General features: G+C 46.2%; 1 long non-coding RNA gene across 1 annotated transcript; it reads right to left on the bottom strand.

Annotated features, from left to right (window-relative positions):
- Positions 1–29,173: 29,173 nt before the first annotated feature.
- LOC123105543 (uncharacterized) lies at positions 29,174–33,118 on the bottom strand. Its single transcript, XR_006450923.1, has 3 exons — positions 31,770–33,118; positions 31,015–31,123; positions 29,174–30,941 (listed from the first exon to the last, which is right to left on the bottom strand). It is a non-coding gene; the product is annotated as an uncharacterized lncRNA (long non-coding RNA).
- Positions 33,119–72,089: the final 38,971 nt, after the last annotated feature.

The raw sequence follows: 72,089 nt of genomic DNA, 5'->3' as shown, positions 1-72,089 counted from the left end.
CGACGCACCTATCACGTCGCTCTCCCTGCTCCCGCTTTCTTTGACTTTTAGGCAAAAGGGAGATATGTTATAACCAGGGAGGAGGCGACCGAGTACGAGAGGAGGGCGGAGGCATCTCGCCTCCAAGCTGCAGCTCATCAGGCAATTGCCGCTGCATCTTAGTACGACCCCAGCTACAACTGTCATCCATGGGCATAGACCAACTTAGGCCAAAAGCCTAAGCTTGGGGGACTACGTATTTCTCACCGACATTACATCCATGTTCACACACTCATGCTAGTTGTCGGTACTCATACTTTTTCATTGTATCATCCATGCGAGTTTATTTTCTTTTTAAGCTTTCTTCTTGTGTGTTTGAAAAACCTTAAGAAAAAGCAAAAAAATTAGTTGTAGCTTTTAGTTAGTTTACTTTCCATGCCTGTAGTAGTAGTAATTAAAAGAAAACCCAAAAAGATTTCTCGTTCTTCTTTTGCTTGTTGGGAGCTTTCCCGTGTAAATAGTTTTATTTCTTTTCTTTCCTTTGGGCGTCGAGAGGAGAAGACCATGATTAAAATGTTGAGTGGCTCTCATATGCATTATTGTTGATCTAACAAAGAGCCCATATTACCTTATCTTCTCTCTTGAATTGAATGCCTGCAAATTCCAGCATAGTCCAATGCACGTGCACTATTATTATTATCCACACCGTTCGGTCGTGCAAGTGAAAGGCAATAATGATGATTATATGATGAACTCATTGAGATGAGAAAAGCTGGTATGAACTCGACCTCTCTTGTTTTTGTAAATATGATTAGTTCATCGTTCCTGATTCAGCCTATTATGAAAGAAACATGTTTGCAATGACAATTAGAGATTGTAGTTTCTTATGCCATGCTTAATTAGCTAGGAGTTTATAATGGTTTACCTTGCATGCCAACATGCTATTAAAATGGTTTTGATGTGGTATGATGGGGCGGTATCCTCCTTTGAACGATTCGAGTGGCTTGACTTGGCACATGTTCGCGCATCTAGTTGAAAAAAATCAACATAGCCTCTACGATATTTATGTTCATGGTGCATTATGTCCTACTCATGCTTGCATTCGGTGTTTATTAATTTTAATGCATGTTCATGACTGTTGTCGCTCTCTAGCTAGTCGCTTCCTAGTCTTTTTCTAGCCTTCACTTGTACTAAGCGGGAATACTTCTTGTGCATCCAATTCCATAAACCCCAAAGTTATTCCATATGAGTCCACCATACCTACCTATATACGGTATCTACCTGCCGTTCCAAGTAAATTTGTATGTGCCAAACTCTAAACCTTCAAATAAACATTCTGTTTTGTATGCTCGAATAGCTCATGTATCAACTAGGGTTGTCTGTATCTTCCATGCTAGGCGGGTTATTCTCAAGAGGAGTGGACTCCGCTCCTCACTCATGAGAAAATGGCTGGTCACCGGGATGCCCAGTCCCATGCTCAAATCAAATCAAAATAATTGCAATAAAAACTCCCCAAGGATTTTTGTTAGTTGGAGGACCGTTGTTTCAGGCAAGCCATTGATTGATGCTTGTTGGTGGTGGGGGAGTATAAACTTTACCATTCTGCTTGGGAACCGCCTATAATGTGTGTAGCATGGAAGATATCGAGATCTCTCGGTTGTTATGTTGACAATGAAAGTATACCGCTCAAAATATTATTCATATCTATTTCAAAATTGAGCTCAGGCACCTCTACAAATCCCTGCTCCCCTCTGTGAAGGGCCTATCCATTTACTTTTATGTTGAGTCATCATCCTCTTATTAAAAAGCACCAGTTGGAGAGCACCGCTGTCATTTGCATCCATTACTGTTAGTTTACATTGAGTATGACCTGACTGGATCCCTTTTTACCATCAATTACAATGTCTAGTCAGTCCTTGATCTTTAAAGGTGCTCTGCATTTATGTTTTGCGGTCTCAGAAAGGGCTAGTGAGATACCATCTTGTTATATCATATTATGATTGTTTTGAGAAATTGTTGTCATCCGAGATTTATTATTATTGCTCGCTAGTTGATTATGCCATGCTGGCTTTACATATTTGCAACAACAAGAGAAAACAGAGTTTGTAAAAGTTTTTCTTTATCACTTTCAGTTTATCAACAGAATTGCTTGAGGACAAGCAAAGGTTTAAGCTTGGGGGAGTTGATACGTGTCTGTCGTATCTACTTTTCCACACACTTTTGCCCTTGTTTTGGACTATAACTTGCATGGTTTGAATGTAACTAACCCGGACTAACGATGTTTTCAACAGAATTGCCATGGTGTTATTTTTGTGCAGAAATAAAAGTTCTTGGAATGACCGAAAAACTAGCGGAGATTATTTTTGGAATATATAAAAAATACTGGAAGAAGAATCCATGTCAGGGGGCCCACACCCTATCCACGAGGGTGGGGGGCGCGCCCCCTGCCTCGTGGGCCCCCTGACGCTCCACCGACCTCAACTCCAACTCCATATATTCGTGTTCGGGGAGAAAAAAATCTGAGAGAAGGATTCATCGCGTTTTACGATACGGAGCCGCCGCCAAGCCCTAAACTCTCTCGGGAGGGCTGATCTAGAGTTCGTTCGGGGCTCCGGAGAGGGGAATCCGTCGCCATCGTTGATACGTCCATTTTGCATCATGCTTTTATATCGATATTTATTGCATTATGGGCTGTTATTACACATTATGTCATAATACTTATGCCTATTCTCTCTTGTTTTACAAGGTTTACATAAAGAGGGAGAATGCCGGCAGTTGGGATTCTGGGCTGGAAAAGGAGCAAATATTAGAGACCTATTCTACATAGCTCCAAAAGTGCTGAAACTTCACGGAAGTCAATTTTAGAATATATAATAAATATTGAGTGCAAGAAGTTCACCAGGGGGGCCACACCCTGCCCACAAGGGTGGGGGGCGCGCCCTACCCCCCTGGGCGCGCCCCCTACCTCGTGGGCCCCCTGGTGGCCCTCCGATGACCATCTTCTGCTATATGAAGTCTTTCGATGGAAAAAAATCATAAGCCATCTTCTCGGACGAAACTCCACCGCCACGAGGCGAAACCTTGGCGGAACCAATCTAGGGCTCTGGCGGAGCTATTCTGCCGGGAAACTTCCCTCTGGGAGGGAGAAATCATCGCCATCGTCATCTCCAACGCTCCTCCCGTCGGGAGAGGGCAATCTCCATCAACATCTTCACCAGCACCATCTCCTCTCAAAATCCTAGTTCATCTCTTGTATCCAATTCTTGTCTCCAAGTCCGGGTTTGGTACCTGTGGGTTGCTAGTAGTGTTAATTACTCCTTGTAGTTGATGCTAGTTGGTTTGATTGGTGGAAGATCATATGTTCAGATCCTATATGCATATTAATACCCCTCTGATTATGAACATGAATATGCTTTGTGAGTAGTTACGTTTGTTCCTGAGGACATGGGAGAAGTCTCGCTATTAGTAGTCATGTGAATTCGGTATTCGTTCGATATTTTGATGAGATGTATGTTGTCTCTCCTCTAGTGGTGTTATGTGAACGTCGACTACATAACACTTCACCATTATTTGGGCCTAGAGGAAGGCATTGGGAAGTGATAAGTAGATGATGGGTTGCTAGAGTGACAGAAGCTTAAACCCTAGTTTATGCGTTGCTTCGTAAGGGGCTGATTTGGATCCATATGTTTCATGCTATGGTTAGGTTTACCTTAATACTTTTGTTGTAGTTGTGAATGCTTGCAATAGAGGTTAATCATAAGTGGGATGCTTTTCCAAGTAAGGACAGTACCCAAGCACCGGTCCACCCACATATCAGATGATCAAAGTACTGAACGCAAATCATACGAGCGTGATGAAAACTAGCTTGACGATATTCCCATGTGTCCTCGGGAGCGCTTTTCCCTATATAAGAGTTTGTCCAGGCTTGTCCTTTGCTACAAAAAGGATTGGACCACCTTGCTGCACTTTATTTACTTTTGTTACTTGTTGCTCGTTACAAATTATCCTAACACAAAACTATCTGTTACCACTTATTTCAGTACTTGCAGAGAATACCTTGCTAGAAACCGCTTATCATTTCCTTCTGCTCCTCGTTGGGTTCGACACACTTACTTATGGAAAGGACTACGATAGATCCCCTATACTTATGGTTCATCAAGACTCTTTTTCATAAGCACGTATGACTATATTCGAAATACATGCTTACATTACATTGATGAACTGGAGCTAGTTCTATGTCACCCTATCTTATAATTGTTGCATGATCGATCGCATCCGACATAATTCTCCATCACCGATCCAATGCCTACGAGCTTTTCATATATTGTTCTTCGCTTATTTACTTTTCTGTTGCTACTGTTACAATCACTATAAAACCAAAAATATTACTTTTGCTACTGTTATCACTACTATCATATTACTTTGCTGTAGATATTAAGTCTCCAGGTGTGGTTGAATTGACAACTTAGCTGCTAATACTTGAGAATATTCTTTGGCTTCCCTTGTGTCGAATCAATAAATTTGGGTTGATTACTCTACCCTCGAAAACTGTTGCGATCCCCTATACTTGTTGGTTATCAAGAAGCCACTAGTGAAATCTGTGGCCCCGGGGTCTATTCTCCATTATATTATTTTCCCGTCAACTAGCAATTTTTGTTGCCGTTTTTTTGCAATCTTTAATTTTCAATCTATACAACAAAAATACCAAAAATGTTTATCTTATTATCTTTATCAGATCTCACTTTTGCAAGTGGCCATGAAGGGATTGACGACCCCTTTATCGCGTTGGTTGCAAGGTTCTTGATTGTTTGTGCAGGTACGAGGGACTTGCGTGTAGTCTCCTCCTGGATTGATACCTTGGTTCTCAAAAACCGAGGAAAATACTTATGCTACTTTGTTGCATCACCCTTTCCTCTTCAAGGGAACACCAACGCATGCTCAAGAGGTAGAAATAATGCACCACAAGTAGGATGTAATTTCATTGCACAACTATTGACTTTTGTGCTTGCATAGGGAATCACAAACCTTAACACCAATATTCTTACTAAAGCATAATTACTCATCAACATGACTCACATACCACATCATCATGTCTCAAAAATATTACAAGAATCAAGTTTATTTTATCCAATGATCTTCATGAAAGTTTTTACTATATCCTTATTGGATATCTATCTCTTTGGGACTAATTTTAATGTGTTGCTTTCCTAAGCTCAAACAAATATAAGTGAAGATCATGAGCATAATATTTCTTTATCTCAAATTAATTTAAGTGACGAAAGAGAGAATTTATTAAAAAAATACTAACTCTCAAATAAATCTAAGTGAAGCAATAGATCATTTCTTCAAAAATACTAAAGCACACCGTGCTCAAAAAGATATAAGTGAAGCACTAGAGCAATTACATAGCTCAAACAGATTTAAGTGAAGCATAGAGAGCAATTCTAACAAGTCATGGCGTAATTTTGGATCTCTCAAATAGGTGTGTCAAGCAAGGATTCAAGACTTAAAACACACAAAAAAGCAAAGACTCATATCATACAAGACTCTCCAAGAAAAACTCATTGTATGAGATGAATAAAAATATAACTTTGAGTAAAATACTGATGGTCATTAGAAGAAAGAGGGGATGCCACTCGGGGCATCCCCAAGCTTAGTTGCTTGCTTCTCTTTGGATAATAGCTTGGGATGCCATGGGCATCCCCAATCTTAGGCTCTTCTAACTCCTTATTCCTTCATCGATCGTAAGATAACCCAAAACTTGAAAACTTCAATCACATAGAACTCAACAAAACCTTCGTGAGATCCGTTAGTATAAGAAAACAAATCACTACTATAAGTACTGTTGAAAACCAATTCATATTTTATTCTTGCATTATATCTACTGTATTCCAACTTTTCTATGGAAAAAACTCTTCAAAGCAAACCACAGAATCATCAAAACAAGCACACAGCGCAAAGAAAACAGAACCTATCAAAATCAGAATAGTCTGTAGCAATATGGGTATTTCGAATATTTATGTAACTCCAAAAAATTTGAAAAATTAGGAAGGCCTGTGAAATTTGTATATTAATCTTATGCAAAAATAATTGGTATTTTATCACGCTCTCGTTAAAAGCTAAAATTATTTTTCTGAGCACAAAGTTTCTATTTTTCAGCAAGATCAAACAACTATCACCCAAGAAGATCCTAAAGGCTTTACTTGGCACAAACACTAACTAAAACACAAAAAACACAATCATAACAGTAGAAAAATTGTGCAAACACTCAGGAATAGAAAGCAAATGACAAAAAAATTATTCATTGGGTTGCCTCCCAACAAGCGCTATTGTTTCACACCCCTCGCTAGGCATAAAGCAAGGGATCTAAGTTTTGTCATATGTAGTTTTGGCAACTTTTGTAAGGATTTTCTCAAACCCGGGAGGCTCTTTATGCTTCCCTAAATTCTAAGGAAAATAAACCATCTTTAAATCCAAAATATCCAATTGCTTGTTGTAGAGAGTAATCAAGGTGTTCATGCGATTGATACTACCATTGAGATGTTTGACGGGTTCATTATCTTTTTGTAATTCAACCATATGTTTATGCAAATCACCAAGTTTGTCCAACATTTGAACTCCTTCTGGAGGTGAAAGAAAACCCCTTATTTTGAGGTGGAACCCCCAGAATTCCTTCTAAAATTTCATAGGCAGCATTAGCATCAAGCTCAATAAAATTCCATTTAGCGGCAAAATCTAGGAGTTGTCTACGATGCAAAGCCAATCCTATGTAAAATTTACGAAGCATGATCTTAGTGTCCCCCTTTAAACTGCAAATACGATAGGATTCCATAAGCCTATACCAAGCATCTTTCAAATTTTGTCCTTGTCTTTGCTTGAAGTATAGAACTTCAAAATCTATGGACAAAGGAAGAGTAGACATGCTAGCCATCGGGACTCGTAAGCAAGAAAAAGGCGAACGAAAAAGTGGGTGAATAAAATGACAAATTTTTTTGAAGTGGGGGAGAGGAAAACGAGAGGCAAATAATGTAAATTGCGAGGAGAAGAGATTTGTGGTTAGGAACCTGGTAGATGTTGATGATGTCTCCCCGGCAACGGTGCCAGCAATTCCTTTTGATGTCTACTAGAACTACGTCGGTATTTCCCGAAAGAGGAAGGGATGATGCAGCACAACGGCGGTAGGTATTTCCCTCTGTGATGATATCAAGGTTATCGAACCAGTAGGATAACCAAGCAACACTATGTAAATGGCACCTACACACAAATAACAAATACTCGCAAACCGACGTGTAAAAGGGGTTGTCAATCCCTTTCGGGTAATGGCGCCAGAAATTGGCAAACGGACGTGATAAGAATATGATAGGTGGGATAAATAGATCTCGTATAAAATAAATTGCAGCAACATATTTTTGTATTTTTAGTTTAATAGATCTGAAAATAAAAGCAAAGTAAAATAGATCGCAATGGCAAATATATTAAGGAAGAGACCCGGGAGCCGTAGTTTTCACTAGTGGCTTCTCTCGAGAAAAATAGCAAACAGTGGGTAAACGAATTACTGTTGGGCAATTGATAGGACTAAAAATAATCATGATGATATCCAGGCAATGATCATTATATAGGCATCACGTCCAAGATTAGTAGACTGACTCCTGCCTGCTTCTACTACTATTACTCCACACATCGACCAGTATCCAGCATGCATCTAGTGTATTAAGTTCATAGAGAAATGGAGTAATGCAATAAGAACGATGAAATGATGTATACAAGATCTATTTATGTAGAAATAGACCCCATCTTGTTATCCTTAATGGCAACGATACATACGTGTCGGTTCCCCTTCTGTCACTGGGATCAAGCACCGTAAGATCGAACCCATCACAAAGCACATCTTCCCATTGCAAGATAAATAGATCAAGTTAGCCAAACAAAACCCAAATATTGAAGAAGAAATACGAGGCTATAAGAAATCATGCATATAAGAGATCAAAGACGTCTCAAATAACTTTCATGGATAAAAACATAGATCTGATCATAAACTCGAAGTTCATCGGATCCCAACAAACACACCGCAAAAAGAATTACATCATATGGATCACCAAGAGACCATTGTATTGAGAATCAAACGAGAGAGAGGAAAACATATAGATACTAACTACGGACCCGAAGGTCTACAAAAGACTACTCACGCATCATCGGAGAGGCCCCAATGGGCATGATGAACCCCTCTGTGATGATGTCTAGATTGGATCTGGTGGTTCTGGACTCTGCAGCAGCTGGAATTGATTTTCGTCGACTCCCCTAGGGTTTCTGGAATATTGGGGTATTTATAGAGCAGAGAGTCGGTTCGGGAGGCACCCGAGGTGGGCAGAACCCAACAGGGCGCGCCTGGGCCTCCAGACACACCCTGGTGGGTTGTGCTCCCCTCGGAGCACCCCCCAGGTGCTTCTCCGGCCCATTGGATGTCTTATGGTCCAAAACAAATCCACAAAAAGTTTCGCTATGTTCGGACTACGTTTGGTATTGATTTCCTGTGATGTAAAAAACATGCAAAAAACAACAACTGCACTTGGCACTATGTCAATAGGTTAGTACCAAAATAATATAAAATTATTATAAAACGTCCAAGAATGATAATATAACAACATGGAATAATAAAAAATTATAGATATGTTGGAGATGTATCAGTCATCCCAAAAGTAATGTCTCAAATCATAGAAAAACCTTTTCTTTTGCTGGTATGTGAAACTAGGTGGTATAAATTTAGCAACAATGTAATTAGCATAATCAGCATACCATGGAGTATTACGAGAAGCATTTATGACAGCTAATTGTTCATCGAGAAAGCTATCATCAATAGGCAGTGGGTCATCAAGAACATTCTCTAACACAGACAAGTTGTTTGCAACGGGGTTCTCAGCTCCCTTTCTATCAATAATATTCAAATCAAATTCTTGTAACAAGAGAACCCATCTAATAAGTCTAGACTTAGCATCTTTCTTTTCCATAAGATATTTAATAGAAGCATGATCAGTGTGAACAGTTACTTTGGAATCAACAATATAAGATCTGAACTTATCACAAGCAAATACAACTGCTAAAAATTCTTTTTCAGTAGTAGCATAATTTCTCTGGGCACTGTCTCGAGTTTTACTAGCATAATGAATAACATTCAGTTTCTTATCAATTCTTTGTCCTAGAACATCACCAACAGCACAATCACTAGCATCACACATAATTTCAAAGGGTAAATTCCAATCAGGTGGTTAAACAATAGGTGCAGAAATCAAGGCTTTCTTAAGTATTTCAAATGCTTCTACACAATCATCATCAAAAACAAAAGGAATGTCTTTTTGCAACAGATTAGTGAGAGGCCTAGAAATTTTAGAGAAGTCTTTAAAAAACCTCCTAAAGAACCAGCATGACCAAGGAAACTTCTTATACCTTTGACATCTTTAGGACACGACATCTTTTCAACAACATCTACTTTGGCTTTATCAACTTCAATACCTCTTTCAGAAATTTTATGCCCCAAGACAATACCTTCATTAACTATAAAGTGACACTTCTCCAATTCAAGACTAGATTAATTTCATCACATCTTTGCAAAACTCGATCAAGGTTGCTTAAGCAATCATCAAAATAAGTTCCGTAAACGGAAAAATCATCCATGAAAACCTCAACAATCTTTTCACAAAAATCAGAGAATATAGCAGTCATACATCTTTGAAAGGTAGCAGGTGCATTGCATAAACCAAAAGGCATACGTCTATAAGCAAAAGTACCAAAAGGGCAAGTAAAAGTGGTCTTTTCCTGATCATCTTTTGACACAGGTATTTGTGAAAAACTAGAATAACCATCTAGAAAGCAAAAATGTGTATGTTTGGATAGTCTTTGTAGCATTTGATCAATAAAAGGTATTGGGTAATGATATTTTCTAGTAGCTTTATTCAATTTGCGAAAATGAATTACCATTCTATAACCTGTAACAATTCTTTGTGGAATCAATCCATTCTTATCATTAGGAACAACAGTAATGCCTCCTTTCTTAGGGACACAATGAACGGGACTTATCCATCTACTATCAGCAATAGGATAAATTATACCTGCCTCCAGAAGCTTTAGTATTTCATTTCTTACCACTTCTTTCATCTTCAGATTTAATCGTCGTTGGTGATCAACAACTGGTTTAGCATCATGCTCCAAATATAATTTTGTGTTGGCATAGAGTGGGACTAATGCCATTAAGATCATCAAGAGTATGTACAATAGTGGCACGGTGCTTCTTTAGAGTTTTAAATAATTTCTTTTCTTCATGCTCTGAAAGGTTAGCACTAATAATAACATGATGTATCTTCTTTTCATCAAGATAAGCATATTTCAGAGTATCGGTGAATAGTTTAAGCTCAAACACGAGATCACCCTTGGGTGGAGGAGGATCCCAAAGGATTTCAATAGGCAAATTGTGTTTCAAAATAGGCCCCAGATTAAAGAATATTTCATCTAATTATCTTCTTTCATTCATAAACATATCATTTGCATGGTCTAGCAAATATTGTTCTAAACGATCAGTAGGAGGCACAACAATAGAAGCAAGACCAACAATTTCATCCTTACTAGGCAATTCTTTATCATGAGGTTGTCTAGAAACTTAGAGAAATTAAAATCATGAGGCACATCCCCAAAACCGACAGTAACAATATCCTTTTCGCAATCTATCTTAGCATTAACGGTGTTCAAGAAGGGTCTACCAAATATAATGGGACAAAAATCATCTTATGGGGAACCAAGAACAAGAAAATCAGTCGGGTATTTTATTTTCCCACACAATACTTCAACACCTCTAACAATCCAATGGGTGATATAGTAACTCTATTGGCAAGCTTAATAGTAACATCAATATATTCTATTTCAGTAGGTGAAGTATCATTCATAATTTCATGGTATAAGGTATAAGGAATTGCACTCACACTAGCACCCACATCACATAAGTCATGATAACAATGATCTCCTATTTTAATAGAAACAACAGGCATGCCAACAACAGGTCTATGTTTATCTTTAATATCGGGTTTAGCAATTCTAGCAGCTTCATCATAGAAATAAATAACATGCCCATCGATATTATCAACCAAGAGATCTTTAACCATAGCAATACTAGGTTCAATTTTAATTTTTTCAGGTGGTGAGGTGTTCTAGTGTAACTCCTACGAACCATAGTTGACGCTTTAGCATGATCCTTTATTCTAACATGAAAAGGTGGTTTCTCAATATAAGTAGTAGGAACAACAGGATCAACATTATAAGTAATAGTTTCTTCTTCAACTTTAATAGGTTCTACTACTTTTACTTCAATGGGAGGATGATATTTAAACCACTTCTCCTTAGGGAGATCAACATCATTAGCAAATGATTCACGAAAAGAAGCTACTATCTTAGAGTCAAGTCCATATTTAGTGCTAAATTCACGAAAATCATCGGTATCCATAAAAGATTTAACACAATCGAACTTAAGGTTTATACCTGACTCATTACCTTCTTCGAGTTCCCAATCTTCAGAGTTGCATTTAATTCTCTCCAATAAATCCCATTTGAATTCAATATCCTTGTTCATAAAAGCACCAGCATAAGAAGTGTCGAGCATGGATTGATCATTACGAGAAAGCCGAGCATAATTTTTTTGAATAATAATTTCTCTTGAGAGCTAATCATTGGGGCAATAATATAACATTGACTTAAGCCTCCCCCAAGCTTGAGCGATACTTTCTCCTTCGTGAGGCCAAAAATTATATATATAATTCCGATCACGATGAACAAGATGCATAGGAGAAAACTTCTGATAAAATTCCAATTTCAATCGGTTGTAGTTCCATGAGCCAATATCATCACATAGCTTATACCATGTCAATGCCTTTCCCTTCAAAGATAAAGGGAAGACTTCTTTTTGACAACATCCTCAGGCAGACCCGCAAGCTTCAATAATCCACAAACTTCATCCACATAGATTAGGTGCATATCACGATGTAATGTTCCATCTCCTGCATAAGGATTAGCTAGCAGTTTCTCTATCATACCCGAAGGAATTTCATAATAAATATTTTCAATAGGTGCAGTAGGTTTAGGAGGAACTTATTGCTCTACCGATCGAGGTGAAGATACCCCGTACAAGCCCCTCAAAGGGTTATTTTCCATAGTGACAAGTGACAGTAAATTTCATCACACTATATAAATGTTTCATTACCAAATTTCACTTACCAAATGCGCTTCACTCCCCAGCAACGGCGCCGAAAAAGAGTGTTGATGACCCACAAGTATAGGGGATCTATCGTAGTCCTTTCGATAAGTAAGAGTGTCGAACCCAACGAGGAGCAGAAGGAAATGACAAGCGGTTTGCAGCAAGGTATTCTCTGCAAACACTAAAATTATCGGTAACAGATAGTTGTGTCATAAGATAATTCATAACAGGTAACAAGTAACAAAAGTAACTAATTAAGGTGCAGCAAGGTGGCCCAATCCTTTTTATAGCATAGGACAAGCCTGGACGAACTCTTATATAAAGCAAAGTGCTCCCGAGGACACATGGGAATTGTTGTCAACTTAGTTTTCATCATGCTCATATGATTCGCGTTCGTTACTTTGATAATTTGATATGTGGGTGGACCGGTGCTTGCATGCTGCCCTTCCTTGGACAAGCATCCCACTTATGATTAACCCCCCTCACAACCATCCACAACTACGAAACAAGAATTAAGATAAATCTTACCATAGCATGAAACATATGGATCCAAATCAGCCCCTTGCGAAGCAACGCATAAACTATGGTTTAAGCTTATGTCACTATAGCAACCCCATCATTTACTTATTACTTCCCATTGCCTTCCCCTAGGCCCAAATCATGGTGAAGTGTCATGTAGTCGGTGTTCACATAACACCACTAGAGGAGAGACAACATACATCTCATCAAAATATCAAACGAATACCAAATTCACATGATTACTTATAACAAGACTTCTCCCATGTCCTCAGGAACAAACTTAACTACTCACAAAGCATACTCATGTTCATAGTCAGAGGAGTATTAATTATCATTAAGGATCTGAACATATGATCTTCCACCGAATAAACCAACTAGCATCAATTACAAGGAGTATTCAACACTACTAGCAGCCCATAGGTACCAATCTGAGGTTTTGAGACACAGATCGGATACAAGAGATGAACTAGGGTTTGAGAGGAGATGGTGCTGGTGAAGATGTTGATGGAGATTGACCCCATCTTGATGAGAGGATCTTTGGTGATGACGATGGCTTTGATTTCCCCTCCCGGAGTGTAACATCCCAAAATTCTAAAATTTGGAATGTTATATTAAATAAATAATCATGGTTGTTTGTTTGATTGTTGTGTGATTGATTATGTGAAATTGAGTGGAAATTGAAACTTTTTGAAAGTTGAATGAGAGGGAATAAAATGACCTTCCCAAAACTTCCATCTTCATTTTGATCTCCATGAATTCAAATTCATTTCATCACAAAACACTAAAGTGAAGATAATATGACCTCTTCCATTTAAAGAAATGAAAAGGGGGTTGAGCATATTGGAATTCCATTTGAGAATATTTCAAATAAGAAACTTTGTGCCACTCAAGGATTTTCATGAGAGAAGATAATACGACTTCTTCAAAATATATGAAATAGAGTGGAAAATGATGAGGAGCACTTTTGAATTTCATTTGAATTTTGAAAAAATAGGTTTTCATTTTGAGTTTTAAGATCATCTCTATAAAATAAAGAGAGGGGATAATATGGCTTCCTCAAATTTATAGAAGAGTTGGAAATTTCATTTTGAATATTAGTTGGAGTTTCTATAGTTTATTTGGTATTTATTCGATTTGCAAAAAAGTGCATTAAATGCATTAGCAAAATATTTTCAAAAATCATATGTGTTTAAATAAATGTTCACTGTGTTTTAGATATTCAGAAATGAATTTAGGAACTATTGTGGTGTTTTTATAACTTAGTTTGATTTTGTTTTAGGGCCACTTCGTTTTTCTGTAAAAAAAAAGACACGCACACACACCCACCCACGCGCGCACGAGCCCACGGCCTAGGCCAGGAGCACCCCGCGGCCCAAGGCCACCCAGCGCCCGAGCGCTTCTCGCTCGCACGCAACGCTCGCTGCCAGATGGGGCCCGCTCCCCAGGTCGCCCCAACCTCCCGCTCGCTCCGCTCGGATATAGCACACACTTGCACTCCCGCAACCACCGGTGCCATCAGGGACAGATTCAGGGGGGACAAGGGGGGCTAGACCCCTCCCCCCCAAGGATCGAGTCGTACCTTGATGTGGACGAGTTGATCGTTGGTTTTTTGGCTTCCATAACTGTCCATAACGTGCGTCGCCCCCCTATCTCTTTGGGCCTTTGCAACTAACGTTAAGCCTCAACTGCTCAGCCCATAGACAACCCAATCCCATTTCAGGCAAAGCACAAAAGAAAGAAAAATGTCAGCCCAAGTTGGACTACGCACGTAGTCACGCACATATCGCTGGCGTTTCCTATTTGGCGCTTATGCGCCCGTTCGCAAACGGGCGCCTGAAGTGCATCCCTCCCGCTAGCGAGCTGGACCGGCCCATGCAATTTGTTTTTATTCTATAAAAACGTAAAAAAAGGTGCTTGTTTTTATTCTGTAAAATCGTTCAAGAAAAGGTGGTGCAACCAGGAGTCAAACTCCCGATCTCTTGGTGAAATCTCGAATGACAGAACCACTACACCATCGAGAACAGCTGATACAAAACTTGTTTTACCTTTATTGTTCTCTACAGTCAGGGGAATCCTTCGGTTTTGGGAAGCTTCCCAAACCAGGTTTTATCCCGGTTCGTCGTCATTTCCGGGTCGGTTTTTATTTGGTCTTTCTTTTCTTTTTCTTTTTTAAATACGTGTTTTCTAAAATTCGTTTTCTCCAAATTAATGATTTTCCATTTTTGCATTTTTTATAAAACAATCGATGAACTTTTTTCAAAATCGAGGAACTTTTCAAAATCAAGAAACTTTTTTCTAAATTGATGATTTTTTTTCAAATTTCAAGAACTATTTTTATATTTCAATGAACTCTTTTACAAATTTGATGAACTTTTTTTGCAAATTCGATGAACTTTTTCAAGTTTGATGATTTTTTTTTCAAAAATGATGATTTTTTAATCCAATTAACTTTTTTCAAGTCCGATTTACTTTTTCTCAAATTTGTGAACTTTTTTCAAATCTGATTAACTTATTTCCAGATTTTATGAACTTTTTCAAATTTCACTGAATTTAATGAAAGTTCATCCAAAAATGAAAAAAAATCAATCAGTTTGATAAGAGTTCACGTATTTGAAAAGAATTCATCATATAAGGAAGAAAAAAACGAAAAAGGGAAAAAGGGAGAAGGAAAAGGCAAACAAGAAAAGTGGTAAACGATGTAAGCCGAAGCATGTGGCTAAGTGGCCGAATTGGTTAGCGCTTTCTTCCTTGGAACAGGAGGTTGCTGGCTTGATCCTTCTCCCGCAGGCCATTTTCATTTTTGTTTCCTTTTGGGTTGCGCCTCTGTTTTGGGCCGGCCCATAAGCGCGGCAGTGTGGGCGCCGGAACTCCTCGTTGGCGCTGAAGGCGCTGACTAGGATCTCCTCATATCGCTAACTTCCTGTTTGTAAAACTAGTAACTAATAAAAATGCCCGTGCGTTGCAACGGGAGAAACGAAAATATCACATGTCATCTATGTGATGTCTCAAGACCCCTCTTCTCTCACACACACATACACGCACATGCATGTGCCTTGTATTTTGACATGACACCGAACCCACGCCGGCCATTCACCACCTGATCACAATGTATTTGGACATGGTCGATACCAAGGCGACGAGCTCATCTACGACACTTCCTGAAACACACCCGCGCAAGGGAATGTTCATATAAAACATTAAAAAAACTAATCTCATCGAGCTAGAAGTGAGGACTGCCCTCGGCAATCTACTCCCTGATGCCCGGGGTTACTATGCCATAAAAATCCTGTCACAATCAATATTTCATCAATCCAGTAAAAAAATTACTACATCAACCTTAAAGTTTGAAAAATACATTAAAAAATGTAAGATAATTAATAGTGAAACCTAAAGTGTTAAGAAATCACCTGATACACCTTTCCATCTATCAATGGAATAAAATTTATTCTGCACTAACCTTAAATTTGGAGTAGTATACTAAAAAAAGAAACATAATTAATTGCAACAAAACCCTAAATTATTAACAAATCACCTGACACACCTTCCCATCTATCAATGGAATATAAAAGGATAAGTACACTTTGTTTTTTAGGATAACTTAATTACTTATCTATTTATTCAAAAAACTCGGACATCCCCGAGGCAACGATCTGCAAAATACAGTCCGGTGGATCATCAGTCCACACATTGTTTAATTCCCTACAAACTCCCTCTCGAGCTAACCCGTGAGCAGCTCTATTAACAGAACAACATGCCAAGCTAATCTTGGTATCTTGAAAGTTATTAAACATGCCTTTAATCTCTTCAGTGACCGGTCCAACAGCTGCTAGGTTCTTCTCCCTAGCATTCAGCGTGCCCACCACTGTTCAATTATCCAGCTCAACATGCAGCTTCTGCACATGCAACTCTGCAGCTAGTTGAACTCTCATTCTGCATGCAAGGATTTCTGAAAACTCTGACAGACTGGAAATGGTGGCGGACCGCCCCTCGGAATCCACCTATGCGATCCCTGAGCAGCTTACAATTTGCACGTACATGCATGACATATCTCAGTAATTCGAAATGAGCCTAGTTTCATTAAACTGATGCTTGCGCAAGGGACGCAGGAAGCAACGAATACCGATCCGACTTCCCTACTTCCAGATCAAGAGAACACGCAAGAACATAAAAAATAGCACGAAGTTCATGGCATATAGAAAATTATCAGGTCAATATGGAGGAGGCGGAGCTTGGCCTGCCACTATGCTCGAGCTAGCAGGGATGGCCGATCCACTATGCTCGAGCGCCACATAATTCTTTCAGGAAAAAGGGACATCCTGGAAGTGGACGGCAAGACAGACATGTCTGAAGATTATGAAAAGTTTCATGAAATTCCTCCCTTCAATGTCAAGGCTGACCCAAGCATCCTGATAAACAATGAAGATTATCCATGGTTACGGCGCAATAAGCAAATGACACAAGCGAAGAAAAAGTGAAGACTTTCTCCCGCAACTATTATGATGATACCATGCCAACTTTGTAACACACGAACATGCTTCCATTGTCCGTTTTGTACATGCACATGCTATGTGGGTGAAATTATGATACCATCCCAACTTTCAACTTTTTCAGAGTTCATTTGAAATTCTTTCATATCTTATGGTTTGGCCCTCGTAATACCATGACCATTAGTCCCTGGCCCATGCCAACTTTCAACTTTTAACTTTCTAAAACTAATGACACTAATAGAAAATTTATAATTTTGCTCCTCGCCCCTGGCCCATGACCATTTGTCCCGGTTTGTGCCACAAACCGGGACTAAAGGGTTGGTCCTCGTTGCGGGCAGAGTTTAGTCCCACCTCGCCAACCAAAGGGGGCTCACACCGATTTATAAGACCTTTCCTCTCTGCCTTGTTGAGCTCCTCTCAATGTTAAAATAGATGCCCTAATAGAGAAAAGTTTAACCTAAATTCATAGTAAATTTCTCTGAAATTCATAGAAATTTACTAGGGATTTAGGTTGAATTTTCTCTATAAGCGCATCTATTCTCATTTTTTAGTAAGTTAATCACAAACTTGTGATTCAAACAATTTTCAAAGAATTCAAATTTTAGCTATTCAAATTTGAAAACTAATGGCACTAACAGAAAGTTTATAATTTTTCTAAAACTAATGGCACTAACAGAAAGTTTATAATTTTGCTAACCTAAAAGTAAACAGAATTAAAAATTAAAGCAAAAAACAAAAGAAAATAAATAATGCAAAAAACAAATAAAAAACAGGGAAAAACTATTTTTATAGTAAAGTTAATCACAAAATAAAATAAATAAAGCAACAAAGAAAACAAAAAAAACTAAAAAAGTGTTTTCAAATTTGAAAACTAATGGCACTAACAAAAAGTTTATAATTTTTCTAAAATTAAAGCAAAAAGAATAAAAAAATAAAGCAAAAAACAAAAGAAAATAAATAATGCAGAAAACAAAACAAAAAAGCTGGAAAAAATAGCAACAATAACTATTTTGTTGTAAGTAGAAACAAAATAAAATAAATAAAGCAATAGAAAGTTTATAATTTTGCTGACCTAAAAGCAAAAGGAATTAAAAAATAAAGCAAAAAACAAAAGAAAATAAATAATACAGAAAACAAAACAAAAAAACTGGAGAAAAAATAAAAATAGCAACAATAAGTATTTCATTGTAAGTAGAAACAAAATAAAATAAATAAAGCAACAAAGAAAACAAAAAAACAAAAAAAACAAAAAAAGTGCCACCTACTGGGCACCCACGGCCTGAATACGACTAGAAACCCTACCATGGGCCAGGATTCAGGCCCGCGGGAGGCCCAGTAGGCCCACAGGCACACATTGCACGGTTAGGCCCGAAAGCCTGCTTTAGAGAGGAGCTCGAGAGGGAAGGCGCACCGCACCTTATAAACAGGTGTGGCTCCCTCTCAACTAGCGAGGTGGGACTAAACATTTGGGCACGGGGCAGCACAAGGCCTTTGGTCCCGGTTGGTGGCACCAACCGGGACTAAAGGGGGCATTGGTCACGGTTGGTGACACCAACCGTGACCAATGCCCCCCTTTAGTCCCGGTTGGTGCCACCAACCGGGACCAAAGGTCACTGCTTCCCGCCCTTTGGGCTGCTGAAAAGAGGCCTTTGGTCCCGGTTGGTATCACCAACCGGGACTAAAGGGGGGCATTGGTCACGGTTTGTGCCACGAACCGTGACCAATGCCTTAGCTATATAAGCAACACTTAGGAATTTTTCACCATTTCCCTCGCCAGTTGCCCCGACGACGCCGAGCTCATCGACGTCGCCAGGCTGCCCCGACGCCGTCCACCGCCCCTGCCGTCGCCCGTGCCTCGCCGTTGCGTCTCCGTCGCCAAGCCCGCGCACCCCTGCCCTCGCCCCCGAGCGGGCCTCCTCCGTCCCTGAGCCTAACTTCTTCCTCGTCGCCGACACCACCTCGCGGTGAGCGCCGCCCCGTTCCCCTGCTCCTCCCCCTGTACTGGCTGCTGTCGCCACCGCGCCCATTGCGCCGCCGTCCCTGCCCTTCACTGCCGCCGCGTGCCGCCCCTGCCTTGTGCGGCCGCCGCGCGCCGCCCCTGCCTTGCGCGGACGCCGCGCGCCGCCCCTGCCCTTCATTTTTTTAAGTTTAATTTTTTTGTTCATATATATATATAATGTATATGTGTATGTACGTATGTGGCTATGTGTATGTATATGTTCATAGAAAATTTTGTATAATGTATATGTGTATGTATAATGTATATGTGTATGTATAATGTATATGTGTATGTATAATATTCATATACAATGTATAATGTATATGTGTATGTTAGTTTAATTTTTTTGTTCATAGAATTTTTTTCCATATATATATAGAAAGTTTTTTGTTCATAGAAAGTTTTTTGTTCATATATAGAAAGTTAGAAGAAAATTTAGAATATGCTAAAATTTATAATAAAAAGAAGGATAGGAAAGAAGAAAATAAGAACAGGAAAGAAAGAAGAAGAGGAGAGGAAAAGAAAAGGAGAAATAAATAAGAAGAAGAAAAAAGAAGAAAAAGAAGAGGAGAAGAAGAAAGGAATAGTGGAGAGGAAGAGAAAATAGAATATTCTATTTTCTCTTCTTCTCCACTATTCCTTTCTTCTTCTCCTCTTTTTTTCTTTTTTTTTCTTCGATCTTCTCCTCTAGCTATTCCTTTCTTCTTCTCCTCTTTCTTCTTCTTCTTCTTCTTCTTCTTCTTCTTCTTCTTCTTCTTCTTCTTCTTCTTCTTCTTGTTCTTCTTCTTAATTTTTATCAGAACGAGGGTGTCGAGGTTCGCTGAGGGGTCGAGGGTCGGGAACTAGGGTAGAGGGTCGAGGGTCGTTAAGGGGTCAAGGGTCGAGGGTTTCAGGGTCCAGGGTTCGAGGGTTCTATAGGGTCGAGGGATCGAGGGTCGAGGGTTCCAGGGTCATCTAGGGGTCGAGGGTTCCAGGGTCGTCGAGGGTTCGAGGGGTCGAGGATCGCCGAGGGGTCAAGAAAGGTTTCCTAGTGTCAAAGTATTGAAGAAATCCATGGCTTCATCATTAGCCGGAAGTAACCAGGGCATGACGAAGTCCTCCAAAGTTATTTTGGAATGGTGTCCCGGATAGGATAATTTGCCTTTTTGTATGAATTTCAGCAAAGGCCTTCCAAATAACGATATTTGGAAGGTTCTTGCTGAACTTTGTACCAAAAAGCGAATTATCCTATCTAGGACTCCGTTCCAAAATAACTTTGGAGAGCTTCGTACCATCATGCACCTGTTACTTTTGCCTAATGATGAAGACATGGTTTTGTTGAATCCTTTGACACTAGGCAACCTCCCGACCCCTTGGCGATCCTCTCGAACATGAGAGGAAGAAGAGGATAAAAAAAGAAGAGGAAGAAGAAAAAAAAGAGGAGAAGAAAGAATAGAGGAGTTATTCTCCTCTATTCTTTCTCCTCCTCTTTTTTTCTTCTTCTTCCTCTTTTTTTTATCGGGAACGAGGGTCGTCGAGGGACATAGATGTAGTGTCGTCGTTGTCGATATACCCCCTCCCGATAGCTTCAACACGTGGGGGGGTCGATATTACCCCCTCCTTGAAGCATTCTCGAGGCCACCCCAAACCCTTGAAGCGTTGTCGAGGCCACCCCAAACCCTAGAGAAGCAGCGTCGAGGCGACCCCAAACCCTAGAGAAGCAGCGTGGAGGCCACTAATTAATATATATGATTCCTTACTATGATTAGGTAGCTAGTTCTACGTTTGCCACTAATATATCCATCTGTCATGTTTGAATAATAATTGCCATGTTGTAAATATTTGTAGAAACTATGGACACCGCCCGAGACGAAGCAAAAGAAGCGTTGTTGAGGGACATAATCGCAGAAGGAAGTGATGTCGTCTCGTTGTTTCTCAACGACACCGATGGTCTGGAAGGAGAGGGTGAAGAAGCTGGCTACGGTGACCTAATGCCGGTGCAAGAAGAAGAACATGAGGACGGCTCCGGTGACCCAATGCCGGTGCAAGAAGGAGACCGTGATGACGGCTCCGGTGACCGAACCGAGTCCGGCCAGGTATATATATTAGTTAAGCCTGTGCTGACTAGCTAATTGATGCATTCATTGTTTTGGTATGTACACATATTAATTAAGTCTTTGTTATTTTTATAGCCCTCCGGATCGAGCACAACTTCGGTAAATAGACGAGGCCCAAAGAAAAAGTTGAGCTGAGATGAAAGGTTTGAGATCATAGCAATCGTGCCCGACGGCCAACCGATTGAACCCATCCGAACAAAGAACGCATTTGTTGCTTAGTGCGGGGTTCTAGTTAGGGACAAGATCCCGATCAGCATCCAGCAATGGTTTAAGCCGGCTACAGAAGACCCTGAGGTGTCTTATGTCAATGATATACAGAAAAATGATCTTTGGACTGAGCTGAAGTCAAATTTCACCGTACCGCCAGAGGATAATCCAGAGAACCCAGTTAAAGAGAAATTAATCAAGTCTTTTGCTCTTAAGAGGATGGCAGAACTATTCAAGAGGTGGAAGAAAGAGCTGAATAAGTTTGTCGAAAATAATGAGACACCAGAATTCAAGGGCAGATATGAGAAGATCAGAGATCACTGGCCCGCATTTGTGGCCCACAATACATCGAAAAAGAGTAAGAAGATGTCAACGACAAACAAGCAAAATGCTGCGAAGAAGAAGCATCACCATCGCACGGGGTCAGGTGGCTACCTCGTAGCCCGGCCTAAGTGGGCCAAGACTGAGAATGATCTGATTGATAAAGGGATCGAACCAGAGACAATTAACTGGCCAGACCGTTGCCGGATTTGATTCTTCGGGGCTGGCGGAACCTTGGACCCTGTAACAGGGAAGTGCATTTGGACGAACGATCAACTGGACATACCAGTCAAGAAGCTTCAGCAGTATATCGAAGCAGCGCAACAAGGGACGTTCTTTCCAGACAGAGAGAACGACGAGCTCACAATGACCCTCAGGAATCCTGAGCACCCTGGACGAACACGAGGCACACCAGGCTCCATTCCGTGGAAGGTTGGGTTTCCCGACGCTGGTGGTTACAAATCCCATGAGAGGAGGAAAAAAGTGCAGCAGACCCAAATGCAGGCGCTGCAAGTAAGGGTACAAGCGATAGAGGAATGAGAAGCAAATCGCAGCAAACGTACTGCCGAAGCTTCCCCCGAAGCTACCCCGCCATCTCAGCGGAGAAGCAGCGTGGCTTCCATCGAGCTGCTTCAGCCAGAGCATGCCTTGACGGCTCCTGCCAGCTATCCCGTGGATCCTATCACGGAGTCTCAAAATTGCCACCTTATGACGCAATGGATGAATTTGAAGGTCAAGGCGGCTGTTGGCTCTGTTTTTCAATTAATTGGCCATCGATAAAACAACGGTCGCCTGCTACTGTCTGTAAGTAGTACTACTTCTATCATTAAGTCTCTCTATATAGCTCAGCTCTTTCATTGCATGTATTTATAATCATCCTCACTATATTATGCAGATTGAAGATCGCCGAATTGAAGAAAAGACAAGTCGGTAATATTGGGTTCATTAACACATATCTCATAGATGCAAGTCAGGTTAAATTTCATGCCGCAGCTACCGAGGCCAACTTGCTACGATCGTTGGTTATAAATGAAAACAAAGATATAATACTCTTTCCTTACAACTTCAAGTGAGTGTTACTGTCTTGTGCGTATTCGGTTTCCCTTATATATTAGTCAAGGTTATAGTATTGTAACTGATGAGTTATGCATGCGTGTGCAGTTTCCACTATATTCTCCTAGAGATTAAGCTTGAGCAGGGACTAGTAACCGTCTTAGACTCAAGACGAAAAGATCTCCAGGACTATGCAGACATGACTCAAATACTCGAGAAGTAAGTTAAATCGATCATTATCCATCATATCAGCAACTTTGTTCATTTCCTGATATAAAGTAATTGTTTTCTTGTCCGGCAGGGTTTGGAGAAAATTCACCGGAAAAGCTCCGAGACTGCCGAAGGAGCTGCAATTTAGACACCCGAAAGTAAGTACTATAGTAGCATATTCTGCGCATCTACTAGTTATTCAAGCGCTAGTTTCATCAATACCATTTGGCATTCTTGTTTATCAGTTTGATTAACCTCTATTTCTTGTAAAGTGGTTGTGGCAGGAACAAGGGAATGATTTCTGTGGATACTACGTTTGCGAGTCCATCCGTCACACGACCTGTGAGCGGGGCTACACTGACGAACAATATGAAGTACGTAAATAACAACATTCACAATTTTATTTTATTACCATCATTTGTGTTGAGTTTCATTCATTCATATATATATATATATATATATATATATATATGTGTATTGACCCCTTTCTTTAAATTAGATGTTTCGGAAGCGGGATGAACTCCTAGCACCAGCTCGCATGCGAGCAATTCAAGAGGAATTGGCGACATTCTTTCTTGACCACGTGATCCCTGAAGACGGAGAATACTATGTGGACCCTGAGTCCGTATGATTATATTTGTAAGAGATAATTATTGTACATATGTAGCCGGTAGTGTCGGATAGATATACGAGAACTTGTTGTTCGACCAATCTCTCGGAGAAGGAGAGGTGGTCGATATCACTTCTCTCTGTATGCATATATGTTCATGACGATCTTCTGTTTCCTTCGTTTGCTTACTAGCTAACTAGCGTGTCTTGTCCTCTCTATACGTATGTATAGTACGTAGCGTCAACCAAGCACGGACATACGAGAGAACACTTCTCTCTATTAATTATAGCTAGCTAACACAATATATAAAACACCTAAATTAACCCCCAACCCCCCCCCTTTCAAAAAAACAAAAACCCCAGCCATAGAAATGCTGACGCGTGGATGCCTATTGGTCCCGGTTGGTGCCACCAACCGGGACCAAAGGGTCTCCTGCCTGGGCTCCGTGCACAGGCCACGTGGAGGTCCATCTGTCCCGGTTCTGGATTGAACCGGGACTAAAGGGACAGGGCATTAGTACCGACCCTTTAGTCCCGGTTCCAGAACCGGGACAAAAGGCCCTTACGAACCGGGACAACAGACCCTTTTTCTACCAGTGCTTGCATCTAACTATCCAAAAACCTCAATCAATCATTTGTCATTAACCAACATATAGGGAATTAACGGAAGCACGACGCGGTTTGTTCACGTACATGCTGATGCATGTCGTTCGTGTAGGCCTCTCTGGTACGTTCAGTCTCATTATTAACTTTGTATACTAATCTCTATTTTTTGTTGTCTAACATGAACAAACGTTGAATGATTGACATGAAAACATTTGTTCATGTTAGATATGAACAATCTATGAATGATTGACATGAAAACATTTGTTCATGTTAGATATGAACAATCGTTGAATGATTGACATGAAAACATTTGTTCATGTTCAAAACTACAAATAGTTGAGATTAATTAGGAAATACTTGTTTGTCCAAATATGCTTGTATAGATATGAAGATAATTAGGATATGAGAACAATGGAAAAGATTTGCGAGGGCACTTGCATCTAATTATCCAAGAACCTCAATCGATCATTTGTCGTTAACCAACATATAGGGAATTAGCGAAAGCATGCCACAGTTTGTTCACGTACATGCTGATGCATGTCGTTCGTTTAGGCCTCTCTGGTATGTTCAGTCTCATTATTAACTTCGTATACTAATCTCTATTTTTTGTTGTCTAACATGAACAATGCATGGTTGAATGATTGACATGAAAATTGGACTTGGAATCAATTATTTATAGTATGGTGTACCAAATTTTTCAATATAATTAATTTTGTTTGGTCAAAGTGGACAATTTGTATTGTCTTCTTGTGGTGCACCGAACATTAACGGAAACTTGAGTTCAAGTTTAGCCTTTTTTTCACACTTGCAATATTCAATTTTTAGCTCATTAGACTAGTAGAGCTCCAGCGTGGAACTCGCCCCCCTATGCCAAATTTTTGGCTCCGTTCCTGGGCGCCATTGCCCCCGGATAAGGCTTATCCGTCGCGACCCCGAGCCCCTCTCCGTGCCTATATAAGCCCCGGAGCCCCCTCTCTCCATTCTGCCCACTCGCTCGTCCCCTCGCTGCTCACAGCCGCTGCCTTTGTCGTTTGGATCTCGTCGGCCGGAGCTACCTCGCCGCTCCGTTCTGCCGTCCGTAAGGCCGCCTCAACTCCGTGCTTCTTCACCAAAGTACTGCCCGAGTGCATGCGCATCCGGTTGACATTATTTTTGCCCCTAGGGACCACCGAAGATGAAGCCCCGACGATCTGCGTCCTCGCCGGAGCACGGAGCCACCGTCCCCGGGCAGCACGATCCCGACGTCCCCGACGCGAGTCGCCTCCACCACCGGACCGCCCACGCCGCGCCCGACCTCCCCGACTCCTTCCTCGCCGCCGCCCCGTCTGCCGCCTGACGCTAGCGCTGCCGTCCCTGTTCGTTGTAAGCCAACCTCCTGTTCGTTCGTGTAGTTTTTTATTTAGTATTAGATCGGTTAACCACGGTTCTTTAAACTGAACGGTTTTAGGTAGACCGACTGTTGGTTTTCTTTAGTTAGCCGTAGATTTGTTTTATTCTGTTAATTGTCGGACGCCCATCGTTTAGCCTAAGCCACGAACGCTGCTCAGCCACCCGCAAGCCGCCACGTGGCCAGGGACCCGATCGCTATGTTTTCTTCACTATTTAGTCCCTTTTATCACAGATTAGTCCCTAAACTTCGAGTAGTCACAACTTTTTAACCGTAGATCCAAATTAGATGAAACCAACGGCAAATTCTTCGTCATGATTAGATCTATCCATTGGTGTCATTTTTGTGAACTTTCTTCAGATGCCAATATGAAATTATTCAGATTTCAATTCAAACTTCAAATTGCCATATCTCCTAAACCGTAGCTCGGTTTGAGTTGATTCTTTTCTTTTTGCACTTTGTCACCGTAGCCCAACCCTATTACTTGGACCATTCTCACAATATTTTTTCACACACTAGGATCTGTCCTTTAATAATTTTACTAGTATGCCTTGAATGCACCATAGTTCACGTCACATTTTGAACCTCATGTCACATGTTGTTTTGCACTTAGTATTATTTTTATAGTTACTAGCACATATGCTCGTGCGTTGCAACGAGAGAGAAAATCGCATGCTCCTAGCACAATAAGCACGAATCAAGACCCCTTCTCAAGTTCAAGTTATCTATTTGAACCCCTTGGCATGTCCAAATTTTCAATTTGAACATAGCGTCTCATTCGTGTTGTGGTTTATCCTCCTTCCTGTCTTCATTGATGATGGTCAGAGTGTCCACCTGATATGCATTCGAATGTGTTCAATTTCAAGGTGATGATCTAGGCCACCGCACACCAGTCACTGAACTACACCATCGCAAGTGAATATCTAATAGTTTTGAAAGTAATCTCGTCAAACTGGGTGTGACAACTGTCCTTCCCGAGATATTGCGTACTCCTAGTCTATACACCACCCCTCTTATGCCAACTCACTTTAAAATTGTATATTTGTTTTTCAAAATTAATCAACATTCTTTTTAAAACATTAACACTTTTTCAATCACATGAACCTTTTTAAAGAGCATGCATATTTTAATATTACAAATATATTTATTAAGCGCGTGAACACCTTTTAGAATTACGTGATTTTCTAGAAAAGGGTGAATATATTTTAAATGATATAAACATTATTTTAATACATTAACACTTTTCTTAATACTACTACACAAATATTTTATGATTGATGAATGATTCCAAAAAAATACATAACATTTTTGAAAAGGTAGAAGACTTTTTAAATTACACAAAAGATAAACTTTTTGTGAGGATGCCCTTTTTTTTGCGAATACTAATTGGATTTGTATTGGAGGTATGCACGCCCAAGCTTCGTATAGATATATAGTTTTTGGGGACTCGCCAACATATATTTAACAACTCTTTGTATACTTGATTCTTTGTTTAATTCAGTTCTCTTAATTCCTCTTTTAATGCCTTTCCTTCTTGAGACAAGCCGAAATTTATCTCTTTCCTTAATTTCTTTCCTTCCGAAGGTAAGGCGAATTTTATTCCTTCTTTTACAATTCTTTTATTCCTTCTTTTAATTCTTTCCTTATTCCTTATTGAGGCAAGGCTGAATTTATTCCTTCTTTTATTTTCTTTCCTCTACTTAATTTCTTTCCTTCTGAAGGCAAGACGAACTTTATTTCTTCTTTTAATTATTTTCCTTATTGAGGCAAGGCTGAATTGATTCTCTCTTTTATTTCCTTTCCTTCCCGGGGGAAGGCCGCATTTTCTTCTTTTTGTTCTTTCCTTCCTAGGGCCTTATGTTACGATTGTTGAGGCGGATTGCTAATTTTTAGATCACAAAAATATATAAATTGGTGGGATGAGATGCAAGGAGTCGAGGTGGCACTATTTAATAGAAGAATGAATCTTTACTTTTACATTAAACCAAGGTTTGATCCCCCCCTATCTAGAAAAAGGTTTGATCCCCCCACTGCAGCGCCTTTTGGTTCTCCCCCCCCCCCAAAAAGATTTCCCACGAGCCCATATAGAATAAAAGGAATCTTCTTTGATTTCTTGCAAATTGGGGTAGCTAGGCGAGCTGGTTCCTGTGAGCTCACTTAAAGTACACGGGAAGGGTTCGAGTCCTCAGCAGGAATTTTAATTTTAATTTACTAGCAAAAGGGCCCGTGCGTTGCAACGGAAGAAAAAAATTCATAATTTCAAATGGTCATGATCACATTTTGTTGCATCACCGAGATACAATATCTCTCTCAATTTCTCGAAATCATGAACATTTTGAAATTATGAACAATTTGTTAAACTCATGCACATATTTGAAATCACAAACAACATACTATTACAAATTTCTGAACATTTTCTACAATCAAGAACATTTTTTCAATTTATGAATATTTTTTGCTATTTACAAACATTTTTTATAAATTGTGAACATTTTTAAGCAATTTTCCTGAACTGGCAAACATTCTATAATCGATGAAAATATTTAGAAATTGGGTGGAATAGTTATTGAATTTGACGAACTTTTTTTGATTTAGCGAACATTTTTGGAAATTCCCGTGCCTTGCAACGGAAAAAAACTATCAAGTTATACATGTGTGGTAGATATAAAAAAGTATGAATCAAATTCACAAAGTATATACAAATCATGTCATGATGCGATAAGACACTTTTAAAATGTAATTTCAAAAAAGAACAATATGATGCTCATCAAGACTTGATTTTTTAAGGCGTCACAACAAAATATTTTGTGGCTGAGCAAACTGCATTGACGGGACCCTGCCTGAGCTATACTGATAAATAAAGTGTCTCGTCTGGACTTAGCGTAGCGGTGTTTACCATAACCACTATTGTGATATGAAAATAAGCATAACTGTGTATGGAAGCAAAATAGACATTTAGTCATTTTAATATAGCTTACAAAAACAAACCCTTAGAAAGTTATGTCAATTTTGTTGGGTTCAGCGTTGTACAAAACACGGAAACCCTTTTTTACCCAACGCGAAGGACTAAATAAAATCATAAAACGAGCTATATAGATCTCCTAATAAAACCTTTATGGAACCTACAATTAGTTTTGTTCATTATTTACGGATGTGTTTTAATTTTTGTGAACATTTTCTAAAAGCTGATGGACATGATTTTTAAATTCCTGAATATGCTTTGAATATTGGCTCATTTAAAAAAATCATGAACATTTTTTATTTCATGAAATCATTAGAAATCGTGATTTGTTTATAATTTGTGAGCAATTTTTTAAGTCATGAACATTTTTTGATTTTTAGAATATTTTTTAAATTCACAAACAGTTTACCATTTTCCTACTTTTTTTCAGAACTCGCAATTGTTTGATATTTTGGAAATTCGAAATTAATTTTGAGATAAAAAACCAAAACAGAAATAAAAAAGTAAAAAGAAATAAAAAATAGGGGGCGCCATCAATCCGAAATTTATTTTTAGGGAAAAAACAAAATAGAAATAAAAAATTAAGAAACAATGCAATTAGATATCATCGTTGTATGCCAAACTTGCACGTGCATTGCAACAGGAAAAAGGAATCAATTTATGCTCGCAAACCTGAAACTTTCAGTATAATATCTTGTCTCACCCCGATTTTGGTTATATACCATTAGAAATATGATGGGTTTCACCCCAACGGTAGTGTACCTTTTCCATTATACAACAATTGTCTCAAAAGAAAAGGAAAACACAGCACTAACTCAATGTGCATCATGACTCAGTAAAACTTCCAGTGCATGAACATACTTCCTCCTTTTCCTTTTGATCTAGCACACCAGGAGAAAAATAATTGGCGTTGTCACTCTGTTTACAAATCCACTTTCTTCTATTCAACTTTGACAAAACGTCACAGCTAGCAACAATGTGCAGTTAATATTTTTGTCGACATGCCAACAACAGTCTGAATAAAAAGAAAATAAAAATAGCTACATTCAAGAACGGAGGGAAACTTTGTCAAACTTGCAAACCTTGTGTTACTTTTCTTGCTTTTAGCAAGTTAATGTTACTTGTCTGAGGTGTAGATGATATCTGAAGAGCTCCCGGAGAAAGATGGAAAAATGTAAACTATACTGAGTTAACTATATATAATACAAAACCTATGCAAGGATTGAATTTTCTATACATGAACTTACAATTGATATATTCTGTTTATTCAACTAAAGTTGTAAATTCACACATTACAAGCTGCATCTTGTTCTCCTCCAAAAGAAAGAAAATAAACAAGAAAATACTAAATGTTAAATTCAAGATCTCAATCATGAAATAATTGTAAGCAATGGGATTCACAGGAGGGGCCTTGGGTTCACCCTGCTGCAATTCATGAATCAACGATTGTTAGAGAATCAAGTGCTATTATACCTCGAGACAATGTATTCTGTAGTTGCCAAGCTTTACTACAATTCAGAAAATTCTAGTCCAAACAGATTAACCAGCCAAGGGATACTGCAGAAATCCTACCCCTGCAGTAGTTTTGAGTGGTCAGGTTCACATATTTATGGACTACTTGAGAGAAAAAATTAACATTGAAGCTGATATAGTATGATGAGTTGATGACAACCTGAATAACAACATTTGGATGTGGAATTGCACTGAAAACTTGCTGGGTTTATCAATACTTTTGGAAGAAAAATAATCTGTGGGGGTACAGGAGAGCCTAGAGGATGGTTCTCCACCTCTTTGCTTTCAGAAGTTTTGGAGGCTGTTGGATATTCCAGAACTAAATGTGCCACTTCAGTTATGCATAAACACTCCATATGAGCTTCAACAACACAACCACCACATTAAAGCAGACATCATTTACATCTAGAACCTATTGTGTCAGTTTCAGTCTTGCACGAACATGACGCATAATCAGGGGTCCGATGATTTGAGGCATTCCCTTCACCAGGCAAAATGCGCGCGTGTGTGTGTGTGTATCTAGAGGAACGACACTCGCAGCAGGCTAATATCATCTATAATGCGGGTTGCCTGTGTAGATGCTCAGAGATAGAGAAAATAAATACCGTAGAATCAAAAATCATCTAAGCATCCCCTCTATCAAAGCTTGATGCTAAGTATGGGTGCTAATTACATATTGAAAACACCTTTGGTACTTTACCTCATGCAGAAGAAAATACCCAAGCGTGTGATGCACCTTCTGTCACCGATACCACATATCGACTGTGAAACAAATCATATCACCTCATGCTATCATTCAGCGCTGAAGATGGTCTAATAGGAAGAGCATGCTCACCACGGTGACCTCGATGACGCCATCCTGCTCGAAGAGCTGCACGAGGCGCTCGCTGCTAACGTCGTAGGGAAGGTTGCCCACGTACACCTTGGCCTCGTCCCACGGATCCCTGTACTCCCATATATATATATATATATATATATATATATATATATATATATATATATATATATCATGAGAAATGTGCATAAAATCTGGCAATCAAGAAAAAGATAAGTGTTTACACTAAATCATGTGTATTTAATTCAGCGCTGAAGAAGTGCTTCCCTTTCTTGTTTCTGTTAAGGGGGTCACTATAGAGAACCACGCAGCTAATGGTTGAACTTTTCATGGCAAATTTTGGATAAATACCTTAAATTTATTATATATACATATATATATATATGTCTTTAATTAATCATCATTAATTTATTTATAAAAACAGTAGATTGAACTTGGGATTTCCAAACATTTTGGCCTAAAATGTATATTGACTAACTTAGCATTGAACTATACAAATATTGGGTATAGGACATAGTGTACTCAGGCATGTAAATATGAGAACTTTGTCATGCATCAGTCGTACGAAGCTCATTTGTTTTCCTTCTTTATTTGTATTAGAATTTATGGATTTAGTGATGTTGTTAGTTCTGATCAATTAGTTGTTCCATGCACACACACATATTTATCAACCAACACCATGAGCCATCGTGCGAAAAAACTAATTAAATAGGCCCATGCACTACCCGCAAACTACATGATGGCAATGTCATTACCTTGTTGCCTGCTTGACTGCATACTGAAACATGGGTGCCATGAGCCATCAGCGCTGTGTCATGTCCTAAACAATGCAATCCAGTATGTATAGACGGCAAAAGTGTAAAGATAAAAACTACCAATACAATGTTTCAAAGTGAGTTACTATAAGATGAGATCATCGATGGACGTTCAACCAAAGAAATTCATAGGATCCCCACTTCGAAAGATTTCAGTAAACGTTCTCACTGTCTTTGATTGATTACAACAGATTTATGCCTATTGCTCAAAGCTCATGGCTATAATCCGATGGAAACTATTAGAAAGAATGTGAACAGAACAAAAAAACATATACTGGTCTCCATCCATCATGCCATGTATGTTGGTTCCCTTGCAGTTCAGGTAAGACACAACCAAATTAAGCAATCGAACAGAGAAAGCCATCATGCAGGAGCAGAGGAGCGGGATTGATCAAGCAGTTGGGAATCAGTTAAAACAACAAAGAGGAAAGGGGGAGAGGCTAGGGTGGAAGTGAGCTCATGGGAAGGTAGTGACCGGAGGGAGCGCGGCGGCCGCGGCCAGACCCTCCGCGTCCGTGTCGCCGTAAGCCTCGGCCAGATCCGAAGCACGTTCATTCTGACGCTGCCCCGCCTCCCGCGCATCCTCCTCCTCCCGGCCGTTTCCCGCAGCAGCGAGGAGCGTGTTGAGCAGCTGGTTGCGTTCGGCGGCGCGCGCTCGAGCCGGCCTGCGCATGCCCGGAGAACGGCGGCCTAGTCCTCGGCGTCGGTGAACCGCGCCCGGAGGACTCGGAGTCTCGGACGGCGCGGGGAGGAGGGTGCGGCGGAGAGGAGGCAGGCCAGGGTGCGGGGAGGACGGCGTGGCGGAGGATGGCATGCCGGCGGCGGGGAGGCCGCGGATCCATCGGTGGGTGGCGCGGCCGCTCGAATTGGGGATGGTTTTTTTTTTCTGTCGATCGCGTGCACGGGTAGGCGAGAAATAGGAACCGCCCCACCTCCACCAAGACTTGACCGAAAGGAAGGAGACGAACCTGGGGCCGCCGGAGACGTGCCGGCGAAGCCCTGCCAGAAACCCTAGCCACGGGGCCGGGTGGGGTTGCAAGCGGGCGGTAGAGGCCGGGAGCAGAGAATCTGGAAGGAGGAGAGGGAGGCGCAGACCGCGGGGAGCTCGGGGGCGTGCTGCGCGGCACCGGAGCTCGCCGGAAGCAGGCGGCGTGGGTGCTGGCGGCGGCGAGGACTTCCTCGGGCGAGAAGGAGAGGAGGCGCCCGTGCTCTGTGTGTGGTCGGAACGCGGGTTGAATACCCCAAACTGCAGGGCCTTTTTTGCAAGAACGAAACGTTTTCACAAATTAGCCACTTTAAAAAAGGACTGCGGGTTGAATAATGGAAAACTATAGGGGCTTTTTTGTAAAACGTGCGCGACGACGGACGGGCAGAAGCGATAGTTCTATTATATATATATATATATATATATATATATATATATATATATATATAGGTAAAGATTACGGCACGCAATTTTTCCTACAACACAAAAACAGCAGACGAAAAAAAGGACGTACGAACAGAAAAATAGCACGTACAAAAATACCTGATGGCCGAAAAAAGTGGAGAAATGATCTGTCCTTTAATATTAGATATAGATATAGAACTGTGTCGTGTGTTCATTTGGATTTTTTGAGTCTTTTCATGTTGCATGTTATTTGGTTCTCCGAAATGATTGTTTATGTGAATGTAATGTTTGACTTTGTAGATTTTCATCGGCGAGTGACAGATAGTTCTATTAAGTAAAATTCTGAGAGCGATATAATCTTCATCAACTATTACCAGGCAAGTTCACATTTGACCATTCTTCCAATTACCTATGTTTTATTTATGCACTTAGTCGTTTGCGGCAGGATTGCATGGTAGGAACCTTATGCCGGATGGCTATGCGTTTACCTAGTAGTTCATTTGAGGTAGGTCTTTACCATACAACCTTGTCACCATTTTGTAAGTTTATTTTTTCCTCGCAAATGTAGACGTGGATTGGGAAGTGTTCATGGCGAGACTTGAGTGATAAAGTAGTAATCAGTACCAAGATGTCGGAGTAAATAACTATGGGTAGCCTAGCCGGCTCCCCCTGACCCTTCTGAAAAAATTACGAGCCGATCCGGCCCTCAAGAATCCAAGACATGGGGCCGCCTTCCCCTTGCCGGCTGTCTCCCAGGCCGGCTATCGGAAGGCAACCCGACTTTAGCCCTCATGAAGAAAGCCGCGGGAGGGCCAGCTCCGAGAAGCCGGCCGCGAGAAGGCCGACTCCAAGAAGCCGGCTCCCACAAAGCGGTCAAGATCGTATCCTTGAAGTCTGCATCCACATAACGGTGATGTGACGGGGCGTGGCTATAGTAAATCCTGCCACCCCCGAATCCCGGAGCACGCGTGGCACAGTGCGCCGTACGGGTGGCCATGACCCGTCCGGCGCGGCACTGTTGCCACGTTGACCCTGATGTCATCCACGACGGGCTGCCAGCGCGGCCCACAGGCGGCGGGCCCCTTCAGGCAGAGAGACACCCGAAGGCGGCCAGGCCTCCCCCAGTCGGCCCAAGACAGAGCCGGCTCCCCATGGCCGGCTTGCCACCTCCCTCGAAGGAGACGCCCCATTAAGGAGACAAGACGCAGTGAGGCTACAGCGATCACCCGCCGGACGGCAGAACTGTAGCCACGCCCACCTCGGCGAAGCCCTTGTCACCAGGATTGAGCAATAGTAACCAGCCGCCGACAAGGCCCTGGACAGTGGGGCCTGCCTATCGACCAAGGAGCCGGGAGCCGGCGGGACCCACCAGCCGGCGGGCCCCAACAGCAGGCGTAGAAGCCGGCGGGTGTAGACATAGACGGCTGGGCCCCACGCCCAGCCGGATTACCATTGTATCCCCGGGGTAGGCCTATATAAACCCCCCGGGACACCCATGCAAAGGGTTGATCCCTGCTAGTTTTAGACACCACATAGGGAGGAGAAGAGAGTGAGCAGTGCCCTTCTTCCTCCTCTCGCCAAACAGCTCACGGAGCATCGTGTAGCTACTTGTTCATCTAGTGATCATGCGGAGACCCCGCAGAGTAGCAGTAGGGGTGTTATATCCACGGAGAGCCCCAAAGCTGGATAAGATTCGCCGGCGTGCATGTCTTTGCCTCATCCCGCTTCCAGGCACCGACGACGTCTTATTGGCTCCCACAATGATAAGCCATCCATTGGCATATGTCGCACCTACCACCCGACATTTGGCGCCCACCGTGGGGCCAGGTGCACTGTCATCCGGAGACCTGTTCTGGACGGGAACCCTCTTCCTCCCCCGCGAGCGTAGCCAGCCCGGCACGCCCGACGGCGCTTGCCACGACGCGCTGCAAGGCGTCACCAACGTCTGCGCAGCGAGCGGCCTCGCCGATCTCCTTGACAAGACCCTCATCTCCGACGAGCTCGCCTCCGACGCGGGCACCAAACACCTCGTCAACCTCCTCGGCCAGCTCCACGTCTCCGACGAGCCTGCTGTGGACTTGGAGTCGGTTGGCTCCGCCGACCCAATGCCTGTCGACTCCGACACGGCCTCACTCGACACTTTCCCCACCAACGTCACGATCTACAACGACCCGTTTCCCCGGGCCAATGGCTGCGACGCTGTCACCACCGAGGTGATGGTCATCGGCCACGGCGGCGCTTCTGACGAGAGCGCCCACGACACCCCGCACGCGGCGGTCCACGACTTGTCCATTCCCCTCCCGGCCGATGCCGACGCTGAAGCACTGGAGGCTCGCCGCCTCGCCCTCCTCGCGGAGGGCCGAAAGTTGGTTTCCATGAGACGCCTCGCTGAGGCCCACCGATGCGAGGCCGACCGCGCCGCCTCCAGGCGGGCCCAGCCGGGCCGGCGTTGTCAGACAGCGCGGCGCTGTCGTCGCCGATACACTAGGAGTCGACCGCCCAGTCTACGCCACTCCACTTGAGAACATGCGCGCCGCCCAGGCGGTCGTAGACGAGCTAGATGGACTGGGGGCCGAAGAACTCCCCTACATGACCCGACGCATCCAGCAGCTAATCGATGCAGCCGCGCAACGACACGAAGCTGACGCCCGTGCGGAAAGCCCTCCCCCGCGCCGAGATCACGGCGCGACGTCCCGGACGCCGACTACGGGTAAAACCCGCGCGCGGCGCAAGAAAGAACCGGCTGCCAGCCGAAGCCGAACCCGAATCTCCATCGAGCGAGACGCAGAAGGCCACCCCCGGGCCGTGGAGTGGCGGGGCAACCCGCCTCCTCCTCGGCCCCGTGGAGAGAGATATCCCACCCCACCGCCTGTTGCGCATCCGACTCTCAGCGGCTGGCTAGGTCGCTGCGAAGGAGTCGGCGAGAACGACGCCTGCCATCGGATCGACCACCTGGCGCGATCCCTGGCGCTGGAAGAAGAAGATGATGTGGGCCCGCCTTGCTTCGGCCCCCGCATCCGCGACGAGCCTTTCCCCAAAGGGTTCTCGCTCCCAAGAGACACGCCCAAATACAACAGCTCTGTGAAGCCGGAAGATTGGTTAATCGACTACTCCATGGCGGTTAGCATAGCAAACGGCAACAGGCGTGTTGCCGTGAAGTACGTGCCCCTCATGCTGCAAGGCACGGCGCGGACCTGGCTCAACAGCCTCAAGCCATACAGCATCAACAGCTGGCTAGATTTCACAGAAGCCTTCGTCCACAACTTCACCAGCACCTACAAGCGGGCTCCCAAGCCCAGACAGCTCTCCTTGTGCGTACAAGGCCCCGCCGAGTCTACTCGCGACTACCTCATGCGTTGGGCCGAGCTCCGCAACTCTTGCGAAGGGGTGCACGAGGTGCAAGCCATAGAATACTTCACTGCCGGGTGCCGAGAAGGCACCCTCCTCAAGCACAAGCTCCTCTGCGACGAGCCGACTACCCTCGACGAGCTTCTGGTCATAGCGGACAAGTACGCCACCGCCGACTCCTCAATGAAGACCGAACTCCAGGTAGACGCGTCCGGGAAGGTACTCAACCCGGCGCCCAAGACGCCAGCTGGGGACTCGGGCCAACACCCACACCAGAACGACCACAAGTGCAAGGGTCCCGTGCCGCCTTCCGCCAGTCGGCAGGTGGCCACAGTCGAAGACGAGCGACCCAAAGGGCGGCCCGCGCCCAAGAAACCCAAGGGCGGCAGGCCGGCTTGGCAGCCGGCCTTCTCCTACGAGCAAACTCTCGATGCCCCATGCAAGTTCCACAGCGGCGCGAAGCCGTCTAACCACACGACCCGGAAGTGCCACTGGCTCACCCGAATCTCCAAAGGCGAAGGGCTTGCGCCGCCTCCGCCTGCCGGTCCGTCGCCTCCGGCTCCGCAGCAGCCGACCGCTCGGCCCGCAGTCGGAGCCGTGCACGATGAGTTCCCCGACGAGCATGCCGCCTATGTCATTTTTACAAGCCAGCCCGAAGACCGGCGCAGCAAACGCCGAGAGCACCAGGAAGTCAGCATGGTCGCTGCCAACCCCGCCGAACACATGCACTGGTCAGAAAAACCTATCAGCTGGAGCCGGGCCGACCACCCAGAGATGATGCCATCTCCCGGCTCTTATGCGTTGGTTCTGGATGCCACCCTTGCAACAGACAGACGTGCCGCCTGTTTCTCCCGCGTGCTGATAGATGGCGGGAGCAGCATCAACATCCTGTACCGTGACACCCTGGAGAAGCTGAACGTCAAGGCAAAGCAACTCATGCCTACTCGGACTGTGTTCCATGGCATTGTACCCAGCCTGTCGTGCGCCCCCATTAGCAAGATCAAGATTGATGTACTCTTTGGGGACAAGGAGCATTTCCGCCGAGAAGCGATCTGGTTTGAAGTGGTGGACCTGGAGATCCCCTACCATGCATTGCTTGGCCGACCTGCCTTGGCCAGGTTCATGGCGGTTCCCCACTATGCTTACCTCAAGATGAAGATGCCGAGCACCAAGGGCATCATCACCATAGCCGGTGATTACAAGAAATCTTCCGAGTGCGCAGCAGCCAGCAGCAGGTTGGCTAAGTCCCTTGTGATTGCCGAAGAAAAGAAGATGTTGGACCGAGTCGTGGCCATGGCCGGCAAACAGTCAGCCTTGTCCCCTGATCCCAAGGAGTATGATGCTCAAGGATCTTTCCAGCCGGCCAAGGAGACGAAGAAGATACCTCTTGACCCCGAGCACCCAGAGAGGTTTGCCATCATCGGGGTGAACCTAAACAGCAAATAGGAAGGCGAGCTCGCCGATTTCCTCCGTGAGAATCGGGACATCTTTGCATGGTCCCCCAAGGACATGCCAGGCGTTCCGAAGGAATTCACCGAGCACAAACTACACATCCGAGAAGATGCAAAACCAGTCAAACAACCCCTCCGCTGGCTGTCGGAGGAGAAGAGAAGGATTGTAGGAGAAGAGATAGCCCGGCTTCTGGCGGCCGGCTTCATTATGGAAGTTCTCTTTCCAGAATGGCTCGCTAACCCGGTCCTCGTGTTAAAAAAGAATAACAAGTGGCGCATGTGCATAGACTACACGAGCCTCAACAAGGCCTGCCCCAAAGATCCCTTTGCCTTGCCAAGGATTGATCAAGTGATAGACTCCATGGCCGGATGTGAGCTGTTGAGTTTCTTGGATGCTTACTCAGGGTACCACCAGATAAAGTTAGATCCGGCAGACGGCCTGAAGACCGCCTTCATCACGCCATTCGGAGCCTTTTGCTACCTGACTATGACATTCGGCTTGAGAAATGCCGGTGCCACTTTTCAGCGTTGCATGCAGAAGTGCCTCCTCAAGCAGCTCGGCAGAAACGCCCACGTCTATGTAGACGACATTATGGTGAAGACGGAGAAGCGCGGCACCTTGCTGGAAGACCTCAAGGAAACATTTGAGAACCTATGCCGGTTCCAAATCAAGCTCAACCCCGAGAAATGCGTGTTCGGAGTGCCAGCCGGCCAGCTCCTAGGCTTCCTGGTCTCCGAACGCGGCATCGAATGCAACCCAGTAAAGATCAAGGCCATTGAGAGAGTGGCGATTCCCGCCAAACTTTGAGACGTCCAGAAGTTCACCGGATGCTTGGCCTCCCCGAACCGCTTCATCAGCCGGCTCGGAGAGAAAGCTCTCCCCCTCTACCGCCTCATGAAGAAGACCACCCACTTCGAGTGGAATGACCAAGCCGAGCAAGCTTTTCACGAGCTAAAGAAGATGCTGGCCACGCTACCTATCTTGGCGGCGCCGACTGAGAAAGAGCCAATGCTCCTCTATATTGCCGCAACCAGCCGGGTGGTCAGCATCGTCATCGTAGTCCACGCCTAGAAGAGGGCCGAGCCCAGCCGGTCCAGAGGCCGGTGTACTATTTGAGCGAGGTGCTGTCTACCTCGAAGCAGAACTACCCGCGCTACCAGAAGATGTGCTATGGAGTGTACTTCACCGCCAAGAAGCTGAAGCCCTACTTCCAAGAGCATCCCATCAGGTGGTATGCACCGCCCCGCTGGCCGAGATCATAGGCAGCCGGGATGCATCCGACCGGGTGGAGAAATGGGCCATCGGGCTGGCCCCCTACACGATCTTCTACCAGCCTCGCACCGCCATCATGTCCCAAGCATTGGCCGACTTCCTCATCGACTGGGCCGAGACCCAGTACCTGCCGCCAGCTCCTGACTCCACTCATTGGCGCATGCACTTCAATGGGTCCAAGATGCGCACCGGCTTGGGAGCCGGCGTCATCCTCACCTCTCCCAAAGGCGATAAGCTCAGATACACACTGCAAATTCACTTTGCCGCCTCCAACAATGTGGCCGAGTACGAGGCGCTCATACACGGGCTCCGGCTTGCCAAAGAGCTCGGCATTTGCCGGATCCTATGTTATGGCGACTCGAACTTGGTGGTCCATCAATCATCCGGCGACTGGGATGCCAAGGACGCAAATATGGCAAGCTACCGCTACCTCGTTCAGCAGATCAGTGGGTATTTTGAAGGATGCGAGTTCCTCCACGTACCATGAGCCGACAACGAGCCAGCTGATGCCATGGCTCGAATAGGCTCCACTCGGCAAGCAATACCAACCGATGTCTCTCCACAACGCCTCCTCAAGCCGTCTATCAAGCCGTCTCCAGAGTTCGATTCCATCTTCGTACCGCCTGACCCCGATACAGCCGGGCCCGGCTCAAAGAACCAAGAAGGTGACCCGGGGACTTTGATAGTCGGCCAGGGGACATCAGCAGGCGGCTCGGGGTCTTCCGTAGTTACGCCCGACCCGGGGACTGCCACACCCGGCTCGGGGACTGCGGTAGTCGGCCCGGAGACTGCACCAACACAACAGGAGGCGGCCGACTCCAACATTTCACCACCCAGCCCGCTCGCCCTGGTCGCAGTAGCCGCATTGGCAATAGAAGAAGTCGCAGCTCCATCATGGGCTCGGTCCATCCTCAACTTCCTAATAAACCAAGATCTGCCGGCTGACGTGTCAGGACCCCGACTCAATGCCACATCGATCTAGCATGTAACACCTCATATCACTTTGCGGCCTCACGCACGGTATTCCCACGGGTGTCGGCTTACCTTTGCCCGGGACCATTTGCGCCTTTTGGCACACGTATATGATAGTGTCGCTAGCATCCATATGATAAGGAGCCCGGGCTGACATGGCTAGTCGTAAACCCAAAGTGGCACAGACTTACAGGGACAGGCATCCATGACCCAGCATCGAACGTGTCGGTCATCAGCGAGTGAATCCAGGCTGTAGCACCGGGCTAGCAGGACTCCGGTGAACCGGGCTGTAGTGGCTAACAGGACTCCGGTATTCATCGCGTGACATTTCCCCGAAGGGACAGACACAGGAATGAAGAAGGACACATGCCGGCCAGCCTAAGTGTTCCGGAGCAGTAGCAAGCTACCATGGCTCAGTGAAACACTAGGAGACATTTCCCGGTAAGAGAGGCTACTAAGGATAAACAACTAGATAGCCAGATCCCACACATACCAAGCATTTCAATAACATACACACAATATGCTCGATATGTGCAAATACAACATGGCATCACGACATGACTCTACAACTCAAGTATTTAATCAATAGGCTCCGAGGAGCGAGATATTACAAACAGGGGTCTCACGACCCAACATTCAGAGCATACAAGTCAAAGCACAAGCGGAAGCTATCATGTCTGAGTACAGACATCTATAAATGAAAAAGGCTGAGAAGCCTGACTATCTATCAGATCCTGCCGAGGGCACAAGATTGTAGCTGAGGTAACAAGCTAAACGTCGAAGTCCACGCGGAACTACTAGCGAGACCGAAGTCTCTCTGCAAAAACATAAAATAGGCAAACGTGAGTACAAATGTACCCAGCAAGACTTACATCAGAACTAACTACATATGCATCATTATCAACAAAGGGGTGGTGGGGTTTAACTGCAGCAAGCCAGCTTTGACTCGGTGGCTATCCTAAACTACGACTGCGAGTAACTCTTTTGAGGTGGCGCACACGAGTCCACATATTCACCATATCAATACACCACTATGGATCCGCTCCCGTCTCCCTACGAGAATGCCATCCATAGCACTCATGCTTATCTTGCGTATTTTAGAGTATCCACTTTCACTTGTCTATGAACTGATATAAGCAACCCAGAAGTCCTTTACCGCGGACACGGCTATTCGAATAGATGATGTTAACCCTGCAGGGGTGTACTTCTTCACACACGCTCTCACCACTTACCGCCGTTTACACGACATGTACTCGGCAACCTTCGAGCGGAAGCCCAACGTGGGTGTCGGCCACGACCTACCTAATCACCTAAGTCTCTAGTCCAGGTTTATCGCCTATTCGGGTTCCATCCATGAGGAGATCCGGCCGGAGTTTCGCTCACAGCCCCAAACGATGTGAACAGGGTTCCCGTGACACCAAACGGGCGCCCGGTTACACCGTGCCACGTGCCTACCGCATCACAGCCCACCCCTACGGTCAGCGCTGCGCACGGCCTCCAGCATACTACAAACACCAGAAACTACTTGCAACTCCTGGACAGAGGACAAGGGTGATCAAGAAGCCGAGAGGGTCCATTGGTTTCGGGCCCAATGCGTGGTAGTAGCTGAATCATGGATCACAAACACAGAACTCAGTTCCTGAGGACGGCTGCAATGAGACAACCCACCATGTACTCCTACATGGCCTCTCACCGCTACCTTTACCAAATCGTGTTCACACACTTAGCTCACACACAGTAGGACATGTTCACACACCTCTGATTCATCCCCGATGAATCAGACCTGACTCAACTCTAAGCAGTAGCAGGCATGACAAACAAGCATGAATGAGTAGGCACAACAGGGCTCAAACAACTCCTACTCATGCTAGTGGGTTTCATCTATTTACTGTGGCAATGACAGGTCATGCAGAGGATAAAGGGGTTCAGCTACCGCAGCAAGTAACAGATGAATCGGTGTTGTCCTAATGCATTAAAAGAGAGCAGGAGCGAGAGAGTAGGATTGTATCGGAATGAACAAGGGGGTTTTGCTTGCCTGGCACTTCTGAGGATAGCATTGAGTCTTCATCAGTGTCAACGATCACATCATCGGTATCACGTCTATCGAGAGGGGACAAATACCGGCAACACAGAAGGGAACACAATCAATGCAATGCACAATATGATGCATGATCATGACATGGCAAAATGAATGTGTTTTGGGCTAATGCATCTAGCAACAAGTTAAATGGAGTTGGTTTGAACCCTAGGTTCAAATTCAAACTCCACATGTGATTATTTAAATGCCATTTATATGATTTGTGCTAAACAGCAGTTATAAGTTGTTCTAACATGCATGAAAATGGTACAGATGGATTCCTTGAATTTTTCTGATAATTTTTCATATATAATTTATTTAATTTGGAGTTACGGTTGAATTTCTATGAATTTTCGAAGTTTTGGATATTTTCTGAAATAAATAAATCATTTCTGATTTATTTAAAAACTCCAGAAAACATTTACTGCATCAGTATGACATCACCCTGACGTCATCAGGTCAACAGGGCGGGTCCAAGTCAAACCTGACGTGTGGGGGCCACACGTCAGTGTCACAGGGCTGCTTAGCTCACTGACAGGTGGGACCAGGTCAACAGCCACGTCAGCTTGGTCAAAGCTGACGTGTGGGCCCATGGTGGTTAGGTTAAGACTTAACAGAAAATGATAAGTATTAAATAAGGGCGTGGGGCCCATACGTCAGCGGCTCTGGGGAGGGTTAGCTGGCCGTGATTAGTGCTAATCACGCGGCCACGTCGGCTAGTGACGCCGGCGACCATGGCGACGGCGGGACCTCGCCGGAGTTGCTCGGGATGGCGCTACAGCCCGCGGCTGGTCGCGCTGAGGGCACCAAGAGGGAGCCCGTGCTCCCGCGCATCTAGTGGCGCACGCAGCTGGGCACATGGAGGCCGGGGTTCGCCGGAAACGGGCTCCTGGCGGCGGCCGGAGTTTGGGCGTCGGGCATTTTGACGCTGCTGCTCACAAACGAGGGAGCTGAGGCGCTGGAGGGGCTCTACGGGTCGCGGCAAGCACAACGGGTGCACGCCCGTGACCAAATGGTCACCGGGGTTTCGCCAGCGACGAGCCCGTGCGGCGGAGCGTCTCGGCTCCGGTAGAGGGGGCGGCTAGAGCTCGAAATCGGACATGGGGTTAGGGGGAAACGAAGTAAGGGCTCACGGGGATCATGCCGGGAGGGTCAGCGAGCTCGGGGAAGCACGAACGGCGGCGAATCGACGGCGGTCGAGGACGAAGACGATGGCGTGGAGGCGATGCAGGGCTTCCCGAGGGGCTTGGCTCGGTGGGGAGGAAGAGGGGATCGAGGCGGAGCTCCCTGGGGCGTCGGTGAGGCGTGGGGGTGGCGGTGGCCGCGAGGGAGCTCGTCGGTGGCGGCGGCTCCGTCCGGTCCGGGCGGGAGAGAGGGAGCAGAGGAGGGAGGGTCGAGGGGGGAGAGTGAGCGAAACGGTCAGCGGGATCGGGACGGCCTGCGGGAGTCGTCCACGCGTCCAGGGGCTCGTCGGCAAGCAGGAGGTGGCCGCGCGGCCGTGCGCGTGCGAGCACGCAGCTGCTTCGGGGCGAGGGGAGGAAGACGACGGAGGGCTGCAGTGGTGGGCTGGGCCGGCTTCTGCAGCAGGCCGCACAGGTAGGCGCCAGGTAAGTACTCTCTCTCTCTCTTTGTTTCCTCTTTTCTATTTTCTGCAATTTGTTTTTGATTTGATTTAAAATATCAAATCATTTAATAAAATCCTAGAAACAATTATGGGTGCTTTCTGAATTATTTCAGTGACCCTTAACAATTTCCAACATTTATTTGAACATTTAAATTATTTATAGTATTTAAATGCCCAAAGTCAAATACAATATGGTTTACTCAAAAATCCAAAAATGTCTTGGAAAAATATCCATCATCTCTGGAAATGGTTTTCACCCTTTTCCATTAATCATGAACATTTTTGCAAACCAATTTGGGTTCTTTGAAAAATATTTTGAAGTTGAACCTATTTGCATTGCTTTGGTGCTAGGGCTTGGTCCTCCCCATTTCAAATTTCATGAACTTCAAACATGATGCATGAATGCCTTGATGCAACTAATGACAGACAAATTCTAGGGCTGTGACAACTCACCCCCACTAAACAAGAATCTCGACCCGAGATTCAAGCGTAGGGTAGGATGAAGGGGGAACGCAAATTAACATAATCTTCACGATCCAGGTTGCACATCACAAGAGTGTTGATTTGATCCTCATCTTTGTCTCGGCGTCTTGCTTTGAGAACTCCAGCCAACATGACAACGAGAAGAAAGGAAAACTCTAGAACAATCGATCTTCGAGAAGACCGAACAACTCAGGATCAACTCATGGGATGAGACATAGCAGCATCTCTCGAGCTGAGACACGAGATGCACATCAAGAGGGGTGGAAAGAAACGGATGACGAAGGTTCACTAGGTGGACAATAATTCCACGCTTAAGAAGGTGGTGAACGGTTGTCAACGTAGCGAGGAGTTGAGTTGCCATGATACCACAACAATGCACCTTAGGGAAGGTGACTCATAGAAATATCCCCTTAAGTGGCAAAAAGAATTACCTTTGATTTAAAGATCATTGAAACTCTTTATACCAGCTTAAGGCAATCATAATCGATCATTTAGAGGGGTTCGGTAGAAAGGCATACCCGGACTTGGATGATGTGGATTACCTTGTTGAAGACAACGTAATGGATGAATTTGCTTATCGCCGGAAATGGAAGAGACCCATGGTAGAATGGCACATTAGCGGTGCAAGCTGGGAACAAAATGCAATGCTGGGAATGATTCTGGAAACTGGGGAAGAACCCACAATAGAGAGTGAATTCACTGTTTGAAAAGGTCATAGCATTGCCGAGGAAACTGAGAGCAATCCAATTAGTACCGATGATAACACCTAGCGCTTGGGCGTGCTCTCAAGAACTTGAGCATTTCCATAATTATCAAGGTTTTACCAATATCCGTGTCAAGGATTCTGGCAACACAACTTACTACCATGATGAATGAGGAAGGATGATGCAGATGCAAAGGAAGATAACACTTTCTCAGATTTCACCTTAGCGAGGCCAAGGAAACAAAATCTGGATGATCGACCGAGAGACATTTAGCACTCCGCTTCTAATGTTCTCCTTGATGTGCTAGTGTAACCCATTCATAGATATGGTTTGATATCTAGAACATCAACTAAAAGGTCGGACTTCGGGAACACAAAAATCATAAGGCACAACTAGGGAGTAAATCCTACGAAGTCCTTATGGGAAGGTGGCCAACTGCTTCAATCAAGATACCACAATAATAGGTCCTTCGGCTGGGTGGTGCTGGCCACGACATCCACTTTACCAGTTATCGAGGGATCAGTATTATAGTTCTTGGGAAAATGTTCCAACCATCATATCTGCCTGAGATTCAGATCTGGTTGGTGTCAGGATATTCCAGACTCATCGAGTCTAGGAAGAAAAATGAAAGTTTGCAACACAAATCGACGAGATGACGTTGCGGGATTCTCGGGAAATGGACTACGATAGCGAGCTCCAAAACATGAGCTGGTTCTGCTACACACATGTGAACACGCTGTCCCAGACAAGCATGACCACATAGTAGTCTTATAATAAAACACTACCGAGTTCAGGAGGGGGAACCATCAACGAGGGTATCGAAGTCCTTACATAAGTCCGGATTAGCTCTTATGAAGGAACTCCTTCTCCTTGAACAAATCAATCAGTGGCTTGGTGTGCTAGGGATACATATAGATTGAAGGTTGCAAGTCTTCAAACCACAGCATTCTTCGCACGTGTGCATGACTGATTTGGAATGATTCCAAAGAAAGCAACATTGACTTTCTCGAATCCACGGCGGCAACTTGCATCAGATGCACATGAATTAAAGGAAGTCACTACCTTCATCCAAACATATGCTTCATGAGCTAGCATGAACAAATGCTTTCAAAAGTTTCCAACACTAGCTTAATGTTCAACAAAATCATGGAGGAGATAAGGATGTTGTCAATGGGCTCAACAACAATTCATCTAGGTTTCCTTTTAAAAGGAATTCCATAGTTAAGTGAACACGGTGATAGCATTGGTCAGACCAAAGATGTAATGGTGTATGCTCGAGGGATCAACCACGAATAAGACAACATTACGAGCATCGTTGGTACTGATTTGATTTGACGATAGCCCACACTCAAATCAAAGGATTGATAAGACAATAGGTCCAGCAACTGATCACAGGGACCAATCGATGAAGATATCATCTTTCTTCAACACACACTACACAAGAATATCCCTTTGGAACGAACTAAGTTAGGCAAGCTTTTATCTTCCAATTCTCCAAGTTGTTGTCTAGCTTAACCAACTAGCTCAGGGATATCCAACACAGATTCTTGGAGAAAGGGTGGTTCTCCAGAAACCAACTTGATCACGAGCTCAACATAACAGTCAGGAAACAACCCGGTAACACTTCCAAGAAGATATTTGGAAAGTCACGAACCACCGGTATGTTACTAAGCTCGAGAACAATCTTGCTTTTGAGGGCAAGACGACATGATCAAATGAGTGAGGACTTGAAATAATTCCTAACTCATTGGCCGAGGAGTGCACCACTAGGTAGCACAATCAATCTTAGGGTGACGATTCAATAATCAACACGCTAAGAATGAGGTTATCGTCCATTTAACTACCAAGCAACAGAGTTGCTAGCAATATTGATTTCACACGCCATGATTCATTTGTCGGCATTCCGGTTACAATAACACAGGAACCGAGGAATGAACAATGATGGCAAGAAGTATCACTGTACCAAGAGTTCATAGGATGGTGTGCAATTCCTATAACAATCTCGATATAAAATATGTAATACTCCAAGGTAGAGCAGAACAAAAGCTGGATTAGCAATTTGATCTGCGGAGCACAACTTCTTTGACCCAATCCTGGATAGGGAAGAGGTACTGGAGTTTGTTTCTCCTAGTCATTCCGCGATAGAATGGCTTGACGGACCACAAGAGTAATAGGCATCGATAAACGAACGCACGCATACTCTTGACTATCAATTGATAGACGAAGATCAGTAGACAACTAAAGAGGGACAACTCAAAGGAACATATAACTTTCTGAGTTGTGGATGCATAGATTAGTATGTCGAACCAAGTTCAACATAATTCTTCCGGATAACCCATGCAGAAAGGTTGAGCTGGCAGAGTCACAATATAGCATGGAGAACTCATCGAGAGCACTCTTGTTGTCATCTTTTGGTTCAGAAGAACTCCTGCCAAGAATGGTTCATGGTAATTGGAAGAAGGATGTACCACGAACCTCGAGAACTATCGCAAAGGTTACTAATATCCTAAAGGAACTAGCAAACACTATCAACATGAGGTAAGTAGAGTGAATCTCGGGTTCAAAACCCAGGAGTAGAATACCTACTACTAAGTAGCATCACGGAATGCTTTCGAGAATAAAGGCCAGAATCATCACACTAGGACACAAATCATGGCTAGACCACTAGATGATCCCCTGAGACACCTAGGGTCATAATAATAATTCCAACATAAATGCCAAGGCAATAGAATACCTCAACTCAACAATTAGTGTGATTGAGCTGGCATAAAGGAACATCGAAACCAGAGGGAAAGGATTTTGCAAATGCATCAGACTATTTAGAAACCTGGGATGACTCGGACAGCATAACGGCTGTAAATGCTCAGAAAAGATTTGAGACATACTACAAAATGGTGGCATAACCACTCAGAAGCACAATATCAAGGTTCCGAGATCAACAATTAACATACGGAAGTAGTAGGAACTGAACTGAGACTTAAATCCAACAATCTTATAAGTCTACTGATTAGTAACACGTGATCCTAATAGAAAGAAGAGATAGCCTAGTTCTTAATCCCCGTAGAAGAGAAGATGATGACTCAGATCAGAAGGCCATGAGGTATAAGGAGTAAAAAGAGCCTTACGTTCCATCCCACAATCAATTCCCTTATATAACTAAAGAATTTCTAGACTCAACTTCGACCAGTTTGGCTTGGTAATCCTACAGGCAGTCAAGCTCTGATACCAACGCTGTCAGGACCCCGACTCAATGCCACATCGATCTAGCATGTAACACCTCATATCACTTTGCGGCCTCACGCACGGTATTCCCACGGGTGTCGCCTTACCTTTGCCCGGGACCGTTTGCGCCTTTTGGCACACGTATATGATAGTGTCGCTAGCATCCATATGATAAGGAGCCCGGGCTGACATGGCTAGTCGTAAACCCAAAGTGGCACAGACTTACAGGGACAGGCATCCATGACCCAGCATCGAACGTGTCGGTCATCAGCGAGTGAATCCAGGCTGTAGCACTGGGCTAGCAGGACTCCGGTGAACCGGGCTGTAGCGGCTAACAGGACTCCGGTATTCATCGCGTGACATTTCCCCGAAGGGACAGACACAGGAACGAAGAAGGACACATGCCGGCCAGCCTAAGTGTTCCGGAGCAGTAGCAAGCTACCATGGCTCAGTGAAACACTAGGAGACATTTCCCGGTAAGAGAGGCTACTAAGGATAAACAACTAGATAGCCAGATCCCACACATACCAAGCATTTCAATAACATACACACAATATGCTCGATATGTGCAAATACAACATGGCATCACGACATGACTCTACAACTCAAGTATTTAATCAATAGGCTCCGAGGAGCGAGATATTACAAACAGGGGTCTCACGACCCAACATTCAGAGCATACAAGTCAAAGCACAAGCGGAAGCTATCATGTCTGAGTACAGACATCTATAAATGAAAAAGGCTGAGAAGCCTGACTATCTATCAGATCCTGCCGAGGGCACAAGATCATAGCTGAGGTAACAAGCTAAACGTCGAAGTCCACGCGGAACTACTAGCGAGACCGAAGTCTCTCTCCAAAAACATAAAATAGGCAAACGTGAGTACAAATGTACCCAGCAAGACTTACATCAGAACTAACTACATATGCATCATTATCAACAAAGGGGTGGTGGGGTTTAACTGCAGCAAGCCAGCTTTGACTCGGTGGCTATCCTAAACTACGACTGCGAGTAACTCTTTTGAGGTGGCGCACACGAGTCCACATATTCACCATATCAATACACCACTATGGATCCGCTCCCGTCTCCCTACGAGAACGCCATCCATAGCACTCACGCTTATCTTGCGTATTTTAGAGTATCCACTTTCACTTGTCTATGAACTGATATAAGCAACCCAGAAGTCCTTTTCCGCGGACACGGCTATTCGAATAGATGATGTTAACCCTGCAGGGGTGTACTTCTTCACACACGCTCTCACCACTTACCGCCGTTTACACGACATGTACTCGGCAACCTTCAAGCGGAAGCCCAACGTGGGTGTCGGCCACGGCCTACCTAAACACTCGAGTCTCTAGTCCAGGTTTATCGCCTGATTCGGGTTCCATCCATGAGGAGATCCGGCCGGAGTTTCGCTCACAGCCCCAAACGATGTGTACAGGGTTCCGTGACACCAAACGGGCGCCCGGTTTACCCGGCCACGTGCCTACCGCATCACAGCCCACCCCTACGGTCAGCGCTGCGCACGGCCTCCAGCATACTACAAACACCAGAAACTACTTGCAACTCCTGGACAGAGGACAAGGGTGATCAAGAAGCCGAGAGGGTCCATTGGTTTCGGGCCCAATGCGTGGTAGTAGCTGAATCATGGATCACAAACACAGAACTCAGTTCCTGAGGACGGCTGCAATGAGACAACCCACCATGTACTCCTACATGGCCTCTCACCGCTACCTTTACCAAATCGTGTTCACACACTTAGCTCACACACAGTAGGACATGTTCACACACCTCTGATTCATCCCCGATGAATCAGACCTGACTCAACTCTAAGCAGTAGCAGGCATGACAAACAAGCATGAATGAGTAGGCACAACAGGGCTCAAACAACTCCTACTCATGCTAGTGGGTTTCATCTATTTACTGTGGCAATGACAGGTCATGCAGAGGATAAAGGGGTTCAGCTACCGCAGCAAGTAACAGATGAATCGGTGTTGTCCTAATGCATTAAAAGAGAGCAGGAGCGAGAGAGTAGGATTGTATCGGAATGAACAAGGGGGTTTTGCTTGCCTGGCACTTCTGAGGATAGCATTGAGTCTTCATCAGTGTCAACGATCACATCATCGGTATCACGTCTATCGAGAGGGGACAAATACCGGCAACACAGAAGGGAACACAATCAATGCAATGCACAATATGATGCATGATCATGACATGGCAAAATGAATGTGTTTTGGGCTAATGCATCTAGCAACAAGTTAAATGGAGTTGGTTTGAACCCTAGGTTCAAATTCAAACTCCACATGTGATTATTTAAATGCCATTTATATGATTTGTGCTAAACAGCAGTTATAAGTTGTTCTAACATGCATGAAAATGGTACAGATGGATTCCTTGAATTTTTCTGATAATTTTTCATATATAATTTATTTAATTTGGAGTTACGGTTGAATTTCTATGAATTTTCGAAGTTTTGGATATTTTCTGAAATAAATAAATCATTTCTGATTTATTTAAAAACTCCAGAAAACATTTACTGCATCACTATGACATCACCCTGACGTCATCAGGTCAACAGGGCGGGTCCAAGTCAAACCTGACGTGTGGGGGCCACACGTCAGTGTCACAGGGCTGCTTAGCTCACTGACAGGTGGGACCAGGTCAACAGCCACGTCAGCTTGGTCAAAGCTGACGTGTGGGCCCATGGTGGTTAGGTTAAGACTTAACAGAAAATGATAAGGATTAAATAAGGGCGTGGGGCCCATACGTCAGCGGCTCTGGGGAGGGTTAGCTGGCCGTGATTAGTGCTAATCACGCGGCCACGTCGGCTAGTGACGCCGGCGACCATGGCGACGGCGGGACCTCGCCGGAGTTGCTCGGGATGGCGCTACAGCCCGCGGCTGGTCGCGCTGAGGGCACCAAGAGGGAGCCCGTGCTCCCGCGCATCTAGTGGCGCACGCAGCTGGGCACAGGGAGGCCGGGGTTCGCCGGAAACGGGCTCCTGGCGGCGGCCGGAGTTTGGGCGTCGGGCATTTTGACGCTGCTGCTCACAAACGAGGGAGCTGAGGCGCTGGAGGGGCTCTACGGGTCGCGGCAAGCACAACGGGTGCACGCCCGTGACCAAATGGTCACCGGGGTTTCGCCGGCGACGAGCCCGTGCGGCGGAGCGTCTCGGCTCCGGTAGAGGGGGCGGCTAGAGCTCGAAATCGGACATGGGGTTAGGGGGAAACGAAGTAGGGGCTCACGGGGATCATGCCGGGAGGGTCAGCGAGCTCGGGGAAGCACGAACGGCGGCGAATCGACGGCGACCATCGGCGGCGGTCGAGGACGAAGACGATGGCGTGGAGGCGATGCAGGGCTTCCCGAGGGGCTTGGCTCGGTGGGGAGGAAGAGGGGATCGAGGCGGAGCTCCCTGGGGCGTCGGTGAGGCGTGGGGGTGGCGGTGGCCGCGAGGGAGCTCGTCGGTGGCGGCGGCTCCGTTCGGTCCGGGCGGGAGAGAGGGAGCAGAGGAGGGAGGGTCGAGGGGGGAGAGTGAGCGAAACGGTCAGCGGGATCGGGACGGCCTGCGGGAGTCGTCCACGCGTCCAGGGGCTCGTCGGCAAGCAGGAGGTGGCCGCGCGGCCGTGCGCGTGCGAGCACGCAGCTGCTTCGGGGCGAGGGGAGGAAGACGACGGAGGGCTGCAGTGGTGGGCTGGGCCGGCTTCTGCAGCAGGCCGCACAGGTAGGCGCCAGGTAAGTACTCTCTCTCTCTCTCTTGTTTCCTCTTTTCTATTTTCTGCAATTTGTTTTTGATTTGATTTAAAATATCAAATCATTTAATAAAATCCTAGAAACAATTATGGGTGCTTTCTGAATTATTTCAGTGACCCTTAACAATTTCCAACATTTATTTGAACATTTAAATTATTTATAGTATTTAAATGCCCAAAGTCAAATACAATATGGTTTACTCAAAAATCCAAAAATGTCTTGGAAAAATATCCATCATCTCTGGAAATGGTTTTCACCCTTTTCCATTAATCATGAACATTTTTGCAAACCAATTTGGGTTCTTTGAAAAATATTTTGAAGTTGAACCTATTTGCATTGCTTTGGTGCTAGGGCTTGGTCCTCCCCATTTCAAATTTCATGAACTTCAAACATGATGCATGAATGCCTTGATGCAACTAATGACAGACAAATTCTAGGGCTGTGACATGACGAAACAGAGGCAAGACAAGTCCAACGCCGAGCCGGAGCATACCCAATCGTCAACAAAGAGCTCGTCAAGCGCAGTGTCACTGGAGTCCTCCAGCGATGCGTCGAGCAAGAGAAGGGCATTGCAATCCTCAGAGACATCCACCAGGGAGAATGCGGCCACCATGCGGCCTCAAGATCACTCGTCGCCAAAGCCTTCCACCATGGTTTCTTTTGGCCGACTGCTTTGGATGACGCCAAGGGGTTAGTTAAACATTGCAAAGGATGCCAACTCTTCAGCTCCAAGCAACACATGCCGGCTTCAGCACTCAAGACCATTCCCCTCACTTGGCCCTTTGCAGTTTGGGGACTGGACATGGTGGGCCCATTCAAGACGGCGCGCGGCGGCATGACACATCTGCTTGTCGCCGTGGACAAATTCACCAAATGGATTGAGGCAAAGCCAATCAAGAAGCTGAATGGGCCGACTGCCGTGACATTCATCGCAGATATAACAACTCAGTACGGCGTGCCACACAGCATCATCACCGGCAATGGCACGAATTTCGCTAAGGGAGCCTTGGCACGTTTCTGCGTGACGCAAGGCATTCGGTTGGACTTAGCGTCCGTTGCCCACCCGCAGTCAAACGGCCAGGTTGAGCGAGCCAACGACCTCATCCTTTCCGGCATCAAGCCCCGACTGGTCGTACCACTGGAGCGTTCAGCCGGCTGTTGGCTCGATGAGCTGCCGGCCGTCCTTTGGAGTCTGCGCACTATCCCAAACAAGTCAACCGGCTTCACTCCTTTCTTCCTCGTGTATGGTTCCGAGGTGGTCATCCCAACTGACCAAGGAGGCCAAGGAAGCACGGGAAGACGGCGTCGACCTGCTGGAAGAAGGCCGGCTGTTAGCCCTCAGCCGGTCCGCCATCTATCAGCAGGGCCTGCGCCTCTACCACAACCGGAAGGTCAAGCCAAGATCCTTCCAAGAGGGCGATCTTGTGCTCCGGCTGATCCAGCGAACAGCCGGCCAGCACAAGCTCTCGGCCCCTTGGGAGGGCTCCTTTGTCATTAGCAGAGCTTTAGGCAACGACTCCTACTACCTGATCGACGCGCAGAAGCCGAAGGCATGAAAGAGAGACGACTCCGGCAAGGAGTCGGAACGACCATGGAACGCCAACCTCCTCCGAAGATTTTACAGTTGAAATGTAGTATGTATCACGCTAACTTTTGTACTAAGTACGAGACAATAGGCCCCCCGAGGAGAGCTCGGGGACTGCCATCTTTTATCTATGGATGAAGAGTATCATGCTTATGACATTGTCATTACATTCACTTTTTCCGTCCGGCACCGGGTTAGACTAGTCGGCCCGGGGACTGGCCGCCTGGAGTTATATTAGAAGTCCTACCCGCAGTCAGACAAGTAGTGTGCCGGCTCCCAAGCTTTCTCTTGCCAAAAGTCGCAGGTTGAAGAACCGGCTGTCCGGCTGGCAAGAGTTAAAGGCAAGAAAGGACGCCCACACGAAAAACGGCTAGGGACTAACGGACTAATATAACAAAAGCCGGTTTTTCTCCCACCACCGACCGACTACCAGAGTAGCCGGCCGGCCGGCTTCCATTCACCTCGCTTCAATCTAAGAAAGCTCGAGTACTTGCCTTCCCAAAAGGGGAAGGCGGCAAAGGAAACAACCTAAGGATAAAAAGCATACACGAATGGAAACCAAACACGCAGACAATAATATTTACATAAAAGACCTTCAAAAGGCCAACATTCAACATAGTTCGAATACACCCCCAGTGGGTGGAACTGCGCAAGTTTAATAAAATTGTTCAAAAGGCAACAAGCAGGAAAAAACAAGGACGGCAGATTAAGCCAAGGGAGCGACTGGCGAGTCGGGCAGGTCGGTGGAGACGGCAGTGCCGGCTGGAGGAGTGGCTGGCTAGCGAACCTCGACATGATCACTGCCTCCCGCAGAGGGCGCGCTAGCACGTGCCTCGTTGCTGGAGGCATGATCAGGCTGAGGCTGGCTGGCCGCTTCACCGGTCGGCTCAACGTCTTCGCCTTCCTCTCCTTCGTCGTCTTCGCCTTCATCGCTGGAGGCGATCTCCTCTACCGAGTCTTCACCCGCTGCCGGGTCCAGCCCGAACCACTCCTCCGGCTGGGCAACGCCATCGTCATTAATTTCAGGAGCGAAGACGCTGATGTCAGTACGCTCGGCGATCGTCGAAGCATGCTGAGCGATAGCCGGTCGCACCTCCTCCATCTCTTTGTCGGCCTCCAGCCGCCAGGTGCGCAGCTGGTCCAGGTTCAGCCCCAGATACGAGGCTCGGACGAACTCCAGCGCCTGCCCAGCTCCAGGCCGGGCTGCCGATGCCTTCCAGGCCTCGAAGCGACCAACCGCAACCTCCAGCCAGTCGGTAGTCCGACTCGGGGTGCGGGGAATCGTCTCGCTTGGCCAGAGGGCGGCCAACACCTGCGCCCTGGCGCGCTGGAGGCGGTGGAGCATACGGTGAGCCGGCTGTAGCCGGGCTTGGACCGCCAAGAGTTGCTCCTCAAGCGTCCGGCTCGCGTTCGGCGCGATTTGACCCCCCGCCTGCCGGCGTGCCTCGCGATGGGCCTCGATGGTTTGGGTGGCGAAGACGGAGTAGCTGGGAAAGTAGTCTGCACAGAGAACAAGAAGCAGCACAAGTCAGAACACACATCAGGGATCAAGGGGTAGGCAAGGAGTGAAGAAGGCGGCTTACCATCGATCAGATCCTCGATACGACTGAAGCCCTTGCTCAGCGCCTGCTTCGCTTCAGCCCAGCAATCCGCTTCGGTCTCGAACTCGGCCTTCAGGGTGTCCTCGCTGTCCTGCACCTTCTTCAGGGCTGCCTTGTGGCTCTCCTCTTGGTCGGCCAACTTCTTGGCCAGGCGGTCACGCTCCAGGACCAAGGCGTTGTACTTGGCTTCCTTGGCGCGAAGGGCGGCCTGGGCCCCGCTGAGCTGCCCCCTCAAGTCGGCATTGGCTCCTGCAAGCATGAAGACAAAGGAAAAATTAATAAGGAAGAAGTCGTCAAGGAAGATCCGACCCGGCTGCTCAGCAGTCGGCCCGAATCTCGGGGACTACACCCAGTGGGTGCACTGACGCGCCCCCACAGGAGATGAACGAGACAAAACACGCACTCCGGCTGCTGGTCACGTCCTCGGTTCTCCGGCCTAGCTCCTGAGCCTGGGAGTTGAAGGCGGCTGCACGAAGGTTATGATACTCCTGGAAGATTATACAGGAGGCGAGGATAAGTTAAGTTGTCAGGACCTAGTAAATTTCAAGCCGCATGCGCAGTAGCCGACTCGGAACTCAGGGACTACACCCAGTGGGTGCGCTGACGCGCCCCCACGGAAGAAATGAAAAGAGCAAAATAACCAAGGCCAAAAGACTCACCTGGATGACGGCCCGCATCGCGAGGAACTCTTTGGTGTATCGCTGCAGCGAGGCGGCCTAAGCTTAAAGGCGGTTCCGGACCTCCTGGGCCGCCGCGTTCAGCTCGCCCGTCCCTCCGCTGGGAGTCCACTCGGACGTGCTGACGCTGGCCGCCTGCAAGGCCTCCGTCGTCTGGCTAGCGCCCACAGCTCGATGCGGTTCCGGTGCGGAGGCGCCACCCCCTGCGCGCCGGTGCAATGTCGGTTGCACCTCGAGGCCGGCCCCTGCCTCCGGCTCGCCCCCGGACGGCTGCTCTGGTGCCGCAGCTGATTGGCCGCTTTGGCCCGCTCCAGTCGGCGCCGTCTGCGGCGCCCCCTCCATGAAGATCACGTGGTCCTCCCTCCTCTCCATCGCCGGTGGGCCTTGGTTGACCTCCTCCGACGGGGGCACGGGAATGTCGGGGGCCACGGCGCGGAGGGGAACGACGAGCAACGGAGGCTGGTTGTGCGAGGCCTCCACCTCCGTCTCCGCGGCCGCCGCCTCCGCCCGGGCCTTGGCCTCCGCGTCGGCCTGCTCCTTCGTCGCCTGGGCGGTCCTTCGCTCCGCCGCCTCCCGCTCCTCCCGCGCCTCCCGTGCGTTCCGCTCCGTGGCCTCCCTAAGGTCGGCGTGGGATCCACGCGACGGGAGCCTGAAGACTCTCCAGTCGGCCCGACTACGGAGCCGCCAGGACCCCGCTCAAGGGAAAGCGGTGCCTTGTCCTGCGAATAAAGAAAGGTTTAGAAGAGCTTCGGTCGAAAAAGACAAGAAAAAAATATATGGAAGACATTCGATGACTTACGCCGAGATCGCCTGCGGCTGTTTCACCGCCTTGCGAAAGCGGGCCGCCTTCATGGCCGCCTCATCCTGCTTGGTCGCCGCCGTAGAAGCCTTGGATTTCTTCGGCCGGCTGCCGAAGAAGGTCGACGCGGCCCGGCGCTTCTGCGCGCCGCCACGGGCAGCCGGCACGGCAGACGGGCCCGTGCCTTGATGATCAAGCGCCGGCTGGCGGTGCGGGGCGACTTCTCCCTCGTCGTCGTCCGGCCGGTCTTCGAAGCCGGCCCCGAGCCCCACGCCTCCGGCCTCGTCACCTTCCCCCACGATGGCGTCTTCCATGGCGGCTGCTCCCAGGTCCGGATCGTTGGCGTCGTCCACCGTGCGGTCGGGGAGGAGTTGGCGCTCTACCCCTGCGGCCCCGGATGTCGGCGGAAGAAGAGGGTTCTGCTAAAGGCAAACCAACTGATCAAGGGTCGGCTATCATGAGGTCGGCTACAAAAAGGAAGGAAAGAAGAAAAACTTACGGCAGGCGGAGGGTTGGCGCGGGAATACGGCTCCTTGCCGTATCGCCAGTCCTCGGCGAGCTTGCAGTTGGAGATGTAGTTCACCATGTAAGACACCTCTGCATGAGGCATCTCCCTGGTGCTCAGCCGGCATGGGTCGAAGCGGCCGCTCATCTGGCAAATCATGTGAGGCCGGCCTTGGAGCGGAAGTACCCGGCGCTCCACGAAGGCGGCCACCAAGTCGGCTCCAGTCAGGCCCTCCGACTGGATCATCACCCGAAGCCGGGAGACGGCTCCGTTCCCGGCCTGAGACAACGACCTGGCCCGGTAGCTCCACGAAGGTTGCCTCCCAGCCGGCGGGCCGGCTACGTAAGCTGGTAGGTTGACGTAGTCGCCTTGCGGGGCGACGTTCCTCACGTAAAAGTAGGACTTCTGCTAGAGCTTCACCGACTGGATCAGCGGGATGGGCGGGAACGGATTGTTCTCGCTCGCCCGCCTCATGGCAATGAAGGCTCCACCGGGGGCGAGCATGCCCGCGACGACGGTGCCGAGCTTGCTTTGGAAGAATTCCCCCCAGAGCTCGAGCATGGGGAGAACCCCAAGAAAGCCCTCGCACAGGGTGACGAAAGCCGACAGCAGCATCACCGCGTTGGGCATGAGGTGATGCGGCTGGAGGTGGTAGAATTCAAGGAAGGCTCGAAGGAATCCGCTCGCCGGGAGGCCGAAGCCGCGCAGGCAGTGCGAGCGGAAGATCACCCGCTCGCCCTCCTCTGGTACCGGCGAAATCTCCCTCGCCGGCGCTTGACGAACCCGCACGAAGTTCTCGCCCGGCAGGCGCCGCATCCGGCGGAGGAACTTGACGTGGTCCTCGTGGACGTTCGAGCCGTCCCACGAGCTCGACGGCGCCATGGGAGCGGCGCGGCAAGGAGCGAGACGATGCGACGGTGGAGGCGCGCACGACCCCGCTACGGCGGGACCAAAGGACCTGAGAGGTCCGACGGCGGAACGGCGCGGCAAAGGGTTGCTGCGGCGGCGGAAAGAAGAAGAAGGAAGGCGAGAAGGGGCGGAGCGAGGGAGAACGTGCGAGCCTCTGCCGCTCCCCCTCCTCCCCCTACTTATAGACCCGCGCGGCGGAGCCGAGGGGGCGTGGCGTGGGGGAACGTGGGGATCAACTGTGCCCACTCCCCAACGTCCTGCAATAATTGCGCCCTGATGGCGTAATAAAACTGCCGCGGGAAGGCAAGCGGTCCATGTGGGCCGCAGAAGATCCGCGCTCGGGCCGAGGCCTGGGAGTGGCGGGCCCGGGCCTGCGGCGGCGTCCCATCGCGCGCGTGCACTGGCAGGATCTCATTGCCACGTGGCCCGCGGGATGGCGCGCGGTCAACTCGCAGGCTGACCCGCGTTCCCGCCAACGAGAAATGGGGCTTCCCGAAGACGACGCGCACAAGCATAACCGGCCCCTCAGGATAGGAAGCTGACCGAGCTTTTTGTCCTTTTTTCAGCCTCGAAGCTCGATCAGCTTCGAGGACTACTGTCGGAGTAAATAACCATGGGTAGCCTAGCCGGCTCCCCCTGGCCCTTCTGAAAAAATTACGAGCCGATCCGGCCCTCAAGAATCCAAGACATGGGGCCGCCTTCCCCTTGCCGGTTGTCTCCCAGGCCGGCTATCGGAAGGCAACCCGACTTTAGCCCTCATGAAGAAAGCCGCGGGAGGGCCGGCTCCGAGAAGCCGGCCACGAGAAGGCCGACTCCAAGAAGCCGGCTCCCACAAAGCGGTCAAGATCGTACCCTCGAAGTCTGCATCCACATAACGGCGATGTGACGGGGCGTGGCTACAGTAAAGCCTGCCACCCCCGAATCCCGGAGCACGCCTGGCACAGTGCGCCGTACGGGTGGCCATGACCCGTCCGGCGCGGCACTGTTGCCACGTTGACCCTGATGTCATCCACGACGGGCTGCCAGCGCGGCCCACGGGCGGTGGGCCCCTTCGGGCAGAGAGACACCCGAAGGCGGCCAGGCCTCCCCCAGTCGGCCCAAGACAGAGCCGGCTCCCCACAGCCGGCTTGCCACCTCCCTCGAAGGAGACGCCCCATTAAGGAGACAAGACGCGGTGAGGCTACAGCGATCACCCGCCGGACGGCGGCACTGTAGCCACGCCACCTCGGCGAAGCCCTTGTTACCAGGATTGAGCAACAGTAACCAGCCGCCGACAAGGCCCTGGACAGTGGGGCCTGCCTGTCGACCAAGGAGCCGGCAGCCGGCGGGACCCACCAACCGGCGGGCGCCAGCAGCCAGTGCAGAAGCTGGCGGGTGTAGACACAGACGACTGGGCCCCACGCCCAGCCGGATTACCATTGTATCCCCAGGGGGTAAGCCTATATAAACCCCCCGGGACACCCATGCAAAGGGTTGATCCCTGCTAGTTTTAGACACGACATAGGGAGGAGAAGAGAGCGAGCAGTTCCCTTCTTCCTCCTCTCGCCAAACAGCTCACGGAGCATCGTGTAGCTACTTGTTCATCTAGTGATCATGCGGAGACCCCGCAGAGCAGCAGTAGGGGTGTTATCTCCACGGAGAGCCCCGAAGCTGGGTAAGATTCGCCGGCGTGCATGTCTTCGCCTTATCCCGCTTCCAGGCACCGGCGACGTCTTATTGGCTCCCACAATGATAAGCCACCCATTGGCATATGTCGCACCTACCACCCGACACAAGACTTAAATAAACTACCTGGGCGGAACTTGGTTTGAATGGTGCGAAGTACAGTGGGGCACGTATAGGAAATCCATGGTGGTGCACCACTGGTGGTCCGTCCGCTCGGGAACAAAGGGATCGGACATGTTTTCATGTCTAGAAGCTTCCGTGTGCAGCCACAAGCCAATATGGGCTCTGGCTTAGTTGAGTAGATAGTGTGACCTCTTCCGTGATAGGCTAGAAGATGTAGAATGAGTAAGTGTACCGTCCTATCCATGGGTTAAGGGGGAATACTTTCGAAAGACTATGTCTCGGTCATCCTGTTCTCAAACGCCATGCAGTGCGAGAACTTCAAAGGAGGCGGCCGAGTCTTGTGGGGAAAAGCGCACAAACCTCTATAGAGTGTTAAAACCTAATCGATTAGTCATGTCCCCAGTTACAGATAATTTGGGCATCTAGTAGTGGAAATGTCGGGAGATCTAATCACTCTTAATTTAAATAGTTGGGTTTTAAATGAAACTTTGGGAATGGACTGAGTCGGGTTTGCCAACTCACCCTATGCAATTTTGTACTAGTAGAATAAAATCTTTTATTCTAGGGAAAAACTTGCTTTATGCAAAAAAACTAAACTTAGAGCTTTCCACTAGCCGGATTGCATGTACAAATAGGTTCATTATTCTTATGATGTGACTTGCTAGTACATTCAATGTACTGACCTACATGGCTGCAACGTCTTTTCTTGCAGGAATTTCTACGAGGGGTAAGAGTTACTTGTAGGGTTACGGTCTACACTCAACTTGCCATTGGCGCTGATGAGACTCCACACCTGTTTTATTGTTTCCGCTGAGACTTATGAGGTGTATATATATATATCACTTTTACGTTATTTATACATGTGATTGCACTTCGATATATACAACGATGTACTGTGTGTGCCAGCATAGTGATCCAGGGATGGCACGGATACACAAAGGCTTGACCGTTTGAGGTCAGGTCACTAGATGGACGGAAGTTCCCTCGGCAGAACACCTCCGCCGGAGCCCTAGATTGGTTTAGCCCAGGTTCCTCCTCGAGACGGCGGCGCTTCATCCCAAAAGCTTCCTCTTGATTTTTTCTAGGTCAAAACACACCTTGTAGAAGATGATGGGCATTAGAGGCCTATGAGGTGGCCCACAAGGTAGGGGCGCGCCCAGGGGCGTAGAGCGCGCCGCGCGCCCTTGTGGATGGCTGGTGGCCCCCCTTGGTGCTTTCTTCACCCAATATTTTCTATACATTCCAAAATAATTCTCGGTGAAGTTTCAGAACTTTTGGAGTTGTGCAGAATAGGACTAATATTTGGTCCTTTTCCAGTCCAGAATTCCAGCTGCCGGCATTCTCCCTCTTTGTGTAAACCTTATAAAATAAGAGAGAAAAGGCATAAGTATTGTGATATAATGTGTAATAACAGCCCATAATGCAGCAAATATCAATATAAAAGCATGATGCAAAATGGACGTACCACTTCGGATTTAACTGACGTTGGTGATCAACAATGGGTTTAGCATCAAGTTCCATATTAATATTGTGCTAACATAGAGTGGGAGTAATGTCGTTTAAATCATCAAGAGTGAAGGAAATATGCCCTAGAGGCAATAATAAAGTTATTATTTATTTCCTCAAATCATGATAAATGTTTATTATTCATGCAAGAATTGTATTAACCGGAAACTTAGTACATGTGTGAATACATAGACAAACTAAGTGTCACTAGTATGCCTCTACTTGACTAGCTCGTTAATCAAAGATGGTTTAGTTTCGTAGCCATGGACAAGAGTTGCCATTTGATGAACGGGATCACGTCATTAGAGAATGATGTGATTGACTTGACCCATCCGTTAGCTTAGCACGATGATCGTTTAGTTTGTTGCTATTGCTTTCTTCATAACTTATACATGTTCCTATGACTATGATATTATGCAACTCCCAGATACCGGAGGAACTCTTAGTGTGCTATAAAACGTCATAACATAACTGGGTGACTATAAATATGCTCTACAGGTATCTCCGATGGTGTTTGTTGAGTTGGCATAGGTCGAGATTAGGATTTGTCATTCCGTGTATCAGAGAGGTATCTCTAGGCCCTCTCGGTAACGCACATCACTATAAGCCTTGCAAGCAATGTGACTAATGAGTTAGTTATGGGATGTTGCATTACGGAACGAGTAAAGAGACTTGTCGGTAACGAGATTGAACTAGGTGTTGAGATACCGACGATTGAATCTCGGGCAAGTAACATACCGATGACAAAGGGAACAACATATGCTGTTATGCGGTTTGACCGATAAAGATCTTCATAGAATATGTAGGAGCCAATATGCGCATCCAGGTTCCACTATTGGTTATTAACCGGAGATGAGTCTCGGTCATGTCTACATAGTTCTAGAACCCGTAGGGTCCGCACGCTTAACGTTCGATGACGATCAATATTTTGAGTTTATGTGTTTTGATGTACCAAAGGTTGTTCAGAGTCCCGGATGGGATCACGAACATGACGAGGAGTCTTGAAATGGCCGATACATAAAGATTTATATATTCGAAGCCTACATTTGGACATCGAAAGAGTTCCGGGTGAAATCAGGATTTTACCGGAGTGCCGGAGGGGTTACCAGAACCCCCCGGGGGTTAAAGGGCCTTGTTGGGACCTAGTGGAGAGAGAGAGGGGTCGGCCAGGGCAGGCCGCGCCCCCCCTCCCCCTCTGGTCCGAATTGGACTAGGAAGGGGGCGGCGCCCCCCTTTCCTTCTCCTTCTCCCCCTTCCTTTCCCCCTCCTAGTAGGAGTAGGAAAGAGGGGAGTCCTACTCCTAATAGGAGGAGGACTCCTCCTCCTGGCGCGCCCTACAGGCCCGGCCGGCCTCCTCTCTTGCTCCTTTATATACCGGGGCAGGGGGCACCCTAGAACACACAAGTTGATCATTGATCTCTCCTAGCCGTGTGCGGTGCCCCCCTCCACCATAATCCACCTCGGTCATACTGTAGCGCTGCTTAGGCGAAGCCCTGCGACGGTAGCTTCATCAACATCGTCACCACGCCATCGTGCTGACGAAACTCTCCCTCAAGCTCTACTGGATCGTGAGTTCGCGGGACGTCACCGAGCTAGATGAGTTTTGAACGCGGAGGTGTCGTAAGTTCCTTGCTGAGGATCGGTCAATGGTGAAGACGTACGACTAAATCAACCGCGTTGTCATAACGCTTCCGCTTAACAGTCTATGAGGGTACGTGGACGACACTCTCCCCTCTCGTTACTATGCATCACCATGATCTTGCGTGTGCATAGGATTTTTTTTAAATTACTACGTTCCCCAACAGTGGCATCAGAGCCAGGTTTATGCGTAGATGTTATATGCACGAGCAGAACACAAGTGAGTTGTGGGTAATACAAGTCATACTGCTTACCAGCATGTCATACTTTGGTTCGGCGGTATTGTTGGATGAAGCGGCCTGGACCGACATTACGCGTACGCTTACACGAGACTGGTTCTACCGATGTGCTTTGCACACATGTGGCTGGCGGATGTCAGTTTCTCCAACTTTAGTTGAACCGAGTGTGTCTACGCCCGATCCTTGTGAAGGTTAAAAAAACACTAACTTGACGAACTATCATTGTGGTTTTGATGCGTAGGTAAGAACGGTTCTTTCTCAGCCCGTAGCAGCCACGTAAAACTTGCAACAACAAAGTAGAGGACATCTAACTTGTTTTTGCAGGGCATGTTGTGATGTGATATGGTCAAGACATGATGCTATATTTATTGTATGAGATGATCATGTTTTGTAATGGAGTTATCAGCAACTTGCAGGAGCCATATGGTTGCCGCTTTATTGTATGCAATGCAATCGCCCTGTAATTGCTTTACTTTATCACTAAGAGGTAGCGATAGTCGTAGAAGCAATAGATGGCGAGACGACAATGATGCTACAATGGAGATCAAGGTGTCACGCCGGTGACGATGGTGATCATGACGGTGCTTTGGAGATGGAGATCAAAGGCACAAGATGATGATGGCCATATCATATCACTTATATTGATTGCATGTGATGTTTATCCTTTATGGATCTTAATTTGCTTTGTTTGATGGTAGCATTATAAGATGATCTCTCACTAAATTTCAAGGTAAAAGTGTTCTCCCTGAGTATGCACCGTTGCCAAAGTTCGTAGTGCCGAGACACCACGTGATGATCGGGTGTGATAATGTTGGGGAACGTAGTAATTTCAAAATTTTCCTACACTCACGCAAGATCATGGTGATGCATAGAAACGAGAGGGGAGAGTGTTGTCTACATACCCACGTAGACCGAAAGCGGAAGCATTAGCACAACGCGGATGATGTAGCCGTACGTCTTCACGATCCGACCGATCAAGTACCGAACGTACGGCACCTCCGAGTTCAGCACACGTTTAGTCTGATGACGTCCCTCGAACTCCGATCCAGCCGAGTGTTGAGGGAGAGTTATGTCAGCACGACGACATGGTGACAATGTTGATGTTCTACCGACGCTGGGCTTCGCCTAAGCACCGCTACAGTATTATCGAGGTGGACTATGGTGGAGGGGGCACCGCACACGGCTAAGAGATCAAGAGATCAATTGTTCTGTCTATGGGGTGCCCCTGCCCCCGTATATAAAGGAGCAAGGGGGGTGCGGCCGGCCAGGGCGCGTGCCAGGAGGAGTCCTACTCCCACCGGGAGTAGGACTCCCCCCCTTTCCTAGTTGGAATAGGATTCGGGAGAACGAAAGAGGGGGCCGGCCCCCTTACCCTAAACCAATTTGGTTTGGGCCTTGGGGGGCGCGCCCCATAGTTCCCTTGCTGCCCTCTATTTCCACTAAGGCCCATGTAGGCCCATTAAGACACCGGGGGGTTCCAGTAACCTCCCAGTACTCCGGTAAAATCCCGATTTCACCCGGAACACTTCCGACATCCAAATATAGGCTTCCAATATATCAATCTTTATGTCTCGACCATTTCGAGACTCCTCGTCATGTCCTTGATCACATCTGGGACTCCGAACAACCTTCGGTACATCAAAACATATAAACTCATATTATAACTATCATCGTAACTTTAAGCGTGCGGACCCTACAGGTTCGAGAATGTTGTAGACATGACCGAGATACGTCTCCGGTCAATAACCAATAGCGTAACCTGGATGCTCATATTGGCTCCTACATATTCTAAGAAGATCTTTATCGGTCAAACCGCATAACAATATACGTTGTTCCTTTTGTCATCGGTATGTTACTTGCCCGAGATTCGATCGTCGGTATCTCAATACCTAGTTCAATCTCGTTACCGACAAGTCTCTTTACTCATTTCGTAATACATCATCCCGCAACTAACTCATTAGTTGCAATGCTTGCAAGGCTTAAGTGATGTGCATTACCGAGAGGGCCCAGAGATACCTCTCCGACAATCGGAGTGAAAAATCCTAATCTCGAAATACGCCAATCCAACAAGTACCTTTGGAGACACCTGTAGAGCACCTTTATAATCACCTAGTTACATTGTGACGTTCGGTAGCACACAAAGTTTTCCTCCGGTAAATGGGAGTTGCATAATCTCATAGTCATAGGAACATGTATAAGTCATGAAGAAAGCAATAGCAACAAACTAAACGATCAAGTGCTAAGCTAACGGAATGGGTCAAGTCAATCACATCATTCTCCTAATGATGTGATGTGATCCCGTTAATCAAATGACAACCCATGTCAATGGTTAGAAAACTTAACCATCTTTGATCAACGAGCTAGTCAAGTAGAGGCATATTAGTGACACTCTGTTTGTCTATGTATTCACACATGTATTATGTTTCCGGTTACTACAATTTTAGCATGAATAATAAACATTTATCATGATATAAGGAAATAAATAATAACTTTATTATTACCTCTAGGGCATATTTACTTCAGTCTCCCACTTGCACTAGATTCAGTAATCAAGATTACACAATAATGATTCTAACACCCATGGAGCCTTGGTGCTGATCATGTTTTTCTCATGGAAGAGGCTTAGTCAACGGGTCTACAACATTCAGATCCGTATGTATCTTGCAAATTTCTATGTCTCCCACCTGGACTAAATCCTGGATGGAATTGAAGCGTCTCTTGATGTGCTTGGTTCTCTTGTGAAATCTGGATTCCTTCGCCAAGGCAATAGCTCCAGTATTGTCACAAAAGATTTTCATTGGACCTGATGCACTAGGTATGATACCTAGATCGGATATGAACTCCTTCATCCAAACTCCTTCATTTGCTGCTTCCGAAGCAGCTATGTACTCCGCTTCACATGTAGATCCCGCCACAACACTTTGTTTAGAACTGCACCAACTGAGAACTGCACCGTTCAATGTAAACACGTATCTGGTTTGCGATTTAGAATCGTCCGGATCAGTGTCAAAGCTTGCATCAACGTAACCGTTTACGATGAGCTCTTTGTCACCTCCATAAACGAGAAACATACCCTTAGTCCTTTTCAGGTATTTTAGGATGTTTTTGACCGTTGTCCAGTGATCCACTCCTGGATCACTTTGGTACGTCCCTGCTAGACTTATAGCAAGGCACACATCAGGTCTGGTACACAACATTACATACATGATCGAGCCTATAGCTGAAGCATACGGAACATCTTTCATTTTCGCTCTATCTTCTGCAGTGGTCGGGCATTGAGTCTTACTCAACTTCACACCTTGTAACACAGGCAAGGACCCTTTCTTTGCTTGATCCATTTTGAACTTCTTCAAAACTTTGTCAAGGTATGTGCTTTGTGAAAGTCCAATTAAGCATATTGATCTATCTCTATAGATCTTGATGCCCAATATGTAAGCAGCTTCACCGAGGTCTTTCATTGAAAAACTCTTATTCAAGTATCCCTTTATGCTATCCAGAAATTCTATATCATTTCCAATCAGCAATATGTCATCCACATATAATATCGAAATGCTACAGAGCTCCCACTCACTTTCTTGTAAATACAGGCTTCTCCAAAAGTCTGTATAAAACCAAATGCTTTGATCACACTATCAAAGCGTTTATTCCAACTCCGAGAGGCTTGCACCAGTCCATAAATGGATCGCTGGAGCTTGCACACTTTGTTAGCTCCCTTTGGATCGAAAAAACCTTTCGGTTGCATCATATACAACTCTTCTTCCAGAAATCCATTCAGGAATGCAGTTTTGACATCCATTTGCCAAATTTCATAATCATAAAATGTGGCAATTGCTAACATGATTCGGACAGACTTAAGCATCGCTACGGGTGAGAAAGTCTCATCGTAGTCAATCCCTTGAACTTTCCAATAAGGGAGCAGGTACGGTTACCTCATCAAGTTCTACTTTCCTCCCACTCACTTCTTTCGAGAGAAACTCCTTCTCCATAAATGTTCCAAATTTAGCAACAAAAGTCTTGCCTTCGGATCCATGATAGAAGGTGTACCCAATAGTCTCCTTTGGGTATCCTATGAAGACACATTTCCCCGATTTGGGTTCGAGCTTATCAGGTTGAAGCATTTTCACATAAGCATCGTAGCCCCAAACTTTAAGAAATGACAACTTCGGTTTCTTGCCAAACCACAGTTCATAAGGCGTCGTCTCAACGGATTTCGATGGTGCCCTACTTAACGTGAATGCGGCCGTCTCTAAAGCATAACCCCAAAACGATAGCGGTAAATCAGTAAGAGACATCATAGATCGCACCATATCTAGTAAAGTACGATTACGACGTTCGGACACACCATTACGTTGTGGTGTTCCGGGTGGCGTGAGTTGCGAAACTATTCCGCATTGTTTCAAATGAAGACCAAACTCATAACTCAAATATTCTCCTCCACGATCTGATCGTAGAAACTTCATTTTTCTTGTTACGATGATTTTCTACTTCACTATGAAATTCTTTGAACTTTTCAAATGTTTTAGACTTATGTTTCATTAAGTAGATATACCCATATCTGCTTAAATCATCTGTGAAGGTGAGAAAATAACGATATCCGGCACGAGCCTCAATATTCATCGGACCACATACATCTTTATGGATGATCTCCAACAAATCTATTCCTCTCTCCATAGTTCCAGAGAACCGCATTTTAGTCATCTTGCCCATGAGGCACGGTTCGCAAGTACCAAGTGATTCATAATCAAGTGGTTCCAAAAGTCCATCAGTATGGAGTTTCTTCATGCGCTTTACTCCGATATGACCTAAACAGCAGTGCCACAAATAAGTTGCACTATCATTATCAACTCTGCATCTTTTGGCTTCAATATTATGAATATGTGTATCACTACTATCGAGATTCAACAAAAATAGACCATTCTTCAAGGGTTCATGACCATAAAAGATATTACTCATATAAATAGAACAACCATTATTCTCTGATTTAAATGAATAACCGTCTCGCATCAAACAAGATCCAGATATAATGTTCATGCTCAACGATGGCACCAAATAACAATTATTTAGGTCTAATACTAATCCTGAAGGTAGATGTAGAGGCAGCGTGCCGACCGTCATCACATCAACTTTGGAACCATTTCCCACGCGCATCGTCACCTCATCCTTAGCCAATCTTTGCTTAATCCGTAGACCATGTTTCAAGTTGCAAATGCTAGCAACAGAACTAGTATCGAATACCCAGGTGCTACTGCGAGCATTAGTAAGGTACACATCAATAACATGTATATCACATATACCTTTGTTCACTTTGCCATCCTTCTTATCCGCCAAATACTTGGGGCAGTTCCACTTCCAATGACCAGTCTGCTTGACGTAGAAGCACTCGGTCTCAGGCTTAGGTCCAGACTTGGGTTTCTTCTCCTGAGCAGCAACTTGTTTGCTTTTCTTCTTGAAGTTCCCCTTCTTCTTCCCTTTGCCCTTTTTCTTGAAACTGGTGGTCTTATTGACCATCAACACTTGGTGCTCCTTCTTGATTTCTACCTCTGCGGCCTTTAGCATCGCGAAGAGCTCGGGAATAGTCTTATTCATCCCTTGCATGTTATAGTTCATCACGAAGCTTTTGTAGCTTGGTGGCAGTGATTGAAGAACTCTATCAATGACACTATCAACAGGAAGATTAACTCCCAGTTGAGTCAAGTGATTATGATACCCAGACATTTTGAGTATATGTCCACTGACAGAACTATTCTCCTCCATCTTGCAGCTATAGAACTTATTGGAGGCTTCATATCTCTCATTCCGGGCATTTGCTTGAAATATTAACTTCAACTCCTGGAACATCTCATATGCTCCATGACGTACAAAACATCATTAAAGCATGACACACTGAACTATCGAGTAGTCACCAGCTTTGCTCTGCCAGACGTTCATAACATCTGGTGTTGCTCCTGCAGCAGGCTTGGCACTTAGCGGTGCTTCCAGGACGTAATTCTTCTGTGCAGCAATGAGGATAATCCTCGAGTTACGGACCCAGTCCGTGTAATTGCTACCATCATCTTTCAACTTTGCTTTCTCAAGGAACGCATTAAAATTCAACGGAACAACAGCATGGGCCATCTATCTACAATCAACATAGACAAGCAAGATACTATGAGGTACTAAGTTCATGATAAATTTAAGTTCAATTAATCATATTATTTAAGAACTCCCACTTAGATAGACATCCCTCTAATGCTCTAAGTGATCACGTGATCCAAATCAACTAAACCATGTCCGATCATCATGCGAGATGGAGTAGTTTCAATGGTGAACATCACTATGTTGATCATATCTATTATATGATTCACGCTCGACCTTTCGGTCTCCGTGTTCCGAGGCCATATCTGTTATATGCTAGGCTCGTCAAGTTTAACCTGAGTATTCCACGTGTGCAACTGTTTTGCACCCGTTGTATTTGAACGTAGAGCCTATCACACCCGATCATCACATGGTGTCTCAGCACGAAGAACTTTCGCAATGGTGCATGCTCAGGGAGAACACTTATACTTTGATAATTTAGTGAGGGATCATCTTATAATGATACCGTCAATCAAAGCAAGATAAGATGCATAAAAGATAAACATCACATGTAAGCAATATAAGTGATATGATATGGCCATCATCATCTTGTGCTTGTGATCTCCATCTCCGAAGCACCGTCATGATCACCATCGTCACCGGCGTGACACCTTGATCTCCATCGTAGCATCGTTGTCGTCTTGCCAATCTTATGCTTCCATGACTATCGCTACCACTTAGTGATAAAGTAAAGCATTACAGGGCGATTGCATTGCATACAATAAAGCGACAACCATATGGCTCCTGCCAGTTGCCGATAACTCGGTTACAAAACATGGTCATCTCATACAATAAAATTTAGCATCATGTCTTGACCATATCACATCACAACATGCCCTGCAAAAACTAGTTAGACGTCCTCTACTTTGTTGTTGCAAATTTTACGTGGCTGCTACGGGTTTAGCAAGAACCGTTCTTACCTACGCATCAAAACCACAGCGATAGTTTGTAAACTTGGTGTTGTTTTAAACTTCGCAAGGACCGGGCGTAGCCACACTCGGTTCAACTAAAGTTGGAGAAACTGACACCCGCCAGCCACCTGTGTGCAAAGCACGTCGGTAGAACTAGTCTAGCGTAAGCATACGCGTAATGTCGGTCCGGGCCGCTTCATCCAACAATACCGCTGAACCAAAATATGACATGCTGGTAAGCAGTATGACTTATATCGCCCACAACTCACTTGTGTTCTACTCGTGCATATGACATCTACGCATAAAACCTGGCTCGGATGCCACTGTTGGGAACGTAGTAATTTCAAAATTTTCCTACGCACACGCAAGACCATGGTGATGCATAGAAGCGAGAGGGGAGAGTGTTGTCTACATACCCTCGTAGACCGAAAGCGGAAGCGTTAGCACAACGCGGTTGATGTAGTCGTACGTCTTCATGATCCGACCAATCAAGTACCGATCGTACGGCACCTCCGAGTTCAGCACACGTTCAGTCCGATGGCGTCCCTCGAACTCTGATCCAGCCGAGTGTTGAGGGAGAGTTTCGTCAGCATGATGGCGTGGTGATGATGTTGATGTTCTACCGACGCAGGGCTTCGCCTAAGCACCGCTATAGTATTATCGAGGTGGACTATGGTGGAGGGGGGCACCACACACGGCTAAGAGATCAAGAGATCAACTATTCTGTCTATGGGGTGCCCATGCCCCCGTATATAAAGGAGCAAGGGGGGGTGCAGCCGGCCAGGGAGAGGGCACGCCAGGAGGAGTCATACTCCCACCGGGAGTAGGACTCCCCCCCTTTCCTAGTTGGAATAGGATTCCGGAGAAGGAAAGCAAGAGGGGAAGAAGGAAAGAGGGGGCCGGCCCCCCTTGCCCTAAACCAATTCGGTTTGGGACTTGGGGGGGGGGTGCCCCACACTTCCCTTGCTGCCCTCTATTTCCACTAAGGCCCATGTAGGCCCATTAAGCCCCCGGGGGGTTCCGGTAACCTCCCGGTACTCCGGTAAAATCCCGATTTCACCCAGAACACTTCCGACATCCAAATATAGGCTTCCAATATATCAATCTTTATGTCCCGACAATTTTGAGACTCCTCGTCATGCCCTTGATCACATCTGGGACTCCGAACAACCTTCGGTACATCAAAACATATAAGCTCATAATATAACTGTCATCATAACGTTAAGCGTGCGCACCCTACGGGTTCGAGAACATTGTAGACATGACCGAGATACGTCTCCGGTCAATAACCAATAGCGGAACCTGGATGCTCATATTGGCTCCTACATATTCTACGAAGATCTTTATCAGTCAAACTGCATAACAACATACGTTGTTCCCTTTCTCATCGGTATGTTACTTGCCCAAGATTCGATCGTCGGTATCTCAATACCTAGTTCAATCTCGTTACCAGCAAGTCTCTTTACTCGTTTCCGTAATACATCATCCCGCAACTAACTCATTAGTTGCAATGCTTGCAAGGCTTAAGTGATGTGCATTACCGAGAGGGCCCAGAGATACCTCTCCGATAATCGGAGTGACAAATCCTAATCTCGAAATACGCCAACCCAACAAGTACCTTTGGAGACACCTATAGAGCACCTTTATAATCACCTAGTTACGTTGTGACATTTGGTAGCACACAAAGTGTTCCTC

The sequence above is a fragment of the Triticum aestivum genome, chromosome 5A (genome assembly GCF_018294505.1).
Source record: "Triticum aestivum cultivar Chinese Spring chromosome 5A, IWGSC CS RefSeq v2.1, whole genome shotgun sequence".
Taxonomy (NCBI): domain Eukaryota; kingdom Viridiplantae; phylum Streptophyta; class Magnoliopsida; order Poales; family Poaceae; genus Triticum; species Triticum aestivum.
This window is presented reverse-complemented; position numbering and strand designations above follow the sequence as displayed.